Source organism: Lolium rigidum, chromosome 4 (genome assembly GCF_022539505.1).
Source record: "Lolium rigidum isolate FL_2022 chromosome 4, APGP_CSIRO_Lrig_0.1, whole genome shotgun sequence".
NCBI lineage: Eukaryota > Viridiplantae > Streptophyta > Magnoliopsida > Poales > Poaceae > Lolium > Lolium rigidum.
Genome location: NC_061511.1, coordinates 171,186,878 through 171,258,966, shown reverse-complemented (window position 1 = coordinate 171,258,966; position 72,089 = coordinate 171,186,878). Strand labels below are relative to the sequence as shown.

The following is a 72,089-nucleotide window of genomic DNA, read 5'->3' as shown; positions in this document are numbered from 1 at the left end:
TGCGAGTTGGGCGAAGCCGCCTTCGCAGAGTCCGTGATATCCGGAGAAGAGCTAAAAGGCTACAGAGCCGCGGTGGATCCGACTGAAATGCAGACCACCAAGAAGCAGATCTCCGAACAGAAAAACTCCTTCGGGGCCGCGATAGAGACCAAGAAAGTCAACTTCAAGGAAGGCGACGATTCCAAGCAGGTCTCAGTCGGAGCCAACATGGACCCCAAATAGGAAGACGCGCTCGTCGAGTTCCTTCGCGCTAACATGGATATCTTCGCATGGCAACCTTCGACATGTCCGGAGTACCTAGGGAACACGCCGAGCACTACCTCAACATAAACCCGGGGCTAAACCGGTGAAGCAAGCTATGCGACGCTTTGGAGATAAGAAGCGCCGCGCCATAGGAATGGAATTAGCAAAGTTACTAGAGGCAGGTTTTGTAATAGAAGTAATCCATACTGATTGGGTCGCAAATCCCGTCCTTGTACCCAAAAAGAACACTGAAATACTAAGAATGTGCATCGATTACTCTGGCTTGAACAAACATTGCCCGAAGGATCCGTTTCCCCTGCCGCGCATTGACCAAGTCATTGATTCGACGGCAGGGGCGGAACTTCCGTGTTTTCTTGATGCGTATTCCGGGTATCACCAGATCCGGATGAAGGAGTCTGACCAAAAGGCGACTTCATTCATCACCCCATTTGGCACTTACTGCTATGTTACTATGCCTTTTGGTTTGAAAAACGCAGGTGCCACCTACCAATGTACGATGCAGCGGTGCTTGAAGGACCAAATTGGTCGGAACGTACACGCCTACGTCGACGACATCGCGGTCATGACACGGAAAGGATCCGACTTGATCAGCGATCTCACAGAAACCTTTGAGAATCTCCGTCGGTACAAGATGATGTTGAATCCGCTGAAGTGCGTCTTTGGCGTACCAGCTGGAAAACTCCTTGGCTTCATAGTCTCTAACAGGGGCATTGAAGTGAACCCGGAAAAATCAAGGCAATTTTGTGCATAAAAAGGCCAAATTGTCTCAAAGATGTGCAACGGCTCACCGGTTGTGTCGCGAGCAATCAGCGAGGTTTGTTAGCCGTCTTGGCGAGAAGACACTTCCCCTGTACAAGCTATTGAAGAAAACAGACAAGTTTGTCTGGGACGAGGCAGTGGATGCAGCTCTACAAGGGTTGAAGGACATACTCACCTCCCCACCTATCCTAGAAGCTCCAGGAGAGTCAGAGCCTATGCTCCTTTACCTGGCAGCCACCAACAGGGTCATCAGCCTCGTCATCGTGGTGGAGCGACAGGAAGAAGGACACGAGTACGGAGTCCAAAGACCAGTCTACTACATCAGCGAGGTGCTGACAGAATCCAAACAAAGATACCCTCACTTTCAGAAGTTGGCCTATGGAGTATTCCTGGGCAGCAGGAAGCTGAGACACTACTTCCATGAGCATCCAGTAACAGTCGTGAGCAAAGCTCCGCTGTCAACAATTCTCAATAACGCTGACGCAACATGACGCACAGCAAAATGGGGCATTGAGTTATCCGCCTTCGACATCAACTACAAAGCCAGGACCGCGGTCAAATCCCAGGTCTTGGCAGATTTCGTCGCAGATTGGACTGAAGCTCCGGATGCAAATCTGGAGCCGGAACCGAGACATGGGTTATGCACTTCGATGGATCCAAGCAACATCAAGGCTCGGGAGCCGGAGTCACCCTGAAGTCCCCTACCGGAGAAGAACTGCAATACGTTTTGCGGATCCACTTCGAAGCTACAAACAACATGGCGGAGTACGAGACTCTACTACACGGACTGCGCATCGCTAAGGAAATAGGGATCAAGCACATTATCTGCTGCGGAGATTCCGACCTGGTGGCACAGCAAGTAGCCGGAACTTGGAACGCCAGAAATTCCGTCATGGCGGCTTACCGAGACGAAGTTGACGAGATCGCCAAGTTCTTTCTAGGATACAAAGTCAAGTACGTCCGGAGAGACGACAACGCAGCGGCAGACATGCTATCCAAGCTCGGATCCGGCAGGAAACCAATTCCGCCCGGTATTTTCCTGGAGCACCTACGGATACCCTCGGTGAAGGGCGCTAACCCGGAAAACCCAGACGTGGCAGTATCTCCGGCTAAAGAGGTGATGGCTATCATTCCGGCTTGGACGCAGCCTTTCCTGGACTACCTCATCGATCAAAAGCTGCCTGAGGACGAGGTCCTCGCACATCAGATCGTCAGACGAGCAAGATCCTACACAATTGTCGATGGACGGCTCTACAAACGAAGCACAACAGGGGTATTTCTCAAATGCGTCACTAATCAAGATGGCATTGAAATCCTCAGAGAGATCCACGCAGGGGATTGCGGGCATCATGCCGCTCCTAGGTCACTCGTTGCAAAAGCTTTTCGGCTAGGCTTTTACTGGCTCACAGCTAAAGAAGATGCTGATAAGATAGTCAAAACCTGCCGAGGTTGTCAGTACTACGCTACTCAACCAAACGCTCCAGCCCAAGAGCTGAAGACCATACCTATCACCCGGCCGTTTGCGATCCGGGGGCTCGATATGGTTGGTAAGTTAAAAAGATCATCTCCCGGCGGTTTTGAATACCTCTTGGTCGTTGTTGACAAGTTCGAAGAAATGGATCGAGGCAAAGCCAGTGAGAAAAGCCGATGGTGCTACGGCACTAAAATTCGTCTGCAGCCTCGTGATGAGATTCGGCATCCCACATAGCATAATCACAGATAATGGCACAAACTTCGCACAGGGAGAATTGAAGGATTATTGTGAGACAGTAGGGATTCGACTGGACCTTGCATCTGTGGCTCACCCACAATCCAACGGTCAAGTTGAAAGAGCTAACGGCCTAATACTATCAGGAATTAAGCCACGCCTTGAAGAGCCGCTGCGACGCGCAGCTGGAGCTTGGGCAGAGGAGTCAGACTCCGTCCTGTGGAGTTTACGAACTACCCCCAACGAGTCAACGAGATTCACTCCGTTCTTCCCGGTATACGGATCCGAAGCCGTGCTCCCCTCCGACATCATCCACGATTCACCGCGAGTTTCCGCCTATGATGAAGAAACCGCCGACGAGGCCGGACAGCTATCCGTGGACCTCGATCGAAGAAGCTCGGAACTTAGCGGACCAACGCTCCACCATTTACCGGCGAAGCTCCGGCGTTATCATAGCCGTCGAGTTCGGAATCGCTCGTTCATGGCCGGAGACTCGGTTCTCCGCCTTCGCCAGGTGAAAGATCACAAGTTGCAATCTCCATGGGAAGGACCCTTCGTCGTTAGCAAAGTACTTCACAATGGATCGTACTACCTTGTCGACTTCCGAGAGCTAAAGGATAGACCTGCTAACTGGCACCAGAAACGAAAAAGGGAGGATTCGGGTGATATCTACGACGAAACAGAGCGTCCTTGGAACATTGCACAACTACGTCCTTTCCACACTTAGCGTAGAATTACATACTTTGTAACAATATTATACATGATCAATGAAATAAAGCTTTTGGTTCACTCTATGAGTCATTTACCTCCTTTACTTGTTCATTTCTAGATCGTGTATGTTTTCCGACTAAAACCGCAGGGCTGGATATTTCCGCCTAGGCGTGTATGAAAGTTGTGATTTTTAAAATCGTCCCTTAGGACGTAAGCTTAAGTTTTCTGGTCGAAATATTTTCTATTGCGAATTCGTGGATTCCTAGTAGCGATTTCCGGCACCTTGGCTGGGGGCTTGTTTCCGCGGTTATTGACGGATTGCCATTGGGCTTCGTCGCCGCTGGCGAGCATTTCCGGCTAAAGGTCTTCCGGCTCGCGGAAGGTCAAGCGAGTAAGCCGGAAAACATCAACATCAACACTTGCTTTCCAACAAAAACGAAACATGCAGAATAATATTAAAGGATAGCAGGATAAGTTGTTTCCGCCCATGCACAGTTGTTTCGTCCCTAGCTACTTAAGAATTTAAAGTCTTATTACAAACCCTCGCTGGGGCCAAAATGATGCATTATTTTTCCCGCAGGAAGAAAGTTTTCACTCCCCCTTAGCAGGAGAAGTTTTGCCCTTCGGGTCCCCTTCCTCGGCATCCTTTGCCGGAGACGACACGTCCTCGTCACTTTCTTCCGACGAAGCTGCAGCGCCGTCCTTGGGTTCCTCTTGGGGAGCATCCTTGGAGCTGGTCCAGGTAAACTGGGTGCCGGATTCCGCAGGACGCGCCTCCGCGTCACGCTCCTTCTGAAGTTCGGCTTCCAGGGGTTCGTCCGCAGGAAGCACGAACTTGTCGTAGAATTCTTCATGCCGGATCCTGCGCGCGATGCGGGTGTCATAGCCGTTCATCGCATCTAGGAGCGCATTGACATTCGCGTCCGGAGGAACACCGGTGGTCACCTGGTCAAGATCAAGCTCCGGGTTGTGCGCCAAGCACATGGTCAAGGCCATCGCAGCTGCGCCTCGGGCTGATGATGCTTGAAGATCCGTCACCAGCTCCGGAAGAACGTCCATCTTTTGTATAAGCTTGCGAACATTGCAAGTACGACTCCTTTTGATGGATAAGTTGTAGCATATCTTCCGGGAGGCGGAGATGAGGTCTTTGCAATCATCGCCTGCAAGTTGAAGGAGATCGTCTCGGGGGAACAAATTCCGACGCTTTTCCGGATACCCAAGCGGTTCTGCACGAGATAATCGGATATAAGTATGCAGTTTGAGCACACGAAAAAGGTCGGAGCAAGCATTTACATAAGGTTCTAGCATAGTACCCAAGATGTTCTCACTGAGCAAGTCCCAGTGATGCTCCGCGGTTTCCATATATCTTTGGAGCCCAGTGAGTTCTTTCTGCTGCCTCTTGATGGTCTCGCTGTCAGCATTTCTTTTCAATACAAATTCGCCTTTCTCCCTGGCGTGCTCGGAGCTTTTCTCCGCTAGCTGTTTCTCGGCCTGCTCCCTTTTCAGTTCCGCCTCCTTTAGTTTCGTCTCCAATTCTTGGTACGAGGAGCGCAGGTTATCAAGTTCCGAGGAGGCTGTGGCAAGGGACGAGGATGCGCCTATAATAACACAGGTTAAAATCACAAAACGAATTAAGTGATAAGCAAAGGGCGGAAACCAACCTTGGGCTTCCGCCAGTTGTTTGTTTAGTTCTGCATTCGCATCTTTCAGAGTCCGGATATTTTCCGCCTGACTTAAGGTAACGCGGCGCTGAAGGGCAATGTTCTTGTGCAGCTCGTAATGCAGCGCCTGCTGTTCCTGTAAAATTAGACAGAGCAGGAGTAAAAATTCCGCCTGTTTCAGTGGATTCCTTTAAAGCATTATTGCCGGAACTTTTCCGCCATAATGCCTGGGGGCTACTGCATCAACTTAACAATCTTTCCAGAAGTGATATTTTTCTAAGCATCTAAGCGCTAACGTGCATCTACGTTTCCGCCTACATGCTTGGGGGCTACTGGGGAGTACCTTTTGCTTGCAGACGAGTTTGTCGAGGAACTGGCCGACGTTCTTCTTGAAGTCCTGAATCTCCGATGTGGCGACATCAGGTTTCCCCCAGGCGTTGTTCAGCATGGCTTTGAGCAAGTCTTGTTCAAGTTCCCATTTCTCCGCCTGAGTAAGTTTATTGAAAAACTTAGTTGCGTATGCCTTGGGGGTGGAAGTGAGGTCAGTGGGATCTCCAAAATTCTTCGGAAATACGACAACATCGCCAGCACCGGCTCCGGCTCTTTCGGAAGAACTAACCTCAGTCTCTCCTTGACCTTGTACTCCTGCTTCGTCTTGAGCAGGTCCTTTGTCTTTAGGATCTTCTCCGCCCACCTTCTCGCTGCTAATCGGAACAATTTCCGGTGGAGTATTGGCGGCAGGAGGGGGAGAACGATCCGCTTGAGAGGGGGGCGCTTGAGGAGCAGTATGAGACGTGCTTGGCGGAGCTGGAGTAGGTGGACCAACAGCCGGAGACTTTTTCATGTATTTGGTGATGGGCTCTTGGTTGGTGGTCCGGGTGGCGGCGGTACTTGGATTCCTACAAGCAGGCGAAGGGGTTCACGTCATAAACAGCTTCATCAAAATAGAGATGTACCATACTCGGAAACTTACGGGGCGCCGGGGATGGTGGGGCGCGAGCGTTTGCCAGCTGTTGCCAGCATTTTCAAACGTGCTTGCTCCGCTCTCTTCAAATTTAGCGGAGGGGGCTTCACGGTTTTTGGCTTCTTGGCGGAGGCCTCGCCGCTGGCTCCGGCTTCTGAGCCGGAAGCTTTGGCGCGGGGACGCTTCGAAGGTCGAGGGGCCGCCTTGCGGGGTGCCCGTTCCTCTTCTTCTTCGTCGTCCGGAACCTCCTCCGCCCCGTCGCCGCTGACAGGAACACGAAGAATGGTGCGAAAGTTTTCCTCTGCCAGAGTATCGAGCTGGAGGAAATAAGCATATAAGTTAAGATCAATATCCAAAAACTTGTGAAGTTTGAAGTTACAAGGGAAACTGAGCTTACCGGAGGACACTGGTCGTTTGTGTAGATATCCTTGATCAATTCCGGGACCGGTTGGCCCCGGCCTATCTTCACGAGCGTTTTGATTCTCCTTTTTAGAGAGTCAGCCGGAAGGTCGTGGCGGGTAGCCCGGAGCAGGTCGTCCGCCCCGGTGTATGCGCAGATTAATCGCGCGCTATGCCGCAGTGGCTGGATCCGCCGGGTAAACCAGCTAAGTGTGAGTTGAGCTCCGGTTAGCCTGTCATGGACTAGCCAAGATATTCTCCGCGCCGCTTTCTCCAAGATCGGAGTTTGAGCGAGTGAGGGAACGAAGCTCCAGCTCGCAAGTTCTTCCGGAGGCTCGTTGACGAATTTGGGCAGGCCGTCATGGACGTTCGGAACTGAAACGATCTTTTCATAGAACCATCCGGCGTTCCAGTACCGGACGGATTCGTGCGAATCATGAGGTGGATACATGCGTCCAGGTCGGAGCATGAACGTCATACTCCCACAGTTCACCATTGCTTTGTCCTTCGTTTCTTTCTTCACTCGGAAGAAGAACTGCCATAACTTAACATCCGGTCGGATTCCGAGATGCCCTTCGCAAAGTGTAACGAAGTTGGAGAGGAGGAGGTATGAGTTTGGGCAGATGTTGTGCGGCTGGAGCCCATATGTGCTGAGGATGGAGAGGAAAAACTTCGAGCAGGGGAGCGACAATCCGCGTTCCACCCAAGCTTTGGTCATAACCACTTCATCGGCTCCGGGTTCGGGGACGTCGGTGTCGCGTATGAAGCTCCAGTAGGCGGAGATCATACCCTCGTTCTGGAGCTCTCTAAGCTCCACATCGGTGGTTTCACAGGGCCACCATTGACCCCGTTCTCCTTCGCGGATCCGAGCTTTAGAAGCCCTCTTGTTTTCCTCTTCCTGCACCTTGGTTGCCATCCTTGCTTGACCTTCGAGTTCCTCTTGGAGTTCTTTGAGGGAGGGGATCCGGCCTGGAGTGGTGCTGGAAGATGCGGAAAATGGTTGAGCTAGCCGGATGTCGGAAACATATGGTGGTAGGAACGCAATGGGATCCGGGCAAATTGGTTCCACGACACTGGGATCCGGGTTACTCGGAGAGCTACCAGTACAGTGCGGTGAACCATGCGGCATGCTTCCGGCTGCACCCATGCGAGCTAAATTGAGTATCCGGATCTACACTAAGTTTATCTTCTACGAGGCCGGCGCACGTACCGTTAATGGCGCGGTGGCTCGACGGAGCTCCGGTGGAGTCGAGGTCGCCGGACTTGCAGGGAATCGCCTCCCGTGACCACGAATCGGCGGCGGGAAGGATTTCCCGTTCAACCGAGGGGATCTTGGCGCGAGGAGAGGCTTGGGCCGGCGGCGCGTGGAGCTCACCGTGGCGAAGTTCGCCGGAGATGAGATCTGCGGGGCGGCGCGACGCGAGGAAGAAGACGACGTGGGTGAGAAGGTGAAGGAATGAGAAAGTTACCGCGGGTGAGGGTTATATATAGACCCCGCGCGGAGATTCGTGTTTCGGATCTGACGGTAGAAACTGAACAGTCACGCCGTTGGATGATCGACACGTGTCTTAGGTCAAAAACGGTAAAATGACGTGGAGGTAACTTAACTGTGCGCTCCCGAAATTTCCGACTAGAAGATTCGTATCTCCGAAAATTTAGCGCGGGAAAAAAAGGAAGTTGTGCGCAGGAAAAGTGGGATTTCCGTTACATTACCAAACCAGAAGAAAGGAAGATTTCCGAATGGGAGATACCGGAAACAAGTAAAGGTTTTGAAGCTCTTCGAGATTCTCTTCGGATCCGAGCTGAACGAAGTCGGAGGAATGATTTATCTCGGAGAACTTCGGGGGCTACTGTTGTGGGTATACTTTATGGGTATATCAACGACATGACCTAGATCCGGCAAGCCCGGGTGGCCCATAGTTGGTGGTGAGGCATGTGGCCCATCGGGCGGCCCAGTTGTTGTAGATCCTGAAGGATGAAGTCCAGCCCAGGAACAGGAAGCCGGATCTCTACCGACCTACGAAGGAGGCCGGATCCGTGACGGCCCATGAAGTATCCGGATCCGAGCACGTACTTGGAGGAAGGCGGATCCTTGACGTACACGGCAGGACTTTGTACTGTAGTTAGGCGACTTGTATTCCGGCTAGGACTCTCCATGTAAACCCTAGATCCGTGCGCCTTTATAAGCCGGATCCCGGGAGCCCTAGAGGCACAACCACAACTCATTGTAACAACGCGAAAGCGCCCAGATAATTCCAGACAAGCAGCGATGAGGCCCTGTCCTCGTGCAGGTGTTCCGAAGCTGGGTAAATCGCGTACCACCGTCCCGTGTGCACTCCGCCCTATGGCCCCTACTTCTTCTCCCCCTCGTGAGGATCCCTCCTCCGAGGTACCGTCGAATAGGCAACGACACCCATAAATCAACGTAAAACATGTTATTATCATCATACATGTTGCAAATTTGTGGGATTTCAATATGATAAAGGACAAAGTTCATGTATGCATTTTACATGCATCACGCCCGCCGTCCTATCACCACAAGCCACCGCTATGGGGCTGCCACAAACCGGGCGTGATGCGTCGCATACGCCTGCCCGGGGCCGCCGCCCCGGCGTCCGCCCAAGATCCCGATGATCCACTCCCGGACCAACCCCGCCACCGGCCATGGAAGGCGGCACCGCAGATCTTGGGGCCCTCCTCGCGCGATGTATAAGGGGAGGCATACCACCGCCAATAGCCCCGGGCTTTCCCCAGGCGTGCACGCTGGCGGTGGCAAAGAGGAGTACAAGGAGGATGGGAGGGTTGGAGGCAGCGACCTAGTGTTTCGCCAAGTCACCCTAGGGAGGGCTGGGGGGAGGGCGACGCTGGAGCCGTTGGACCATGACTTTTAAAAACTTGTTTTCAAATTGAATTTGTTTTTTTTTTGAAATTTTGGGGTTGTATCGTCATGTTTAGGGTTTGCCATGTGACTCAAACGACCTGGCAGACGCCAGACGGTCCTCCTAGAGGACCATCCAAACGAGCAATTTTTTTTCAAAAGAAATTATCTTACTCCCTATGTCCCAAAATGTAACGTGGCTTAGATTTATTCAAAAGTCAATGTTTTTAAAGTTTGACCAAGTTTATACACAAAAATACGAACATTTACAATATTAAATCAATATCAATAGATTCACCACAAAGATTATATTTTCTTAATATATTCATTCGATATTGTAGATGTAAATATTTTTTCTTAAATATTTGGTCAAAGTTAGTACTCCCTCCATCTCAAAGGATACGGCGTAAATGTTTTGGCTCGATTATTAAGGAGCGTTTCAGCGAGACAAATCTTTTATTATTTACGCCTAATAAATTCTGAGATTTGTTCCACGAATTTCTCTTGTTTTGGTCAACAAACTCCTCGTTTCTCTCCTTGATGGCATGTGTAGCTCATCTCGCTCACCGCACAGCCACTCACATGGAAACAATAACTGCCCACTCTCCTAATTTTCCTCTTCTGCCAGCCATTCAATAATTACTACTTCCTTTTTTTCGGGTCAATATAAACGACAAAAAGGGGTAGTTTTGGAAAGAGCTAGATAAACCAATACCCGCGTCTTAATCTATGGTAAAAGTTTGGAAAAAAATTTACGCCCTAAGCATTGGGACGGAGGGAGTAAGATTTGATAAGGCGTGTAAGGACATGGAGGGAGTAGTATTTTAGTGTCCGCACTGAAGATGGGTTTAGTACTAGGAGGCGGACTATGTGAACCCGGGTGCACGTGGACACCAACATGAAAAAATTCAAAACAATATGTTATTTCCAAGTTTTAGAAAAAATGATAAAATACACGCATGTATATCATATGTTGACACTTATTTGTGCAGATTTTGGCATAAGAAAGGACCATCAACCATGTGTGACCTATGCTTAAATGTGAAAGTGGAATTTCCTATTTCCGTGAAGAGCACAGAACCAACATTACATTGTTATTTAGACATTTTATCATTTTCGTGTAGGCCACATACAATCGTGGTATCAACATAATATGTACATGAAAAAATTATTTTTATCATTTTCCGTAAAAGCTTGCACAAAAAGTATCAACATAATATGTACATGAAAAAATTATTTTATTATTTTAGGATTTTCAAATAGTAGCATATTTTCAATATTGGAGAAAGCAGATGCACCCGCATCCTAGTTCATCTCTGTATTTCCCTTGCTACTGTACCTATAGGAGTACTCACAAAAGGGGCAGCAGCAGCTGTGCAGCACAGTGGATGAAACCCAATTCAGGTTCGTGGATTCCACCGGTTCTTCATTGACCAGATCTGGCCGTAATCCAGCGGGCAGTGAATAATACCACCAGTGCCGAGGATTTACCGAAGTGCCCTCAAGCCCTAGCTCAGGAGCTCCGGCCGTGTGGATTGCCAGAAACACCCTCGGGGACGCTTTTGCCGCCGGACCTGCCGAAGTGGACGGATCAACACGACCGGCGACGCTTGTCGTATGCTACCACAGTACACGTTCCGTTGGGCTCGCTCCGAGCTATGGAGCACCACAGCGTTTTGTTATTGACCAGGAGGATCACGAGAGCGTTGACTTCACCCACTTGGCGTGGTGACGTGGCGCGGATGAGCCCGCTGGCACCAAAAAGATGCGTGTGCGTGCGCGCGTTCCAGCAAATCCGACGGCCAGGAGACGTCCTTTGGCCGTGACCGTTGCGCGCGTGAGTCAGACCGCGGGACCCGCCGCGCAGGGAGGGTGAAGCAAATTCCTCGGGAACCGGCGCGCGGGAAGAGGAAGATGTGGGGCCCGCGGCGTTGTTTATTTGTGGGGCCGGATGGTGTCACGTGATGGGCCTGGAATCCTGGCCTGCTGTCCCTCTGACCGCCCAGCCAGCTGACTCTGACCAGGCCACCGCACCCGCTCTCGCTGACACGCGGGATCTTTAACCCGTCAGAAGCATATATTTTTCGCGGCTAGAAAAATAATAAGCGAGGAAAGCTGGAAGGCAAGCAAACGGAGAAAAAAAAGGGTACTCTAATGACGAGGGGGGCGATTGATTCCTGCCCGCCAAGCACGCCCAAAAAGACGAGGCCTTTTTTTAACTAGCCATCAATACGGCCACTAGTACCGCCCCGCCAAATTAAATACTCTCTTGCAGGAGTAATGCGAGTGAATACGTGGCGTAAACGAAGCATGCAAGCAATGGCTCTTTTGAATTTCGAATACTACTACCAGAGCGGACCCCCAAAAATAAATACTCTTTCATTGACTTCTGATTAGTACAGTCAGATCTAAATCCGAGCTAATTAAAAGTGAATCTGATGAAAGACTGTAGAGTACTAGAGTGGACTAGTCTCGCTTGTCCTCTACTAGTACTAGTATGCCTTTTTCATTTTTAAAATCAAATCGAAATGAGAAAAGAAAACGTAGCTATGACTACTTGTCTCACGAGCTCCGAGGCCAAGGAGAAAATAAAACATTATTTTTATTTTCAAGCCAAAAGAGGAGGAGAAAAAGCAGTGGTAGCTCCCCAACCGCGCCCTCCCGAGCATCTCCAGCAGACGCGCTATATCGCGGCGCGCTAAAACCAAGAATCCGCGCGCGGTAAACAGATATCGCGCGCTGTGACGTTTTTTCCTCCGCCGGACGCGCCATTTTGCAGCGCGCGTTGGCGCGGTAAAATAGCACCTCCGCCGGACGCGCCATTTTGCAGCGCGCGGACGCGGCGCAAACAACAAACACACACAAATATGCATCCAAGAAGATCAAACAATATATAAAAATTCATAAATATATTGTACCATCCAAATACAATACATTGTTCACAACAATACTTCACACCAAATACAACACATACAACAATACAACATGGTTTTGAGACAATACAACACATAATTTTCAAACAAATACAACAAATATGGAACTATTGTTGTCCATTCCAATTCCACCATTCTTCCATGAGATCTTTTTGAAGATCATCATGTGTGTCGTTGCACCGAATGGCATGGTATGAGGCAATGAATTGGGCAATCCTATGTGCGGACCTCGTCACTTGCACGGGAACCCCCATCAAGTCGTAGTGGGTATGATCCACATCTTTTCCGCGATCATCCTCTATAATCATGTTGTGCATGATTACACACGCGGTCATGATATACCAAAGGCATTCTTGATCCCAAAATCTAGCCGGTCCTCTAACTATGGCAAATTGGGCTTGCAAAATCCCAAATGCTCTCTCTACATCTTTCCTAGCCGCCGCTTGTGCATTGTGGAATTGAGTTTGCTTTTTACCTCTTGGTTGAATAATTGGCTTCACAAATGTTTGCCACCTTGGGTATATGCCGTCGGCGAGGAAGTAGCCATAGTTGTACTTGCGGCCATTTGCTTCAAACTCCACCAATGGACCTTCCCGCATTGCAAGTCTTGTCATTAGTGGTGACCGTTGAAGAACATTGATGTCATTGCAAGATCCGGGCATTCCAAAGAAAGCATGCCATATCCAAGTCTCTTGGTCGGCCACCGCTTCAAGTACTATGGTGGCATCCTTCTTGTAGCCTTTGAATTGTCCATGCCATGCCGCTGGACAATTCTTCCAACTCCAATGCATACAATCAATGGAACCAAGCATACCGGGAAATCCCCGGTTGGCGTTGATCTCCAAAAGCCTTGCCGTGTCTTGAGCATTGGGGGCTCTCAAGTATGTGGAGCCAAAGACATTGACAATTGCAACGACAAAGCGCTTCACACACAAGATAGAAGTGCTCTCTCCCATGGCCAAATGATCATCAATAAGATCTGCCGGTATACCATATGCCAACATACGCAAGGCGGCGGTCACCTTTTGATATGTGCTATGGCCAAGTTCTCCGGCGGCATTCCTCCTTTGCTCAAAGAAGCGATCATATTTGGTGACCTCCGCCGCAATGTGCTTGAACAAGTTGAGACTCATCCGGAAACGCCGCCGAAAATAGCTTTCGGGGAATATCGGATTCTCATTGAAATACGACCGCATCAATTTCTCATGCCCTTCAATCCTTTCTCTCCACAACTTCTGTCTACCAAACACCGATCCACCAAATTTTGGCCTCTTAACGGCGCGGTATGCTAATAGTATCGATATGTTCTCCTCTTCTTCTTGGTCGAACTCGTCATCCGATGAATCATATGAGGAACTCTACAAACATATGTATCATATTAATTCACTATAAACTATTGTAGCTACTTGACGAGTAGAGGCCGGCCGGCGGAGGTTCATACCTTGCGAGCAAATGGGCGAGCACCATGGGCGCGCCAAGTTGCAAGCAAGGCTGCTCGAGGACGACGAGGACGACATGTCGACGCCTGCGTGGAGGAGAACGCGACGGCGGCGCGAAGGGGCGGCGGAGAAGGACCGCCGAGCGCAACTCGTCGTCGGCCGGCGGCCGCGCGGCGACACGGCGCGGCGGAGCGTCCGCCGCTGCCGCGGGAGGAGGTGCGGGCGACGCGGATCTACGACGCGGCGGCGCGCGAAGCGGGGGCGGCGGCGGAGTCGGCCGCGGCGGCTGGATTTCGCGCCGGCGGTAGGTGGGGAAATGAGGGCGCGGGCGCGGGGAGAAATTTCCAGCCGTTGGCTTTTTCGCGCTTGGACGAGCGATGCCGCGCGCCGTAGCCAACGCGCCGGATATGCCGCTCCGGATTGTGCAAAAAGCCGCGCGCCCTAAAAATTTACAGCGCCGCGCCGTTTACCGCGCCTGCTGGAGCGCCTGATTCTGTCCCGCGCGCGCTATATCGGACGTTTTTATGCCGCGCGGCCTATATAGCGCGTCTGTTGGAGATGCTCTTATTACTACCCGAAATGCAGCGCCTGCATGTGAGCCGCGTACCCGTAACAAATCCCCCTTTTTCTCTACCTTCTTTATTACCTTTACTTTTTAGTAATTTCCATCCCCGTAATTTCGCCTCGCCGCCCTCCTTTTCCTTCCTCCCTCTAGCAGCTACCTAGTACCGCAACCAGAACAAGAGGGAGTGAGCTCCTTCGACTGAGCTGAACTGAGCTGGGAGAGTGGCGTTCGTTGCTGGCGAGAAGAAGAAGAGAAGCTGAGGAAGAGCAAGGCGTGAAGTCGCCGCCGCCGATCTAATCCATCCCGTTAGGTGCGTGCACGCGCGCGGCCCCTCCTAACCTCCACCTAAATCTCCCCTCTCACTCCCTTTTGTTCTCTTCCTCTTTATCCGCTCCTGTTTTTTCTAAACTAAACATTGTTTTCTTGCTCGATCCCTCCCATGTTGTTGCTATCTTCTTCACCATCGTCTTTTTCGGTTTGGTCGTCCGGCTTGATTTGCAGTGTGCTTCCTTCCGAGCTGAGTTAGGGAGAAAAGCAGCACCTCGGTCGGTCAAACTCGAATCGGGACTGACTGACGGACTGATTGCTTGTTTTTTTTCTTTGGCCTCAGACGAGAACCGCTCGCTCCGAAGTAGAGGCTCAAACCGCAGCAGCAGCCGGAAGAAGCGGACGCCGTTGCTGCCGGGACTTAGATCTGGGCGAAATGGAGGCCAAGGACGTCGCGCCGCTCCCCGCCGCCACCGCTGCCGGCCCCGCGCCGCCCGTGCCGGCCCCGGTCTCGCAGGCTAAGCCGGCGCCGCAGCCGGTCACCTCGATGCCGCCGCACGCGCACCCACAGCCACCTCCAACCTCCATGCCGCCCCACGCGCATCCGCAGCCACCGCCAACATCCATGCCGCAGCACGCGCACTCCCACGCGCCGCCGCCGCCGCACTTGCACGCGCAGCCGCCGCCGCCACACGCGCACAAGCAGCCACCGCAGCCGCTCCCGTTCGCCCACCACCAGCCCCACCAGCACCAGCACCAGCAGCCGCAACACCATCAGCAGCAGCCGGCGCCCGGCTCGGGGACCCCGCCGGCGCCCATGCCGGGGAGCGGCATGCGCCTCTCCTTCGACCAGATGGTCGGCAAGCCGCCCGGGGAGCCCCAACACCACCAGCAACACCCGCACCCGCACCAGCAGCACCACGCCCCGGGCCCCATGCTCTACAACGCGCCGCAGCCCTACGCGACGATCCCGCCGCCGGGCGCCAATGCGCTCGGGATGGGCGAGCTCATGCGCAAGAAGCGGGGCCGCCCGCGCAAGTACGCGCCAGACGGGAGCATGGCCCTCGCGCTCGCGCCCCTCTCCTCCGCCTCCGGTGGCGCGCCCACGCCGCCGCCCGGACAGCAGCAGCAGCCGCCGCACGGATTCTCCATCAGCAGCCCCCCGTCAGATCCCAACGCCAAGCGCCGCGGCCGCCCCCCTGGCTCCGGCAAGAAGAAGCAGTTCGAAGCACTCGGTAATCAACGTGCCCCACCCCTACCTTTCCTCCATCATTGTTAATCCATATGAGCGCCATTGCTCCTTGCATCGTAAATCTGACTTTCCTCTCCGTCATTTCCTGCAGGTTCTTGGGGCATCTCCTTCACTCCGCACATCCTCTCCGTCAAGGCCGGCGAGGTAGCAACCGACACCCATCCCATGCATCTGGGAGAAAATCCCACAAATCTTGCATCTGCTCTTCTTTTCCTTTGATTATTCCTTCCCCCTCCATGCATGCATCCGTCCGGTTCAGTATTTTGCCAGCATCATGCTGCTCTACCGGCCTACCCAGTGCACCTACTTGCACTAATTGTAGTGGATCTATGTCTCATCTGCGGCCTGCGAGCCTTTGACTAGCGAGTAGCTGGAGTTCCTTGCCCTAGGACAGGAACGTGGGAGGGAGGAGGATCTGCCGGTGCGGAGGCAGGCAGACTGTGGTGGTGTGGTGGCCGGTAGATTCCCAGCAGGGCTGTCTGTTGACCGGCCCCACCGGTCAGTGTCAACCAGGAATTGAACGAAACGATGGGAGATGAGCTTCTGGCCTTTTGGATACTACACGCACCAGCAAGTGGTGGCACCTGTGTCTGTTGCTAGTGTTGAGCCTGGACCATCAGTCATCAGAGAGGGTGACTAACTGAAACGATCGGTGATATTGATAGAGCAAATTTACTGTATTTCCGGTTTCTCTACACTGCTTATTGTTCCTAATTCTTTTAGCTTAAGGGAAACTTTGCGCTTTAGGTAAGGTGATTTATTACTATGGTAGTAAAAGGTTAAAGTATAACTATTCTTGATCAAGGGAAAACAATAGATGTTGTTGATAAAGCAAATTGACTGTAATTTGTGTTCACTGCTGTGCTTATATTGTTTCTAGTTTCTTTAACTCAAGGGCAAGGTTGTGCTTTCACAAGAAGTTCATTTTGAATGGTAGTAAAAATTTAGGGTGCAACTATACTTGGTTGAATCAAATGCACTGAATGACATAATATAGTGCTTTAGTCTGTTATATTTTGCTGTGTTTTTAAATTGGATTTTTCTATTTGGTTACTCCTATTGTAACTGGCACAAAGCATGCAAACTACTGTTCTTTGTGGTAGTTCACCTGTATTAGGTGGTAGAAGTAAATACTGTAAGATGTGTTAAATGAGTACTTGTGTTGGGTGTAGGATCCTTGTTCGAACAATGGTGAGCTTTGCATTTACAGGCCAGATTGCACTTAAGTTTCTGTAAATTTTTTTTGTAGCAACTCATTGTACCTTATATGTGTGTATTTGTTGTTTCTTTTTTATGAGCCACCTTCTGCATACCTTTTTCTCTAATGCACCATGCAATTTATATCTGTGATCTAAATATATCCATCCTTCATGTTTAAGATAGCCAGCAGCCTACTTGTTCATATGTGCAGTCTCTGAAAATTCGTGTTCTATTGCTAAATGCCATATTTTTTTCTATGACAGGATGTTGCTTCAAAAATAATGTCCTTCTCTCAGCAAGGACCCCGCACGGTTTGCATTCTTTCAGCGAATGGTGCAATAAGCAATGTGACACTTCGGCAGCCTGCTACATCTGGTGGACTAGTGACTTATGAGGTACATAATTATCTTATGCTGGGGAATAGGAGATTAATGTATAGTTAACAATGTCTATAGTACACTGTCCAGTATGCTATAATTTCTTCCTAACAATTTTTTTTACGCATTGACCAAAAGTAGATGTACTAAAACTGGAATGCTACTTGAGTCTGTTATTCAAAGCTCATGGTCATAAAGCTTTCTGGCTATGTTGCTAGGCTAACTTTCTGATCTATGCTTCTGGTGCAGGGGCGCTTCGAGATCATTTCTCTTTCTGGTTCTTTCCTGCTTGCGGAGGATGGTGACACTCGTAGCAGGACTGGTGGATTGAGCGTTGCACTTGCAGGATCTGATGGCCGGGTGCTTGGTGGATGTGTAGCTGGGCAGCTAACGGCTGCTACACCTGTTCAGGTTCTGTTAGTTGTATTCTTTTGTTTTAGCTTCAGTCTGTTCAAATATTTCAAAACTCTGACTTGGAATATCTGCCGTGTTTTCTTTTCCATCAGGTTGTTGTTGCTAGTTTCATAGCTGAAGGTAAGAAGTCAAAGCCGGCTGAGCCAAGGAAGGTTGAACCAATGTCCGCGCCTCCACAGATGGCCACCTATGTGCCAGCTCCAGTGGCCAGCCCTCCCTCTGAGGGCACATCCAGTGGATCGTCTGATGACTCTGGCAGCCCCATGAACCAGGGCGGGATGCCCTACAACCACTCTGGGCAGCCGCAGCAGCAGCCGCCGCACCCTCAGCAGCACATGCCCCCTGCGTACGCATCTGGCGGCTGGTCGCTCTCGCACCATCAGAACAACAACAGGCATGACGCTGACATGAAGATGATGTCGAATTAACACCGCATATTCTCAGCCTTTGAAGAGAGCCTTATTTGTTGGCTGGGCTGGAGAGGAGGAGCTGATAGTTTTCTGGCCGACCTGCTAGCTAGGAGATTTAGGTTCATCATGATCTCACCTGCTGTTTTTTCCTAAGATTAATCTAGCTGCTGTCTGTAATGCTGTGGCTCTTGTAAGCCGCAGTCACTAACGTGAGTTATTATCGTCGTCATGTACTGGTGCCTTCTGAGATCTTTACCGCTTAGGCTAGTCGTTTGATTGCTCTCTGCTGTGGATCATGAATTCTGTAGGATGTTTTCTTTATTTCAATTCAAGAACTTTAGGATGTTTGCTTGCCACTGGGCACTGATTGTGTTGTCTGATGGGGCATTCCAGCCACTTGGTTCTATTTCTGAGATGAATGCTGCATTGCAGTGGTGCGAGATGCAATATTGTTGGCAAGTGCTGAGTCGCTGAAGGCGAATACTCACGTCATTGCTCCTGTGGCCTGTGCTGCTTGCTGCTCACACCTCTGCAAAAAACAAAAAAAAAACGGTTATTGCTCAGGCGAATTGATCTTTGAACACTCATATCTTTTAGGTGGTTTCATTAGTGATCAACATGAAAATGAGAGGCCATGGATTCAGGTCTCCATTAAGAAGAGGAGTAAGAAAAAACTACAATTTAAAAGGTGGTAGTTGCTTTAATTTAGAATCCCAGGGGTCTGAATAGACTCTTGTTCTTGTCCATGATCTCATTAGAGAGACATGTCGTAATGTTATTTGTTTCTCAGAAACTAAAAAAGTGGAGTTCACCTCATATCAACAATTAGACCCATGTGATAAATACAATTGGAATTGGCTTTCTGCTCATGATACAAGGGGGTATTATTGTTGGAGTTAGTGTTGACCTGTTTGATGTTTTAAGATGGGTCATTCATATCTATTCTGTCTCTGTCGTAACAAAAAAATAAGAATGATGTAATAGTGTGGAGAATTATCTCAATGTGTATGGTTCTGCATATGGGGAACATAGGTAAGATTTTATAAATGAACTGCATAATGTGTATGCTAATTGGATAGGGTAAACATTAGTTGGAGGAGATTTTAATCTCATTAGAGAAAGTTGTGAGAAGAACACTAGAAATATAAATCAACATTGGGCTGATTTATTTAATGATTGGATAAATAAATTTGGTCTCATGGAGATTAAAAATGCCACTAGGCATCTCACTTGAGGTAATAACCGAGAGAATATGATTATGGTTTTGCTTGATAAAGTCTTTGTATCGACCTGTTGGGATAGTATGTTTCCTTTTAGTAATGTTACTGCTAAACTAAGGGTGGGGAGTGACAATACACCTTTGGTTGTTTACACTGGTGCCATTAGGCCACCAAAAGTTAAACAGTTTAGGTTTGAAAAGTGGTGGCTCCAGGTGGAGGGTTTTGATCAAGTAGTGGCCAAGTTCTCGTTAGCTCCTTGTCCCCTTAAAAAAGCCATTGAGAGATGTCAATTTAAAATTAGGAATACAAGAAAAGGCATGAGGGGTTGGAATGCCAATCTTGAGGCTAGTCAAAATAGAGCTAAAAGAGAGTTGGTGGCGGAGTATGATTTATTGGACATTGTTGTTGAATCTACTCCTTTATCTCCTAATTCAAAAAAAAGGGAAAGACATTTCTTCTGATTTAACTAAAATTTGGAAGAATGAAGAGATTATGGCCAGACAAAGGTCGAAGGAAAGGAAAATTCTTGAAGGTGATCATAACACTGCTTTTTTCCCCGTGCTGTAGCGAATCAGAGAAGGAGGAAGAAGCAAATCACTGGTTTGGAAGGCCGTGATGAGATGGTGAAAGATAACAAAGGTATGCTTGATATTGCCGTTGACTACTATAAATAACTATTTGGTTATGAATGTAGGCAAGACATTGATTTGGTAGATGACTTCTGGCTTGAAGACGAAATGGTTACAACTGAGCATAATAATATATTGAATCCAAATTTTACTGAGCAGGATGTCAGGGATGCTGTCTTTGGCTCTTATGTTGAAGGAGCCCTTGGCCCTGATGGTTTTTCCTTTTTATTGTATCAACACTTTTGGGTTTTGGCAAAAATCCCATTAATTGGCAATGGTTAATGACTGGAATAAAGGGGAGTTGGATTTATTTCGGTTGAACTTTTCACTTTTAACATTGATTCCAAAAGTGACTGATGTTGTAACTATACATAAGTTCAGTCCTATTGCATTGACTAACTGCAGTTTTAAAATCTTTTTGAAATGTGCAACCAATAGGTTGGATGTGGTTATTGAGGCTTTGATTTCTCCTAACCAGACAACTTTTATTAAAGGAAGGTATATACTAGAGAGTGTTGTATGCGCACATGAAATTATTCATGATGTTGCATACAGTGATCAATCTGGCATTATTTTTAAACTTGATTATGAGAAAGCATATGATATAGTCAATAGAGAATTTTTGTTTGACATGTTAAGAAAAAGGGGGATTTAGCTCCAAGTGGCTTAACATTTTGAAAACTATTCTAGACAAAGGCTTTGTGGGGGTGAGATTAAATGATGAGAACAATTAGTTTTTCTTGACATGGAGAGGGGTGAGACAGGGTGACCCTGCCTCCCCCATTCTTTTTAACTTTATGGCAAATGTCTTTACAAAAATGCTCATGTGAGCTGCTGCAAATAACTAGATTACTGGTTTAATCCACGGATTAAATAACATTGGTGTTGTTAGCATGCAATAGGTTGATGACACTTTGTTATTTTTTTTAAATGACCTAACTTCTGCAACTAACTTAAAGTGGATCCTATCTTGCTTTGAGCAAATGTCTGGGATGAGGATTAATTTCCACAAATGTGACCTAATTACCATTAGGGTTGATGAGCATGAGGCACAAGTCTCTTAGAATTTAAGTTGGCGCATAGGGATGTTTCCTTTGAAATATCTGGGTGTTCCTCTGCACCACAAGAAGTTGAAAAAAGAATACTTACAACCTATAACTGATAAAATTTTAAAAATGTCTGCTGGTTGGAGAGGAAAACTCCTTAGCCATGCTGCAAAGCTGGAGCTGGTTAGGAGTGTCCTTGCTAGTATCCCTCTGTATTTGTTGAGTGTTATAAAGTTCTCTAAATGGGCCATAGCCTTGATTAACTCACCGATGACTCATTGTCTGTGGGATAATTACGAGGGACATTATAAGTATCATTTAGCAAATTGGGGTTTGATATCACAAAAAAAAGTTTTGGGGACTAGGCATTCCAAGCTTAGCTGAGATGAATATGTGCCTCCTTGCTTCCTAGATAAAAATACCAATTAGACGATAACAAGCTTTGGAAACAAGTGATAGACTATAAGTATAATGTCAATAATCTAAACATTTTCTCATGTTCCTCTGTGGTTGTTTCACCATTTTGGAAAGGAGTTATATGAGCGAAAGCTGCTAAGCTTGGTTATCAATGGAAAGTGGGGGAAAGTAAAGAAGATCAAGTTCTGGGAGGATCATTGGTTTGCCTCTTCAGTCTTGCAATCCAATACCGGGAAATTTACTTCCTAGTAAATTAACTTTTAGAAGATGTTTTGATCACAAGCAAATGCTTTCGTGGTATGCGATTTTACAAATTGCCTAGACCCTTCATATTACTGAAGAGGATGATAATCTTTTATCGGAGCTTGAATCAAATGACATATATAGTGTGAAATCCCTATATGTAGTGGTCAATTTTAGGGGGATTTTACCTGTATATATACAAAATGTGAGGAAAATTAAAACACCACAAAATATTCATTTGTTCCTATGGTTGTTGTCTCATAATAGGATTCTCACTAGAGATAATCTAGTTAAGACACAAAAGGTGGATGACCCGACCTGTGTCTTTTTGCAATGAACCTGAGACCATTACACATTTGTTTTCTGAGTGCATGGTTGCTAGAGCTATTTGACATGCGATTTTGCACTTGACTAGGTTGGCGTCTTCCCAGGTTTCACTATAATCATTGGCTACATTTCGAGAGAAGAATAAAACTCATAAATTGCTTAATATGATTAATGTTGCAGTATTATGGGTTATCTGGGTCACTAGGAATGAATTGTGCTTCAATTATACCCCATGGATTGGTTTACATGTCATTTGGCGTAAGACGGCTTACTTGGTTGCTCAATGAAGCATTCTGCTTCAGGGGCAGAAAAAGAAAATATGAAGATGAAGGTGAGTTCCTTGGAGGCGTTAGCTCATGCCCCACCACCATTGTTGTGGTTGGATCCTAGCTGATCCCAGTGAAGAAGATGATGACATCTACTGAAGTGAAGTTGATGAACCAAAGTTGTTCTGGGAACACAGATATCAAAATTATAGCTGCTGATATATCGAGGACTCTGACGGTCAATGCCTTGATGCTAGTGGTGTTGGGGTTCGTTGCATAGAAAACAAAAAATTTCCTACCGCAAAGACGAATAAATCCAAGATCTAATCTATGGAACACCCAAGATCTAATCTATAAGATCGGAGCAACGAGATTGATATGAGACTAACCCTCGAAGATTTCCAAAACCTACGAGATTAGATCTCGTTGTTGGTGTAGACGATCGTCCCCAGTGCTGCAATCCGGCAGCACTTCCGTACTCGGTCGCGCGTACGGTGTCGATGAAGCCCTTCCTCTCCCCGTTCCGGCGGGCAGCGGAGGTGTGGTAGATCCCCTCGGAATCCCAGCAGCACGACGGCGTGGTGGTGGAGGTGGAGGAGAAATTCCTGCAGGGCTTCGCCAAGCCTGCGCAGGAAGAAGGAGGAGGGAGAGAGGGGCGACTAGGGCTTGGTGGGATGATGTGTTGCGCCCCAGCCCTCCCCTCCCTCTTATATAGGCGTGGGGGGCTGCCTTGGCCCCTCCTCCAAGCCCAAGGGTCGGCCAAAACAAGGGGGGGAACTTCCCGCCAAGTTAAGTCCCTATTTTCAAGGGATTTGATCTTATCCACTTGGTACAGCCACATGGGCCTTGGGGGGCTGGTGTGCATAGACCATGTGGGCCTATGCGACCCCTCCAGTCCATGTTGGTCGTCCGGGATAGGTGGGACCCACTATGGTACCCTCTGGAACCTTCTAGAACCTCCGGTACAATACCGAAAATCCTGAACTTTTCCGATAACCCTGAAAATGACTTCCCATATATGAATCTTATTCTCCGGACCATTCCGGACCTCCTCGTGATGTCCTGGATCCCATCCGATACTCCGAACAAACTTCGGTTTCCATCTCATATTCCGAATCTACTTATGCGAGATCGAACCTTAAGCGCGTCACCCTACGGTTCGCGAACTATGCAGACATGGTCGAGACTCCTCTCCGAGAAATAACCAATAGCGGGATCTGGAGATCCATAATGGCTCCCACATATTCAACGATGACTTAGTGATCGATTGAACCATTTACATACGATGCCAATTCCCTTTGTCACGCGATATTTTACTTGTCCGAGGTTCGATCATCGGTATCTCTGATACGTCTCAAACGTATCTATAATTTCTTATGTTCCATGCTAGTTTTATGACAATACCTACATGTTTTGTTCACACTTTATGTCATTATTATGCATTTTCTGGAACTAACCTATTGACAAGATGCCGAAGTGCCAGTTCCTGTTTTCTGTTGTTTTTTGTTTCAGAAATCCTAGTAAGGAAATATTCTCGGAATTGGACGAAATCAACGCCCAGTATCTTATTTTTCCACGAAGCTTCCAGAACACGGAGAGGGACCGGAGGGGACCAGGGGGGCCCCACACGCCAGGGCGGCGCGGCCAAGGGGTGGGGCGCGCCTCCCTATTGTGTGGCCCCACCAGGGCCCCTCCGAGGCTGCCCTTCCGCCTACTTAAGGACTCCGTCGCGAAAACCCTAAACGAATAAGCCACGGGACGAGAAAAGTTACGCAGCCGCCGCCATCGCGAAGCCAAGATTCGGGGGACAGAAGTCTCTGTTCCGGCACGCTGCCGGGACTGGGAAGTGCCCCCGGAAGGCATCTCCACCGCCATCTTCACCGCCATCGCTGTCTCCATGATGAGGAGGGAGTAGTTCTCCCCCGAGGCTGAGGGCTCTACCGTAGCTATGTGGTTCATCTCTCTCTCCCATGTGATCTTTATGTGATCATGAGCTTTGTGATCTAGTTAAATATCATCTATGTGCTACTCTAGTGATGTTATTAAAGTAGTCTATTCCTCCTTCATGATGTAATGTGGACAGTGTGTGCATCATGTAGTACTTGGCGTAGGTTATGATTGTGATCTCTTGTAGATTATGAAGTTAACTATTACTATGATAGTATTGATGTGATCTATTCCCCCTTTCATAGCTGATGTTGATAGGTGCATGCTATGTTAGTACTCGGTATAATTGCGTTGGTCTATCATGCACTCTAAGGTTATTTAAATATGAACATCGAATGTTGTGGAGCTTGTTAACTCCGGCATTGAGGTGCTCTTGTAGCCCTACACAATGAATGGTGTTTGTCATCCAACAAGAGAGTGTAGAGAAAGTAGTATTTGTTTATTCAGTTATGTGATCAATGTTGAGAGTGTCCACTAGTGAAAGTATGATCCCTAGGCCTTGTTTCCAAGCACTAAAACTCCGTTTATTTACTATTCTGTTGCATGTTTACTCGCTGCCATATTTTATTCAGATTGCTATTATCACTCATCTTCATCCATATTACTTGTATTTCACTATCTCTTCGCCGAACTAGTGCACCTATACATCTGACAAGAGACTTCTTGTATCGTAATTGCAGGGTTGCTTGAGAGGGATATCTTTGACCTCTTCCTCCCTGAGTTCGATAAACCTTGGGTGATTCACTTAAGGGAAACTTGCTGCTGTTCTACAAACCTCCGCTCTTGGAGGCCCAACACTGTCTACAGGAATAGAAGCGTGCGTAGACATCAAGCTATTTTCTGGCGCCGTTGCCGGGGAGGTAAGGTAAAAGGCACTCACAGTCCGGACCCCGACAACTAAGCTATTTTCTAGCGCCGTTGCCGGGGAGGTAAGGTAAAAGGTATTCACATCCTCCGACTACTAAGCTATTTCCTAGCACTGTTGCCGGTGTGTGAGTGCTCGAAGGTATTTCCTTTAGATCCTGCAATTATATCTTTTTGTTTCTTGTTTTCACTAGTTAGGCTTAATGGAAAACAACAACAAAATGAGAGATCTTTATGAACTTTATCTTGAATTAGGACATGATGTGTTTGAAGAGAGAATTAAAAAACCCATGGAACTTTATATGAATGCTAATGGGAATGTTATTAGTATGAATGCTTTGAACACCATTGTTGCTAATGCTATGGAAAATTCTAAGCTTGGGGAAGCTGGTTTTGATGAGAATGATATTTTTAGTCCACCAAGTTTTGAGGAGAAAATTTACTTTGATGATACTTTGCCTCCCATTTATGATGATTATAATGATAGTGGTATTTTGGTGCCACCTACTATGGAGGATAAAGTTTATTATGATTATACCATGCCTGCAATTTATGATGATTACAATGATGGTTATGGTAGTTTTACTCCCACTATTACTAATAAAATTGATTATGCTTATGTGGAGAGTAATGATACTTTTATGCATGTGAATAAGAATGCTTTATGTGATACTTATATTGTTGAGTTTGTTCATGATGCCACTGAAAGTTATTATGAGAGAGGGAAACATGGTTATATGCATCTTAATAATATTAAGTTTCCCCTCTTTATGTTGAGAATCTTGAAGTTGCGCTTGTGTTGCCTTTCTATGCTTGTTGCATTGTGCTTACATGACTTGTTTATTTACAAGATTCCTTTTCATAGGAAGTGGGTTAGACTTAAATGTGTTTTGAATTTGCTTTTTGATGCTCTCTTTTGCTTCAACTCTTATTTCTTGGGAGTGCATCATTAAAATTACTGAGCCCATCTTAATGGCTATAAAGAAAGCACTTCTTGGGAGATAACCCATGTCTTTATTTTGCTACTGTTTTGTTGTGTCTTGGAAGTTGTTACTACTGTAGCAACCTCTCCTTATCTTTTATTTTATTGCAATGTTGTGCCAAGTGAAGTCTCTAATAGAAGGTTGATACTAGATTTGGATTTCTGCGTAGAAACAGATTTCTATCTGTCACGAATTTGGGCAGGTCTCTCTGTAGGTAACTCAGAAAAATCTTCCAATTTACGTGTGTGTTCCTCAGATATGTACGCAACTTTCATTAGTTTTGAGCTTTTTCATCTGAGCAAGTTAAGTGCCCCAGAAAAATTCGTCTTTACGGACTGTTCTGTTTTGACAGATTCTGCCTTTTATTTCGCATTGCCTCTTTTGCTGTGTTGGATGGATTTCTTTGTTCCATTAACTTCCAGTAGCTTTGGGCAATGTCCAGAAGTGTTAAGAATGATTGTGTTACCTCTGAACATGTGAATTTTTGATTATGCACTAACCCTCTAATGAGTTTGTTTCGAGTTTGGTGTGGAGGAAGTTTTCAAGGGTCAAGAGAGGAGGATGATACAATATGATCAAGAAGAGTGAAAAGTCTAAGCTTGGGGATGCCCCCGTGGTTCATCCCTGCATATTTCAAGAAGACTCAAGCATCTAAGCTTGGGGATGCCCAAGGCATCCCCTTCTTCATCGATAACTTATCAGGTCACCTCTAGTGAAACTATATTTTTATTCAGTCACATCTTATGTACTTTACTTGGAGCGTCTGTTTGTTTTTATTTTCGTTTTGTTATTTTCATTCTCTGAATAAATTCATGCTTGTGTGGGAGAGAGACACACTCCGCTTTTGCATATGAACACATGTGTTCTTAGCTTTACTCTTAATGTTCATGGCGAAGGTTGAAACTGCTTCGTTCATTGATATATGGTTGGAAACAGAAAATGCTGCATGTGGTAATTGGTATAATGTCTTGAATAATTTGATACTTGGCAATTGTTGTGCTCATATAGTTCATGTTTAAGCTCTTACATCATGTACTTTGCACCTATTAATGAAGAACTACATAGAGCTTGTTAAAATTTGGTTTGCATGATTGGTCTCTCTGAGTCTAGATATTTTCTGGTTAAGGTGTTTGAACAACAAGGAAGACGGTGTAGAGTCTTATAATGCTTGCAATATGTTCTTATGTAAGTTTTGCTGTACCGGTTTATACTTGAGTTTGCTTCAAACAACCTTGCTAGCCTAAGCCTTGTATTGAGAGGGATTACTTCTCGTGCATCCAAATCCTTGAGCCAAAAACTATGCCATTTGTGTCCACCATACCTACCTACCACATGGTATTTCTCTGCCATTCCAAAGTACATTACTTGAGTGCTACCTTTAAAATTCTATTCTTTGTCTCTGCAATATATAGCTCATGGGAAAATATCCTTAAAAACTATTGTGGTATTGAATATGTTGCTATGTGTCTTATTTCTTATAAGTTGCTTGTTGAGCGGTAACCATGTTTCTGGGGACGCCATCAACTTTACACCTTTGTTGAATATCATGTGAGTTGCTATGCATGTTCGTCTTGTCTGAAGTAAGGGAGATTTTCATGATCAAATGGTTTGAGTATGCATATTGTTAGAGAATAACATTGGGCCGCTAACTAAAGCCATGAATCATGGTGGAAGTTTCAGTTTGGACGCAAATCCTCAATCTCTTATGAGAATATTATCTCTTGTTGAATGCATAAGCATTAAAAGAGGAGTCCATTATCTGTTGTCTATGTTGTCCCGGTATGTGATACGTCCCAAACGTATCTATAATTTCTTATGTTCCATGCTACTTTTATGATGATACTCACATGTTTTATACACATTATATGTCATTATTATGCATTTTCCGGCACTAACCTATTGACGAGATGCCGAAGAGCCGATTCTGTTTTACGCTGTTTTTGGTTTCAGAAATCCTAGTAAGGAAATATTCTCGGAATTGGACGAAATCAACGCCCAGGGTCCTATTTTTCCACGAAGCTTCCAGAAGTCCGAAGAGGAAACGAAGTGGGGCAACGAGGCGGCGACACGCCAGGGCGGCGCGGCCCAGGTGCTGGCCGCGCGGCCCTGTTGTGTGGGCCCCTTGTGACGCCCCCTGACCTGCCCTTCCGCCTACTTAAAGCCTTCGTCGCGAAACCCCCAGTACCGAGAGCCACGATACGGAAAACCTTCCAGAGACGCCGCCGCCGCCAATCCCATCTCGGGGGTTCGGGAGATCGCCTCCGGCACCCTGCCGGAGAGGGGAATCATCTCCCGGAGGCCTCTTCATCGGCATGATCGCCTCCGGATCGATGTGTGAGTAGTCCACCCCTGGACTATGGGTCCATAGCAGTAGCTAGATGGTTGTCTTCTCCTCATTGTGCTATCATGTTAGATCTTGTGAGCTGCCTATCATGATCAAGATCATCCGTTGTGTTTGTTGGGATCCGATGAATATTGAATACTATGTCAAGTTGATTATCAATCTATCATATATGTTATTTATGTTCTTGCATGCTCTCCGTTGCTAGTAGAGGCTCGGCCAAGTTGATACTTGTGACTCCAAGAGGGAGTATTTATGCTCGATAGTGGGTTCATGCCTCCATTAAATGCGGGACAATGACGAGAAAGTTCTAAGGTTGTGGATGTCTTGTTGCCACTAGGGATAAAACATCGATGCTTTGTCTAAGGATATTTGTGTTGATTACATTACGCACCATACTTAATGCAATTGTCTCGTTGCTTGCAACTTAATACCGGAAGGGGTTCGGATGATAACTCGAAAGTGGACTTTTTAGGCATAGATGCATGCTGGATAGCGGTCTATGTACTTTGTCGTAATTCCCGATTAAATCTCATAGTACTCATCATGATATATGTATGTGCATTGTTATGCCTTCTTTATTTGTCAATTGCCCAACTGTAATTTGTTCACCCAACATCTGTTTATCTTATGGGAGAGACACCGCTAGTGAACTGTGGACCCCGGTCCTATTCTTTACATCTGAAATACAATCTACTGCAATTGTTCTTTACTGTTCTTCGCAAACAAACATCATCATCCACACTATACATCTAATCCTTTGTTTACGACAAGCCGGTGAGATTGACAACCTCAGCATTACGTTGGGGCAAAGTACTTTGATTGTGTTGTGCAGGTTCCACGTTGACGCCGGAATCCCTGGTGTTGCGCCGCACTACACTCCGCCACCATCAACCTTCAACGTGCTTCTTGGCTCCTACTGGTTCGATAAACCTTGGTTTCTTTCTGAGGGAAAACTTGCTACTGTACGCATCACACCTTCCTCTTGGGGTTCCAAACGGACGTGTGTTAACTGCACGCATCAAGCATATTTTCTGGCGCCGTTGCCGGGGAGATCAAGACACGCTGCAAGGGGAGTCTCCCACTTCCAATCTCTTTACTTTGTTTTTGTCTTGCTTTATTTTATTTACTACTTTGTTTGCTGCACTAAAACAAAACACAAAAAAATTAGTTGCTAGTTTTACTTTATTTACTGTCTTGTTCTCCATATCAAAAACACAAAAAAATTAGTTACTTGCATTTACTTTATTTACCTTTTGTTTATTTCATCATGTTTCCTCCTAAGTTCACTTTGAAAGACATACCGGTAGGACGAGGGTCTATAATTGGAAGAGATAATATAGAAGATTTTTTCACTCATGTTAGTACATCTGAAGATTTTGAAGATAGACACTTGGTAGAACTTGCTCCCACTTATGAAATTGCTGCTGCTTCTTTAGTACACATGTTGGAAACTAAATTTTTTAATTTCAATCCTATAATTCAGCATATGTTTCTTACACTCTCTGATATGGAGGAAGGAGAAAAGAAAGATTTTGTCCTAGAAACCCTTCTTAAAGAATTTGGTGGTGTAGCAAGAGAGGCTAGAAAAGTCTTTATTAAATATAAGATGCTTGGCTCTTATACCAACTTTGCTAGTACCCTCGAAAAGATGGACATGGATAGAATAAGGTACACTAATAATGTTAATGGTGGTGGGGAGATTAAGACAACAATACCTTGTAAGCTCCTAGGAATGCATGAAGCTCTAGAAAATAACTATGGTTGGCTTGTTCCTGAAAATTTGTTTGATGAGAATAGCAAGCCTAAGAATAATGAAAAAGGAGCCTCTGAAACTTACATAGATAAGATACAATGCATAGTTGAGAAAACTCCAAACCCCTCCGTCGATGCTTCATCTCTTGATAACACTTGATTCACACTTTCTGCGTCTAGCTGAAAGGCGTTAAAGAAAAGCGCTTATGGGAGACAACCCATTATTTTACTTCTGCACTTTGTTTTATATTTGAGTCTTGGAAGTTGTTACTACTGTAGCAACCTCTCCTTATCTTTATTTTATTGCATTGTTGTGCCAAGTAAAGTCTTTGATAGTAAAGTCAATACTAGATTTGGATTACTGCGCAGAAACAGATTTCTTGCTGTCACGAATTTGGGGATGGTTCTCTGTAGGTAACTCAGAAACATCTGCCAATTTACGTGCGTGATCCTCAGATATGTACGCAACTTTCATTCAATTTGGGCATTTTCATCTGAGCAAGTCTGGTGCCTCTTAAAAATTCGTCTTTACGGACTGTTCTGTTTTGATAGATTCTGCCTTTTATTTCGCATTGCCTGTTTTGCTATGTTTGATGGATTTCTTTGTTCCATTAACTTTCAGTAGCTTTGTGCAATGTCCAGAAGTGTTAATAAAGATTATGTCGCCTCTGAATATATGAATTATGCACTGACCCTCTAATGAGTTTGTTTTGAGTTTGGTGTGGAGGAAGTTTTCAAGGGTCAAGAGAGGAGGATGATACAATATGATTAAGAAGAGTGAAAAGTCAAAGCTTGGGGATGCCCCGTGGTTCATCCTCGCATATTTTAAGAAGACTCAAGCGTCTAAGCTTGGGTATGCCCAAGGCATCCCTTCTTCATCGACAACTTATCAGGTCACCTCTAGTGAAACTATATTTTTATTCCGTCACATCTTATGTGCTTTACTTGGAGCGTCTGTTTGTTTTTATTTTTTCGTTTTGTTTGAATAAAATCGGATCCTAGCATTCTTTGTTTGGGAGAGAGACACGCTCCGCTGTTTCGTATGAACACATGTGTTCTTAGCTTTATCTTTAATGTTCATTGCGAAAGTTGGACTATTTCATTCATTGCTATATGGTTGGAAACGGAAAATGTCGCATGTGGTAAATGGTATAATGTCTTGAATAATGTGATACTTGGCAATTGTTGTGCTCATATAGATCATGTTTAAGCTCTTGCATCATGTACCTTGTACCCATTAATGAAGAATTACATAGAGCTTGTTAAAATTTGGTTTGCATGATTGGTCTCTAGAGTCTAGATATTTTACGGTTAAGGTGTTTGAACAACAAGGAGACAATGTAAAGTCTTATAATACCTACAATATGTTCATATGTGAGCTTTGCTGCACCTTTTATACTTGAGTTTGCTTCAAACAACCTTGCTAGCCTAGCCTTGTATTGAGAGGAATTCTTCTCGTGCATCCAAATCCTTGAGCCAAATACAATGCCATTTGTGTCCACCATACCTACCTACCACATGGTATTTCTCTGCCATTCCAAAGTACATTACTTGAGTGCTACCTTTAAACTTCTATTCTTTGCCTTTACAATATATAGCTCATGGGAAAATAGCCTTAAAAACTATTGTGGTGAAGAATATGTACTTATGTGTCTTATTTCTTAATAAGTTGCTTGTTGAGCGGTAACCATGTTTCTGGGGACACCATCAACTCTTTTACCTTTGTTGAATATCATGTGATTTGCTATGCATGTTCGTCTTGTCTGAAGTAAGGGAGATTTTCATGATCAAATGGTTTGAGTATGCATAATGTTAGAGAAGAACATTGGGCCGCTAACTAAAGCCATGAATCATGGTGGAAGTTTCAGTTTGGACAATTAATCCTCAATCTCTTATGAGAATATTAAGCATGTTGTTGAATGCTTATGCATTAAAGAGGAGTCCATTATCTGTTGTCTATGTTGTCCCGGTATGGATGTCTAAGTTGAGAATAATCAAAAGCGAGAAATCCAATGCGAACTTTCTCCTTAGACCTTTGTACGGGCGGCATAGAGGTACCCCTTTGTGACACTTGGTTGAAACATATGCTATGCAATGATAATCCGTGTTAATCCAAGCTAATTAGGACAAGGTGCGAGCACTATTAGTATACTATGCATGAGGCTTGCAACTTATAAGATGTCTTATGCATAACACATATGAATTATTACTACCGTTGACAAAATTGTTTCTATGTTTTCAAAATAAAAGCTCTAGCACAAAATAGTAATCCATGCTTCCCTCTGCGAAGGGCCATTCTTCTACTTTATGTTGAGTCAGTTTACCTACTTCTTTCTATCTTAGAAGCAAACACTTATGTAAACTGTGTGCATTGATTCTTACATGTTTACCTATTGCACTTGTTATATTACTTTGTGTTGACAATTATCCATGAGATATACATGTTGAAGTTGAAAGCAACCGCTGAAACTTATATCTTCCTTTGTGTTGCTTCAATGCCTTTACTAAGAATTTATTGCTTTATGAGTAACTCTTATGCAAGTCTTATTGATGCTTGTCTTGAAAGTATTATTCATGAAAAGTCTTTGCTATATGATTCATTTGTTTACTCATTGTCTTCATCATTGCTTCGAATCGCTGCATTCATCTCATATGCTTACAATAGTATGATCAAGATTATGATAGCATGTCACTTCAGAAATTATCTTTGTTATCGTTTACCTACTCGAGGGCGAGTAGGAACTAAGCTTGGGGATGCTTGATACGTCCCAAACGTATCTATAATTTCTTATGTTCCATGCTACTTTTATGATGATACTCACATGTTTTATACACATTATATGTCATTATTATGCATTTTCCGGCACTAACCTATTGACGAGATGCCGAAGAGCCGATTCTTTGTTTCTGCTGTTTTTGGTTTCAGAAATCCTAGTAAGGAAATATTCTCGGAATTGGACGAAATCAACGCCCAGGGTCCTATTTTTCCACGAAGCTTCCAGAAGTCTGAAGAGGAAACGAAGTGGGGCCACGAGGCGGCGACACGCCAGGGCGGCGCGGCCCAGGTGCTGGCCGCGCGGCCCTGTTGTGTGGGCCCCTCGTGACGCCCTCGACCTGCCCTTCCGCCTACTTAAAGCCTTCGTCGCGAAACCCCCGAGTACCGAGAGCCACGATACGGAAAACCTTCCAGAGACGCCGCCGCCGCCAATCCCATCTTGGGGGATTCAGGAGATCCCCTCCGGCACCCTGCCGGAGGGGAATCATCTCCCGGAGGTCTCTTCATCGTCATGATCGCCTCCGGATCGATGTGTGAGTAGTCCACCCCTGGACTATGGGTCCATAGCAGTAGCTAGATGGTTGTCTTCTCCTCATTGTGCTATCATGTTAGATCTTGTGAGCTGCCTATCATGATCAAGATCATCTATTTGTAATGCTACATGTTGTGTTTGTTGGGATCCGATGAATATTGAATACTATGTCAAGTTGATTATCAATCTATCATATATGTTATTTATGTTCTTGCATGCTCTCCGTTGCTAGTAGAGGCTCGGCCAAGTTGATACTTGTGACTCCAAGAGGGAGTATTTATGCTCGATAGTGGGTTCATGCCTCCATTAAATGCAGGACGATGACGAAAGTTCTAAGGTTGTGGATGTGCTTGTTGCCACTAGGGATAAAACATCGATGCTTTGTCTAAGGATATTTGTGTTGATTACATTACGCACCATACTTAATGCAATTGTACTGTTGCTTGCAACTTAATACCGGAAGGGGTTCGGATGATAACTCGAAAGTGGACTTTTTAGGCATAGATGCATGCTTTGGATAGCGGTCTATGTACTTTGTCGTAATGCCACTGATTAAATCTCATAGTACTCATCATGATATATGTATGTGCATTGTTATGCCTTCTTTATTTGTCAATTGCCCAAGCTGTAATTTGCTCACCCAACATCTGTTTATCTTATGGGAGAGACACCGCTAGTGAGCTGTGGACCCCGGTCCTATTCTTTACATCTGAAATACAATCCACTTGCAATTGTTCTTTACTTGTTCTTCGCAAACAAACATCATCATCCACACTATACATCTAATCCTTTGTTTACTGACAAGCGGGTGAGATTGACAACCTCCATCATTACGTTGGGGCAAAGTACTTTGATTGTGTTGTGCAGGTTCCACGTTGGCGCCGGAATCCCTGGTGTTGCGCCGCACTACACTCCGCCGCCATCAACCTTCAACGTGCTTCTTGGCTAATACTGGTTCGATAAACCTTGGTTTCTTTCTGAGGGAAAACTTGCTACTGTACGCATCACACCTTCCTCTTGGGGTTCCCAACGGACGTGTGTTAACTGCACGCATCAGTATGGCTAAGTTGAGAATAATCAAAAGCGAGAAATCCAATGCGAACTTTCTCCTTAGACCTCTGTACAGGCGGCATAGAGGTACCCCTTTGTGACACTTGGTTGAAACATATGTTATGCAATGATAATCCATGTTAATCCAAGCTAATTAGGACAAGGTGCGAGCACTATTGGTATTCTATGCATGATGCTTGCAACTTATAGGATATCTTATACATAACACATATGAATTATTACTACCGTTGACAAAATTGTTTCTATGTTTTCAAAATAAAAGCTCTAGCACAAAAATAGTAATCCATGCTTCCCTCTGCGAAGGGCCTTTCTTTTACTTTATGTTGAGTCAGTTTACCCACTTCTTTCTATCTTAGAAGCAAACACTTGTGTCAACTCTGTGCATTGATTCTTACATGTTTACTTATTGCACTTGTTATATTGCTTTATGTTGACAACTATCCATGAGATATACATGTTACAAGTTGAAAGCAATTGCTGAAACTTAATCATCCTTTGTGTTGCTTCAATGCCTTCTACTTTGAATCTATTGCTTTATGAGTTAACTCTTATGCAAGACTTATTGATGCTTGTCTTGAAAGTACTATTCATGAAAAGTCTTTGCTATATGATTCGAGTTGTTTAATCATTGTCTTTACCATTGCTTTGAATCACTTCATTCATCTCATATGCTTTACAATAGTATTGATCAAGATCATGTTGGTAGCATGTCACTTAAGAAATTATCCTTGTTATCATTTACCTACTCGAGGGCGAGTAGGAACTAAGCTTGGGGATGCTTGATACGTCTCAAACGTATCTATAATTTCTTATGTTCCATGCTAGTTTTATGACAATACCTACATGTTTTGTTCACACTTTATGTCATTATTATGCATTTTCGGAACTAACCTATTGACAAGATGCCGAAGTGCCGGTTCTGTTTTCTGCTGTTTTTGGTTTCGAAATCCTAGTAAGGAAATATTCTCGGAATTGGACGAAATCAACGCCCAGTATCTTATTTTTCCACGAAGCTTCGGAACACCGGAGAGAGACCGAGAGGGGAGCCGGGGGCCCCGGACGCCAGGGCGGCGCGGCCAAGGGGTGGGGCACGCCCCCTATTGTGTGGCCCCACCAGGGCCCCTCCGAGGCTGCCCTTCCGCCTACTTAAGGACTCCGTCGCGAAAACCCTAAACGAATAAGCCACGGGACGAGAAAAGTTACGCAGCCGCCGCCATCGCGAACCCAAGATTCGGGGGACAGAAGTCTCTGTTCCGGCACGCTGCCGGGACGGGGAAGTGCCCCCGGAAGGCATCTCCATCGCCATCTTCACCGCCATCACTGTCTCCATGATGAGGAGGGAGTAGTTCTCCCCCGAGGCTGAGGGCTCTATGATACGTCTCCGACGTATCGATAATTTCTTATGTTCCATGCTAGTTTTATGACAATACCTACATGTTTTGTTCACACTTTATGTCATATTTATGCATTTTCCGGAACTAACCTATTGACGAGGTGCCGAAGGGCCAGTTGCTGTTTTCTGCTGTTTTTGGTTTCAGAAATCCTAGTAAGGAAATATTCTCGGAATCGGACGAAATCAATGCCCAGCATCCTATTTTTCCACGAAGCTTCCAGAAGACCGGAGGAGATATGAAGTGGGGCCACGAGGTGGCGCCACACTAAGGTGGCGCGGCCAGGCTAGGGCCCGCGCCGCCCTGTTGTGTGGGTCCCTCGTGACTCCACCGACCTTGCCCTTCCGCCTACTTAAAGCCTCCGTCGCGAAAACCCTATACGGAAAAGCCATGGTACGAGAAACCTTCCAGAGCCGCCGCCATCGCGAAGCCAAGATGCGGGGGACGGGAGTCTCGTTCCGGCACGCCGCCGGGACGGGGAAGTGCCCCCGGAAGGCTTCTCCATCGACACCACCGCCATCTTCATCAACGCTGTTGTCTCCCATGAGGAGGGAGTAGTTCTCCCTCGAGGCTAAGGGCTATACCGGTAGCTATGTGGTTAATCTCTCTCTCCTATGTGCTTCAATACAATAATCTCATGAGCTGCCTTACATGATTGAGATTCATATGATGATGCTTGTAATCTAGATGTCATTATGCTAGTCAAGTGGGTTTTACTTATGTGATCTCAGGAGACTCCTTGTCCCACGTGTGTAAAGGTGACAGTGTGTGCACCGTGTGGGTCTCTTAGGCTATATTTCACGGAATACTTATTCACCTGTTATGAATGGCATAGTGAAGTGCTTATTTATATCCCTTTATGATTGCAATGTGTTTTGTATCACAATATATCTGTGTGCTACTCTAGTGATGTTATTAAAGTAGTTTATTCCTCCCGCACGGTGTAATGGTGATAGTGTGTGCATCGTGTAGTACTTGGCGTAGGCTATGATTGTGATCTCTTGTAGATTATGAAGTTAACTATTGCTATGATAGTATTGATGTGATCTATTCCTCCTTTCGTAGTGTGAAGGTGACGAGTGTGCATGCTATGTTAGTACTTGGTTTGGTTATGTTGATCTGTCATGCACTCTAAGGTTATTTAAATATGAACATTGAATATTGTGGAGCTTGTTAACTCCGGCATTGAGGGTTCGTGTAATCCTACACGGTTAGTGGTGTTCATCATCCAACAAGAGGGTGTAGAGTCTAGCATCTATCTATTTATTCTGTTATGTGATCAATGTTGAGAGTGTCCACTAGTGAAAGTATGATCCCTAGGCCTTATTCCTAAATACTGCTATCGCTGCTTGTTTACTGTTTTACTGCATTTATACTGCCTGCAATATTACTACCATCAATTGCACGCCAGCAAGCACTTTTCTGGCGCCGTACTACTGCTCATATTCATTCATACCACTTGTATTTCACTATCTCTTCGCCGAACTAGTGCACCTATTAGGTGTGTTGGGGACACAAGAGACTTCTTGCTTTGTGGTTGCAGGGTTGCTTGAGAGGGATATCTTTGACCTCTTCCTCCCTGAGTTCGATAAACCTTGGGTGATCCACTTAAGGGAAACTTGCTGCTGTTCTACAAACCTCTGCTCTTGGAGGCCCAACACTGTCTACAGGAATAGAAGCGTGCGTATACATCACTCTACCGTAGCTATGTGGTCCATCTCTCTCTCCCATGTGATCTTTATGTGATCATGAGCTTTGTTATCTAGTTGAATATCATCTATGTGCTACTCTAGTGATGTTATTAAAGTAGTCTATTCCTCCTTCATGATGTAATGTGGACAGTGTGTGCGCATCATGTAGTACTTGGCGTAGGTTATGATTGTGATCTCTTGTAGATTATGAAGTTAACTATTACTATGATAGTATTGATGTGATCTATTCCCCCTTTCATAGCTGATGTTGACAGGTGCATGCTATGTTAGTACTCGGTATAATTGCGTTGGTCTATCATGCACTCTAAGGTTATTTAAATATGAACATCGAATGTTGTGGAGCTTGTTAACTCCGGCATTGAGGTGCTCTTGTAGCCCTACAATGAATGGTGTTTGTCATCCAACAAGAGAGTGTAGAGAAAGTAGTATTTTTTTATTCAGTTATGTGATCAATGTTGAGAGTGTCCACTAGTGAAAGTATGATCCCTAGGCCTTTGTTTCCAAGCACTGAAACTCCGTTTATTTACTGTTCGGTTGCATGTTTACTCGCTGCCATATTTTATTCAAATTGCTATTACCACTCATCTTCATCCATATTACTTGTATTTCACTATCTCTTCGCCGAACTAGTGCACCTATACATCTGACAAGTGTATTAGGTGTGTTGGGGACACAAGAGACTTCTTGTATCGTAATTGCAGGGTTGCTTGAGAGGGATATCTTTGACCTCTTCCTCCCTGAGTTCGATAAACCTTGGGTGATTCACTTAAGGGAAACTTGCTGCTGTTCTACAAACCTCTGCTCTTGGAGGCCCAACACTGTCTACAGGAATAGAAGCGTGCGTAGACATCAATCTCCATACCTTGTTCAACCTCGTTACCGACAAGTACTCTTTACTCGTACCGTGGTATGTCATCTCTTATGATCCAATCATATGCTTGCAAGCTAATCAGACGACATTCCACCGAGAGGGCCCAGAGTATATCTATCCGTCATCGGGATGGACAAATACCACTATTGATCCATATGCTTCAACTCACACTTTCCGAATACTTAATCCCATCTTTATAACCACCCATTTACGCAATGGCGTTTGATGTAATCAAAGTACACTTCCGGTGTAAGTGATTTACATGATCTCATTGTCGAAGGACTTAGGCAACTATGTATCGAAAGCTTATAGCAAATTGAACTTAATGACTTGATCTTATGCTACGCTCATTTGGGTGTGTGTCCATTATATCATTCACCTAATGACATAACCTTGTTATTAATAACATCCAATGTTCATGATCACGAAACCATGATCATCCATTAATCAACAAGCTAGTTATACAAGAGGCTTACTAGGAACTCCTTGTTGTTTACATAACACACATGTATCAATGTTTCGGTTAATACAATTATAGCATGGGATGTAAACATTTATCATGAACACTAAGATATAACAATAACTAATTTATTATTGCCTCTTGGGCATATCTCCAACAGTCTCCCACTTGCACTAGAGTCAATAATCTAGTTTACATTTAAAAAGATATAACACCTTGGCCTTCTGGTGCTTATCATGTTTTGCTCACGGGAGAGGTTTGTAGTCAACAGATCTGACTGTTCAGAAACGTATGTATTTTGCAATTCATTTGCGTCTCTACACATCACTCATTTTCCAAATGAGTCGACATTAATTGTATATGCTTAGTCCTCTGGTGGAACCTTAATTCCGCGGTCTGAAAATAAGTCATTAATATTGTCATACACAATATAGCTTCAAAGTTCTGACACTATTGGAACTACACCAAGTTCTCAAAGAACTCCTCGACTTAACATCCTCAGTCATTGTCAAAACAATGACATACTCTGCTTCGTTTGTAGAATCCGTCACAATATTTAGAACTGATCTAAATCTAGCATAGACTTCTTCTAGCTCATTGTGCTACCTTTTAAACAACACTTAGCCTAATTGAGATTGAAATTTTATTTTTATATGTGATCAAACTAATATCGGTGCAACACCTTGCAGCGATTTGTTTGTCATTACCCCATACAAAAACTATATATATATATCCTTGGTTCTTCTAAAGCACTCAGGGATATTCTTGCTGTTATCCAATGATCATTACATGAATCATTCTGGTATATGCTCGTAACACTTTAGAGCACAGGACATCTGACTTTGTAAATATTATTCGTGATCTAAAGTCACTCATGTGTTTTTACTCATTGAGTGTCAAATACACTCAAGTCTTGTTAAACCTTCACATGGAAAAGAACACCTTCTTAATATTTTTATATTGAACTACTTCAATTTTCATTCTATGTACTTTGACTTAAACTTATTATGTGTTTCAATCTTTCTTCATAGATCTTGACACTAAATATGTTTCAGTCCATATCCTTTCATTGAAATTAATTCTCAATGAAACCTTTTAATCACATCAAGTACATGATCACATTATTTTTAATCAACGATATGTCATCTACATAAAGTATTATAAATATGTCTCAGCGCTCCCACTTAATTTCTTGCAAATGCAAGCATCCTCATCGTTTCTAACGAAATCAAAACTCTTTTTGATTATTTCATCCGGTGAAGATTCCAACTCCGCGATACTCATTTCATCCAATTGAAGTTTGTATACCTATCTAGTATTCCACGGACCAGCAAAACTCTTGGTTGTATCTAATATACATCCTTCATACACACTTCTGGTAAGGAATGTATTTCTGCCATCCTACTATCATATCTCATAAAAGAAATATGTAGCGATTACTAGAATAATCCACATAGACTATAAGCATTGCCACGGAAGATCTAATCTTATCATAGTCAACTCTTTGAACTTTGTCGTAAACAACTTTTCGATAAGTCAAGCTTCTTTAAGGATATTCCATCCAAGTCCATCAATTTTATAGATCTATTTACTTTCAAAAAGTATTCACCTATCATGGATTTCATGGCGCATAGCCATTTTAATGGAGTCAGGGCCCATCATAACTTCTTTGTATGTAGTTGGTTTATCATTGTTCAAAAACAATCCTTTGTCCACAAATCATTTATTTGATCACAAAGTAAACCATACCTACAAGGTTCAATATGTACTTCGATCTTCATGGCTAAAACAATTTGTAGTCATGGGAGCCATGATCGTCGTGGCCGCTTCCGGAACCAATTCCGATCTTTGCGCTACTATGATCATTATGCTCAGGTTCATAAACCTTATCAAGTTCTATTGTCCTCCCACTCAAATACTTCGCTAGAAAACAATTTCTTGGAAATAAGAAAGTAACATTAACAAACACTTTTGTCTTTTACTTCATAGTGGGAAGAATTCCCAATCCTTTCTCTTGGGATAACCAACAAAGACATTCATCCGGTTTTGGTTGTAAACTCATTTACTTATACCAAAATTTTAAGAAAGGACTATTAGGGTTTATACCCATGCCATAACTTGTATGGTGTCATTTCAACGGATCATGATGATGCTCTATTCAGTGTAAAAGCGGTAGTCTCTAAAGCATAATCCACAAAAATATAATGACTTCATTTTATTTTATCTCACCATTAATCCAACAAGGTTTGGATACGTCTCTCGGACACTTTATCATCACTATGATACTCCAAGAAACGTGAGTTGTAGAACAACTTCATAACTCTCTTAGATGTTCGCTAAAACTCGTAATTCAAATATTTCCACCATGATCCAATCACAGATATTTGACTTTTCTATTACGATGATTTACACTTCATGCTGAAATTTATTTGAATCCATTCAAATGTTTCAACCTTCTTCCTTATTGAATAAATATATCCATATATATACACTCAATTCATTGTTGGAAGTTTTCATGAAGTAGAAGAATCTCCCGCACACAACTATGCCCAGTGAACCACATACATCATCATGTATGTTTCCACTAAGTTAGTTGCCTGTTCAACTATTGGCCTATGAACGGTATTTAAGTCATTCTCTTTAGAAGAGATTTGCAAGCGCCAAATGATTCAAAAATCATATGACTCCAAAAATCCATTTTCATGGAGTTCCTTCATGCGTTCCTTTCTAACATGACCTAAATGGCGGTTCCACTAATGAGTGGAATTCACATCATTTGCCTTATGGCATTTTAGCGTCAGTGTTATGCATGTGTGCTTCACCATAAAGATTTATAATAACTTATCCATCATACATGGAATGCTGTTACAATTTGGACAACTCATTGTTTTCATTTAACCAGAACAAAACAACAATTATAAAGTTCTTTATTATAAATCTGAATGGCTAGACAGAATGCCAACGACGAACATAATAACAGTTTATTTTTGTTCCAGACGTGCATTCCTATCATATTCCTTTTCAGTCACTTAGGCCATTGTATTATTGTATTGCGTTGTTTTGTATGACACCTCATACCAACCAATATGGTACAAATACCCAAGAATTTCATTGTGTGACCAAAACAAGGAATACATTCATAACATGTATATCATCTATATACACCTGAGCTAGACTTTCTAGTCTTTTCTTTCTTTCTGCCAAAAATCTTTTGTAGTTTCTCTTTTAGATTTTCTCATTCTCAGAAAACACTTCACCTTCAATAACTTCTAGGTCCATTGGTCAAATACCAATAACCTTGAGGTTCTTACTTTGAAGTTGATCATCATATGACAAGTGTTCCAGACTTCACTATTAGTAACTTTGTAATATGATGAACAGTTTCACTCATAATTTTATCCATCATATCATGACGACTTTACGAGACCATGTCTGTACATGCTAGGCTCGTAAATTTTTAACCTCAGTATTCGTATGTGCAAATCTGGGTTGCACCCGTTGTATGTACACGTAGAATCTATAACACCCGATCATCACGAGATGCTTCGAAACGACGAGTCTTAGCAACGGTGCATACTAAGGACGATCACTTCATGGATATGCGAATATCGTTAGTGCCCCAATAGTTGGAGGATTGGGACGCCTGGCGTCTTCAACCTTCATACATTCCCATAAAACTTATGAGTTTATGTAGTCTCACCAAATTATATTCTATCATATTGCAACAAGGTCTTAGATATCACATATATCTCATACCTCGCTTATTTCTGAAAACAAAATTTTTAGCTCCTTATTTTTCAAACAGATTTGAACTTCAAGTTTCACGAAGACAAGATGATTTTAGGTACTAATTGAAACCATAGCTCTTTGAATTAACAATGTGAGGTTTACTAAAAGTTTGCAATAGGACTTAATCATTTCTTGATTCTTTAACAATACAGTACCAGTCCGTAAAGTTTCTTGTCGAGTTAACGATATTTCTATCTCAATTACAAGACTAGCGCATGGTAGATAACGGATGCCAATTCTACAAATTTAATTCAAAATACTATTTAGACTATGTTCATGATAATTAGTTCATGTTTTAATCTAATTACTAATGAACTCCCACTTAATACAACATCCCTCATGGTTGTTAAGTGGTACACGATCCAAATCCACTACACCAAAACCGATCATCACGTGAGATGATGTAGCTTCAATGGTGAACATCAACATATTGATCATATCATCCATATGACTCGTGTTCAACCTTTCGGTTTCTCGTGTCCCGAGGCCATGTCCGTACATGCTAGGCTCGCCAAGCAAACCCAAGTATTCCGCGTGTGCAAACATGGCTTACACCCGTTGTATGTGAACGTAGAATCTATCACATCCGATCATCACGAGATGCTTCAAAACGACGAACTGTAGCAACGGTGCATACGAGGGGAGAACACTTTATTATCCTGATATTAAAGTGAGGGATCATCTTATAATGCTACCGTCGCGATCTAAGCAAGATAAGATGCATAAAGGATTAACATCACATGCAATTCATAATATGTGATATGATATGGCCTTTTCTTCTTGTGCTTTTGATCTCCATCTCCAAAGCACACGAGCATGATCTCCATCATCACCAGCATTGCACCAAGGTCCATGGCGCCGCTTCATGGTTGTCCATCACATATAGCTACTATAACAACTACTTGAAATAAAGCTATTACATGATGAATAAACACGCAGGTCTTAACAAATTTAAAGACAACCATTAGGCTCCTGCCGGTTGCCATAATACAATAATGAACATCTCATACATCAAATATAATAATCATCACATCATGGACATATCACATCACCAAACCCTGCAAAAACAAGTTAGACGCCTCTAATTTGGTTTGCATATTTTACGTGGTTTAGGGTTTTCGAGTAAGATCCAATCTACCTACGAACATGAACCACAATGGTGATACTAGTGTTGTCAATAGAAAGAGTAGATTGAATCTTCACTATGGTGGGAGAGACAGACACCCGCAAAGCCACTTATGCAATACAAGTTGCATGTCAAGCGTGGAGCAAGTCTCATGAGACGCGGTCATGTAAAGTTAGCCCGGGCCGCTTCATCCCACCATCCCGCAAGATGAAAAATACACTAACCAAAAACAACAAGAGCATCAACGCCCAAAAAACCATTGTGTTCTACTCGTGCAACAGATCTATGCATAGACACGACTCTGATACCACTGTTGGGGTTCGTTGCATAGAAAACAAAAATTTTCCTACCGCAAAGACGAATAAATCCAAGATCTAATCTATGGAACACCCAAGATCTAATCTACAAGATCGGAGCAACGAGATTGATATGAGACTAACCCTCGAAGATTTCCAAAACCTACGAGATTAGATCTCGTTGTTGGTGTAGACGATTGTCCCCAGTGCTGCAATCCGGCAGCACTTCCGTACTCAATCGCGCGTACGGTGTCGATGAAGCCCTTCCTCTCCCCGTTCCAGCGGGCAGCAGAGGTGTGGTAGATCCCCTCGGAATCCCAGCAGCACGACGGCGTGGTGGTGGAGGTGGAGGAGAAATTCCTGCAGGGCTTCGCCAAGCACGCGCGAGGAAGGAGGAGGAGAGAGGGGCGGCTAGGGCTTGGGGGGATGATGTGCTGCGCCCCAGCCCTCCCCTCCCTCTTATATAGGCGGGGGGGGCTGCCTTGGCCCCTCCTCCAAGCCCAAGGGTCGGCCAAAACAAGGGGGGGAACTTCCCCCCCAAGTTAAGTCCCTATTTTCAAGGGATTTGATCTTATCCACTTGGTACAACCACATGGGCCTTGGGGGGCTGGTGTGCATGGCCCATGTGGGCCTATGCGACCCCTCCGGTCCATGTTGGTCGTCCGGGATAGGTGGGACCCACTATGGTACCCTCCGGAACCTTCTAGAACCTCCGGTACAATACCGAAAAATCCTGAACTTTTCCGATAACCACGAAAATGACTTCCCATATATGAATCTTATTCTCCGGACCATTCCGGACCTCCTCGTGATGTCCTGGATCCCATCCGATACTCCGAACAAACTTCGGTTTCCATCTCATATTCCGAATCTACTTATGCGAGATCGAACCTTAAGCGCGTCACCCTACGGTTCGCGAACTATGCAGACATGGTCGAGACTCCTCTCCGAGCAATAACCAATAGCGGGATCTGGAGATCCATAATGGCTCCCACATATTCAACGATGACTTAGTGATCGATTGAACCATTTACATACGATGCCAATTCCCTTTGTCACGCGATATTTTACTTGTCCGAGGTTCGATCATCGGTATCTCCATACCTTGTTCAATCTCGTTACCTACAAGTACTCTTTAATCGTACCGTGGTATGTCATCTCTTATGATCCAATCATATGCTTGCAAGCTAATCAGACGACATTCCACCGAGAGGGCCCAGAGTATATCTATCCATCATCAGGATGGACAAATCCCACTATTGATCCATATGCTTCAACTCACACTTTCCGAATACTTAATCCCATCTTTATAACCACCCATTTACGCAATGGCGTTTGATGTAATCAAAGTACTCTTCCGGTGTAAGTGATTTACATGATCTCATGGTCGAAAGACTTAGGCAACTATGTATCGAAAGCTTATAGCAAATTGAACTTAATGACTTGATCTTATGCTACGCTCATTTGGGTGTGTGTCCATTATATCATTCACATAATGACATAACCTTGTTATTAATAACATCCAATGTTCATGATCACGAAACCATGATCATCCATTAATCAACAAGCTAGTTATACAAGAGGCTTACTAGGGACTCCTTGTTGTTTACATAACACACATGTATCAATGTTTCGGTTAATACAATTATAGCATGGGATGTAAACATTTATCATGAACACTAAGATATAACAATAACTAATTTATTATTGCCTCTTGGGCATATCTCCAACAAGTGGGTGATGGAGAGTACTTCAAAACAAGGTGTAGGGTTCCCTGTCACCCACAATAGCTTTATGTTGTAGTTGCTTGATGGTCAAGTGTTGGCGTGTGTGCCTTCCCCGGGAGCTACATTACGAGTTCACCCTAGGTGTGGGTGTGTGTCCGTAAAATATGAATGTTGTGATATGGTTTCATGTAATGGAGCCGGAGCGAGGCTCTTTTCATCTAAAAAAAATCTTTTAGGCATTGTTCGTTTAATCCCATAAAGACATGGATTGGCTTGGATTGTGCCCCAATCCTGGATGCCCAACCCGGCGTGGTAGTTTTTCCAGCCCAGCACATTTGGTGTCTTCGGTTACTCCAGAACGGGATTAATAGCCCAACCCATCCCATCATCTTCCACTAAGCAAGTATGGAAAAAAATAATCGCCATCGAACATGTGGAAAATTTTCCACGACGCGACGCAAGAAAGCGCTAGCTAGGGAGGACGTGAATACAACAACGCAACGTTCTCGTTAGATTAACCAAACAGTTGGAAAACATACTAGGATTATAGGCAAGAGATTGACGGGGGTTGTTGAGATTTGGGTGGGGTGTTGGGATTAACCCAGTCCATGCCTTGATGTATTCCACGTCTAGATCCAATCCCAACAAAACGAACGAGGCCTTAGGGTTCTTTTCGTGAAACCAAGTTTACTACACTTTAGAGAAACCCTTATAGGTGGTTTTAGTTCAAATTTGATTTAATTTGAACTAAAACCTTCACACTTACTACGGATCAGAGTAATATCTTTTTTTTTCTTTTAAAAATTCTGATCTGCAAACTGCAATTCGCTGACATTTCCATGATCGGACGCTGTTCATTTTCGCAGGGTAGGCACGGTTGACGTTGAGTCGTTGACCCACAAGTCAGTGCGGGAGGGTCTTTCTTCCGTCTCGAAACTGGCAACCCAGTCGTGGTGATCCCTTTCCTGGCTGCGGGATTGTCCCCTCATCGCGTCCAACTAAACTGACTCCCACAGCTCCAGCCGCGCTTCGCTCCGCCAGGACCACCAACCGGACGAGATGGCCTCACCGGCGACCGCCGACTCCGACCAGGTCCGCCGCTCCTCCCCCTCCCCCGATTCCTCTCCCCGCTCGGTCTCAATCCGTTCGGTTGCACATGGATCACGCGATCCCAATCCCGTCCTACTGGTGCCGCTTCATTCGTTTCCAGTTTTCCGTCCACGACATCTCGCTTGACTGACGCGTCTGTGCTCGGTCGGGTGGCTTAGCTTCGTAGTCTCTATAGCGCTAATCAGGGACGGATCCAGGAATTTAACTTTGGATGTTCAAATTTCAACCATCAAAAAGCATGAGGTTAAAAACTGAAAATGGTCCACACCTTCGCCCCATAAGTCGGCCATTGTAGCAACAATATCTCAAAGAGTTGAAAAACATGCAAAAATGTAAAGAAAATACAATGCAACAATAATCTAGCCTAGCTTGGAAGGCCGTCTGTCCAACTCTAGACGCCGCCTGGTCCGGCTTCCCTGCACTCCTACGTACCGTTGTCGGCGTATCGGCTTTCTTCTTTCCCTCCTCTACCTAGCCCGGCGCCGGCGACATTGGAGCAATGGGGTAACATGCCGTAACTCTTTTCTCTTTCAAGCATAGGTTTGTCTCTGCTTTGCCATCACTCGATCTGAACTTATTGCTTTCGGCTAGTTGGCAATGCCATCTACAATTAAGTGTACTTCTACCTTTGGTCATAAGTCAAACTTTTTAAAATCTAGCTAACTTTGTAGAAAAGAGTAACAATATATGTGACATCAAAGCGGTATATTATGAAACTATATCTTAAATTTTTAATGTCATAAATGATATTATGTTTTCTTATAAGGTTAGAAGTACACTTATTTGTGGGCAGGGAGTATTTGCTAATTCAAGATTTGGTCTCAATTTGGAAGAGAAAGTGTGAGATAGATTGAGAATTTTTTGGGTGTTCATCTGCACACCCATGAGCCATGGTGGATCCGTCCATGGTGCTAATGTGAGTTTTGATTGTTCTCTGGCCCTATTTAGCTCAAAAATTCAACGGATCTTATTTTCTTGTCCAGTCAAGGAATGCTTGGTCAAAATGAAGAGCTCGAACCGTGCCTTAGTTCATAATCAACAAATAGTGTAGCATCCTTGAGTGGGTTTGGTTCTGTGTCTGTATCTACTTTGATTGGTCTATACTGGTTCTAGAATGCTCAATAGGTTTCGGAGGGTTTTTCATGATTTTTGCGGGCAACTATGGTGTGTTGTTCCTGACAATAATTGATCCCATTATCAAATGTATTCCCTCTTTTAGGATATCCATCCTTCTCTGATGATGTCTTGCACTGAACTTTCATCTGTTAAGTACCTCTGATTGATTTCACCAGAAAATGTTTTTCCGCACTCTTCTTACCAGGTGCTGGTGGAAGCAAATGGCTCTACACGGACATTGATCTTGAATAGGCCAAGGCAGCTGAATGCCCTCTCCTCTGCAATGGTATGTCTGCAAGAGTGATTTAATGAGAACTTTACTACTACTTCCTCCGTAAATAAGTGACTCGGATTTGTGTAGATTAGTATGTATCTACACACTTTAACGCGTCTAGATGCATGCGAATCTAGACAAATCCGAGTCACTTATTTCCGGACGGAGGGAGTACTAGGTCATATGGCAATAGTAACCACACTTTGTTTCAAAGGTTGAGGTGAAATCTTTTGCTTTTATCTTTTAGGTTACAGGACTCATGAAGTGTTTCACTTCTTACGAGGAAGACAATGCAGTTAAACTGTTGATTGTGAAGGTAATGGATAGCACTGCTTGTCTATTATCATCTAGTATTTGTTTCAGTTCTTAAATATAGCCTCTGCGTTTCTTGTTTTTTCGGGTGCTGTGATATGTGGTTACCCTGTGAATATTTGCGTGCTGTCTATTAACATGTAACTAGAAATATAAATTACTCAATAACACAGCAATAAGTAACTATGAGCATCAGTTACCGAATCATTTTTCCTGAAATCAAGCAGTAAGTAATAATTTGCTGTGCTTAGTCTGCTTTGGAGCACTCCTTGCCAGTGGCAGTGCTAGACCCACAACCCTGTGATGTCAATCCACTCAAACTCCTTGTAGCTGTAATATTGCATGGAGTTTTTTTTGTATGAATGTCAATTATAGGTGTCTTAAACAAGTTGTGTTATCAATGCACTCAAACTCCTTCTAATTGTACTATTGTATGAAGCTTTTTTATGAATGCCATTTTTTAGAAGTGTTTTAAACAGTTGGCATCCTAACCTGTGTGTAGAGCTGCCACTACTCGCTGGTTTGAATTGTTGACTCTAGTAAAACAATTATGGCGCTCCTGATATTTGTTGCGGCACCTTGCAGTCATTTTTCCATTCATACTCCTTGCTGATTTGAAGCATGAATTATTGGCTTCTTGTAACAATTTTCACATTTAGTACTCGGGATGATCTTTATTTTCTGTTGCTATTGGTATTTGTGCTCATTCTGTTTTTATTTCCTGCAATCCTTATGTTAGCTCTCTGAGATCAATATAGTTTCCCCTTATCCATGTTTCTCATGGGATTCAATCTTCACTTTTTTAGGGGAATGGAAGAGCATTTTGTGCTGGAGGTGATGTTGCTGAAGTTGCCCAGTCTGTAAATAAGGGTACTTTCTGCTTAAGCTTGTATCAATAATATCCGACTATCTAAAGCTGATTACTTTCAGCTTTTTTGCTTTGACATCTGTCACCTTTATTTGTCCAATACAAATTCAAACCAATAACATTTAGCATATATATTTATTTATCGTTAAGCCAGACATTTGATTAACTTTACTATGTTCTCTGAAACCAGATAGCTGGAAATATGGTGCTGATTTTTTCCGTACTGAATTTTTGTTAAACTATATCATTGCAACTTATAGCAAACCACAGGTGAGCTGCATCCTTCGAAAGTCATTCTCCATGTAATCATTCTTGTCACTACTAAATGCTACAACATTCAATTGTAGGTTTCTCTGCTTACTGGAATTGTCATGGGTGGAGGTGCTGGTGTTTCTATACACGGAAGGTTTCGGGTTGCCACAGAGAACACGGTATATTCTATGGATCAAACTCAAATGGAATTTTGCTTCGCTTGTTGCTTATATAGTTACATCTGTTAATTGGGGCTGTAGTTGGAGTGTCACGAGGCAGCTTCAGATCTGCTTATTTGGGGTTCTCGCACATTGTGTTGAGTTTTTATGTAATGATGGCATATTATGTTATTTGAGTTCAGTCTCTCAATTTTATTTTATGATGGTACTATATGCATGTACACTCATATGCTATACTGTCTACTGGTGCTGGTGTTGCACCACAATGCCTACATGTCAGATAATATATTATGGAGATTGTAATCAGCTTGCCTGCTATTGTGCTCTGTCTCTGTTAGTGCTAGTTTTATACTTAGGAGTATGTGTGCTATTTTGCTTTGTGCATTTTATGGATAACTAGCACGCTTCCATGTACAAAAATGTGTGTTGATCTATTTTGAATTTTTATGCAGGTTTTCGCAATGCCAGAAACCGCATTAGGACTCTTTCCGGACATAGGGGCTTCTTATTTTCTTTCTAGACTACCTGGGTTCTATGGTGAATTTTTTCTCACACCTTTGTTATTCAAATGATTTTTTCACACATGTCTGTACCAATTTGCTCTGCGTTGATTTTACTTTCCCCTGCCGAGTAATTTTCATAGGTCACCCTTAAAATAACTCTGTTGAATGGTGCTGGATATTATTCACATCCATGGGCAGTTATGCATCCCTGAATGCTCTCTAACAATTTTTAGTGGACCATGTGCTTATTTTATTTTTAACAATGGTGTTTACTATGTGTAAAATCCCAATTATGAAAGACATATGGTTCACGTAGCAATGGGAGTATTATCAGTTTATCACATAAAGAATAAAATTTAAATCCTCATGCTGAATGGTTGTGGAAATATATGTTTCCAAAGTTCTGAATGTCTGTTCAATATTAGGGATCAATGGTCAATTGGCTATACACCCTATTTAGTTGATTGGAGAACTATCTTGGGAGACAATTTTTCTCTAAATTGTCAATGACGTCTTTATCCAGGAGAATATGTTGGTCTTACTGGTGCAAGATTGGATGGTGCGGAAATGCTTGCATGTGGCCTGGCAACTCATTTTGTCCATTTGAATGTAGGTTTGCTAATAATTTAAATTTAGTGCTTTGTGCATCACTATGTGCTTGTTTCTTACGTCCTTTGAAATTTGAGCAATGCTCGGTGCATTGTTGATCTACCATCTACAAATACTTAATATCAGTTGACCTACATCTTTTCAGTGTGTGCTAGCATTACTCTAATTCCTAGTACATTTTTTCCAGAGGATGTCGTTGCTTGAAGAATCACTTAAAAAGGTGGACGCTTCTGATCCATTTGCTATATGTGAAATTATTGATCAATTTTCACAACAGCCATCCCTGAAAGGAAGTAGTGCTCTGAATAGGTGAGAGGGCAAGTGTACTTTATACTATTGATGAAGAAAAGAGAAACTGTTTTACTCCTGCTCTTTCCCATGCATACATGAGAATTCCCTGACATATTTTGGCAATATGTCAAGAAAAATTTCACACAAGCTTACGTATTATCTTACTCATATTGTGTGGCTGTATTGGTCAAAAGATATGAAGCTGCTTGTATCTTTAGCGGCTCTGTGGCTTTGCAATCGGTTAGCTTGTATGTCCATGATGTTCCCTAACATTCTGTTCGAAATGATGTAAGATAACGCTGCCCAGATAGATTGTTTAAGCTTTGCTTTTGTTATTTTTAAAATTTGGTCCTAAGGCCCATAGTAGATGCTAGCCGAAGTGCCAAAGTCCATGTTTGTGTGCAGTTTAGGTCATATACTGCATGGAATTATTCTGATTTCTCAGATAACTGTTTTACTATGAGATGCATGCATGATCCATTGATGCTCTGACCAATTATCTCCTGATTCCTCTTTGCCACTTCCTTTCTTTTTTCGTTTTTGTGCTCCAAGGCTGGAAATCGTCAACAAATGCTTCTCCAAAAGAACAGTCGAAGAAATCATATCCGCTCTTGTGAGTTTCTATGGAATTAATTGTGGCTTTTGTGGGCTTATGTGTTTTTTTTCTGCTAAATTTGGTACCTATCATGTCAGGAACAAGAAGCTCCAAGTGTGGCTGGTGAATGGGTTACTGTCGCAATTCAATCATTACGGAAGGCTTCTCCTACTAGTCTGAAAATCTCTCTCGCATCGGTATCTCTCAAGCATTTACTGAACATTATCCTCGTAATGCAATTCGGTTGTTTAATTGTTTTGGCATGCTATGCTATTCGCTAGTAATAAATGCTTGTTTAGATCATTTGACCCTTGAATAGTTCCATATACTGAATATCTCTATTGTTGTTAGGACTATCGATGTAGTTGTGGTAGGCACGGGATTTGAGACCTGGACTCTTGAGGTTCAGACCATGCACAATGGATCACTCCTGTAACTATTTGTCTCATGGATCAGTTATGAGTACAGACATTTGAGCTTCAAAAGTCCACTTGAAATTGTTGGTGTGCGGTCGCGCTGTGTAGTATTTGGTTCTCCGTAGTCTGCACAACTATCGATATATATCAACTAGATAGTGGGTAACTCAAATGCGGGTTGCACGCGAAAGCCATATTGCATGCTGCAAATTCCAAATTTTTTTAAAAATACTGCTTTCTTACATGTTACAAAAACACAAGAGATAAGTGAATAATATTGGATACAATTCACCAGTCTTATTTGCACATGACACAAATGGTCATATTTTTGTAAAATTTTGCAGGTTAACAAGATACGGCATAACCTTCATCCAACTTTTTTTTCACTCGAAAATATTCACATATTTTGCATTGGTTGTGTATAAACTGCTTTTGTACTCCATATATATGTTCTTTTTTTTTTGAACTACACTGACCACCAACTTTTTTTTGGTGTTATAGTGTTGTGTGTCAAAATTTCAAGTGGGGTCAGCTTACCTTTAACTGGGTCCAGTCTTATCCCTCCTTCCACCTGCTCTGTCACCTACCCCATCTCCACTTCCTTTTCTTGCATTCATTCCTGTTAAAAGAAAATTCTTGCCAACTTATGGACAGCAACAGCTGGTGCCATTTTCTCAGATAGTCTCTCGACACTGTTTCGGATATTCCCATCCACAGGGACTTCCTCAACCTTATGATCTTGTACTAATGTTCTAGTTGGTAGGAGCCAAATCGAAGGGTTTTACAGTGACAATACCCGAGGCCACCAAGATGAAAATATTTGCCATCTAGAGCCTATTCCAGTCAGATAGATCTCTGTGTATAAGGTCTCGTGGTCTGTCTTGGACCAACTCAATCCGAATCGGGATGTCAAACCGCCAGCTATCACTATCACCAGCTTTTGCACATGGAAAAGTATTTGGGTTTGCACGAAACACCAGTACAAAAAGTCTTAGTTTACATTAGAATTCATGAGTTAGGACGAACCTATTTGATCAACGCCTGAAGCAAGTTTTCTGTCTTATCATGCACATTCCAAGCTAACTGATGTCTAATTTTTTTCTCTGTGCTTGCGGTTTCAGATAAGGGAAGGGAGACTGCAAACTGTCGGCGAATGCTTGCGTCGAGAATACAGAATGGTTTGCCATGTTATGCGCGGTGACTTCAGCAGAGATTTCTTTGAGGTAACGTCGACATCTGCATCAGTGGTCTTGTTTATTCGAGATCAATATATCTAAAATCCAATTACGACTGCAGGGATGCAGGGCTATACTAGTAGACAAAGATCGAAACCCAAAGGTCATGTTACTTCATATTTATACTGAACCTCAGTAAATTTATTAGACTCTTTGTTTCGTGCGGCATGCCATCTCAACTGAATCCTATTGGTGTTTTTGTTAACTGCAGTGGATGCCACCAAGCCTTGGTCAGGTCCACGATGGGGTCGTTGAGAAATATTTCTCCAAGGTTGATGATCCACATTGGGAAGATCTGAACCTACCCCCTAGACTGTCCCATGGAAGAAGAATTGCTCCCAAGCTTTGATTGAAGTTTCGTGTGGAGGATTCAAATGAAAGCATCCACGGTGGTCCCAAATGAACATGAAATAAATCGAAACTACATCTGTAGATTAACTGCTATTACCACCCACAGAGGTCTGTTAAAAGTAGAAGAAAGTTGTAACTGTTTGGAAGTCTATAATCCCTGGCTGCGGTTCCTCTCAAATGGTGATGCTTAGCTGCCGGCTGTCACGTTGCACGGTTCAGTAGTAGTGTTTGTTCAGCACTTCAGCTTCAGCCCACTGGGAAAAGGCCGCCTAGGCCCTCTGATGGCGTCCTAATTGCAGGGAAGCCCTAGCTCTTGCTGAAGACTTTCTCTCTAAATAAAAAAGCTCTTGCTGAAGACTTGGAGTGTAAGCAAAGTTAGCATTAGCTCGGTTTAAGGAATTCTTCAAGATATAGCAGGCGGTTCTGGAGGTTCCAATGCATATGTGGTTAAAGAGGTTGCTGCGGTTCGATTCATCCATGAAAGAAGGCAACGCGTTGTTGATGCTCACAATTTAATCCGAGCATCTGGCTCTCTCGATCCGGGCCGAGAAATTAAACCGACCCCTATGCTCAGTTTTGAACATTATTAATTAACAAAGTTGGGATGGTTTATCTAAAAAGCAGATTGAACATCTTTTTTTTGTATGTCTTATAATAAGATTAGATTACGTTACGCTGCAAATGTCCAGCTCACTGAGGCACTATAATAAGACCCTCGTTGCCTTTCTTTAGGAGTCTTTGTAAGTATAAAACAAAACAGTTGACATGTCTTGGTCGGACAACTTGATGATATTTTATGGCTTCAAACCGCTGGAGGAAACAAAACAAATACTGTACTTGTAGCTGAATGGAGACCGTCCATCGCTTTCCTCGCTTCCAACCACTCCTTTCTTTTTCTTCTCTATATCCAGCACACAATACAAACTAGGAAGTAAAATATTGGTCATACGAATACGTTACTCTGCTTCGTATCATATGATTCAGTCAAGATCTCTCCCCCTCGCTCTAGCTAGCGTGCGTGCATGCGTGGACACCTCATGAACGATACCTTTTTAATCTTTCTATCTTTACAGATGGTCATGGAGAATCTCTTTGACTATCTTTATTGCGCATTTCTTGGGCTGGCTAGGCCTGGAGCACTAAGGCAGGCCGAAGGCCTGGATACATTTCCCAATAAATATCACAGTTTTTCTTTTCTCTTCCAAATCTCATTCACTTTGTCTGAACCATTAGATCTTCGTTCGATAGTGGCTACCCATAGTGGGAATAACACAAATACTAACATAGATCCGTATCTTGTATATGATACTAGTCTAAGTTACTCCATACTATGACTAATCTAAGTTCCTCTTTCCTCCTCCAAAATTGCTGCACCCAAATCATGTTCTTCATCCTTTCCGTGCCACCGACCAACCCCTTATACTGGATGTTCCACGTGGCCAGCAGTGCTACTGCTCCCGTCTCATTGTCCTCCCTCAATGAACCAAACCGACTCTGCCGTTGGTATGTCACCGCTCGGGCCCTCGAAAACTACAAAACAATGATTGTCTCTGGCCAAGGTTGCTTCCTAACCTACGCTGGCGTCCTCATCTCCATATCGAGTGTCACCTTGACCAGACCCATAACTTTTCCTCGCCGTCTCGGGCTCGGATCGGTTCAACATAGTCTCATAGTCTCATGGACCATGGACATAGAGGGCAGCATGCACAACACATGATGGGCTAGAATTTGCAAAAAAAAAATCCAGTCAATTGTGACATAGAAAACCTCCAAATTTAAACTGGTTTTATCTTTAAACTTCAATTTCTTTTCCATCTGTAGTATTACATCTTTTCCAAAAAATGTAAGGCTTTTAAGAAAGTAAAATATGTTAAATAATCAATCGATCATAATTTTCTTGTGGGCAAACTAACCTATAAAGACTCGTTTGATTCATCATGGTATAGGAATAGGAAATATATAGGATGGTGATGCGCTGTCTTCTACTCGAATCCCATGAGAAGACGCCTCTTTGATTGTAGTGAATGGCTTTTTTTGATCTGACATAATGCTATTTTTCTTTGAAACTAATTTACAATACAAGATTCTTTTGAGATTAGTTCCCATGAGATATGATCTCACGAAACAACCAGCTTCTGCAGAAAAAAAATGCTGTAAAATCTCAATCCTACTGAAAATCAAAGTAGGCCTGATTCTTTTTCTTTTCGGACAAACTAATCAATGACTCCAACTGGTCATAGTGGTAAGTATCATGTAGTAGTATCATGCATATGATACTTTTGTATGATACTATCTCTATAGTGGTTAGTATCATGAAGTAGTATCATAGTCATGCTATATTTATTGTTTTTTAGAATCTCAATGCAATTTGTGCACAAGATTTGTTTGGCATTAACTTTTTCTCGTGACATGCGCTATGATACAGTATCTACATGTTACTCTAATCTCATCTCTCCTCCTTAATTAGTTGCCACATTAGCATTTTTGTGGGACCAATATGCATGATACTAGCTATGATACTAGCACTAAGGCTGACCATAGTGGGTAGTATCATATGGTAGTATCATGTATATGATACTTTTGTATGATACTAGATCCATAATGCATAGTATCATAGACTAGTATCATAGTTTTGATGTATTAATTGATTTGTAGAATCCCAATACAAATTTGTGTACAAGATTTATTTGATACTAACTTTTCTCGTGATGTGCGCTATGATACAGTATCTACCTATAATACTCCAATCTTCTCTCTCATCCATAATTATCTGCCACATCAGCATTTTTGGTGGAGCTAGGATACATGATACTAGCTATGATACTAGCACTATGACTAGCCTAAGGCTAGCCTAGCCATGTGTACGTGAGCAGTAGGAACGAACGCATGAGTGCATGCAATACATGCGCCGATCCAATTAATTAAACTAAACCCAACCACTAGCAGCCCCACATGAGACTAAATTAATCTGTATCTAATTCCTGCTCCGCGCCGAAAATTTCCCCATCTTTCACTCTCAGCGCATGGCCCCTTCTCTTAATTAACTTCGATGTTACTGTCACGCATCGGTCACCACTGTTTCCTAATTAACTGCTTAGTAGGGAGCACACGATGCGTGGAGCGTGCAGAAGCTGCACGCATAAAATGTGCAGAGCTATGATATGAACAATGTGGTACTGTGTAGCAGGCTGTGGCAACACGTATTACGTACAGTAGTTTGGGATGCAGCTGCTTGGTTAATTGGTTTGGATCAATTAAATAGAATGGATAGTATCCCGAGTACGTATGATTTCTTGAGCGGGTCATGGACTAATTATAGAGTACTTCTTCTGTCCATTAAAGTTGTCTTCTATTTATCTAAATTTTGATGCATCTACATACTATCTAGTATGTAGATTTAAATAAATTTCTAACCCTATGTTTTTGGCGCCAGACCAAAGTAATGTTCGTCCCGAAATATTATCTATCCCGATAATTTTGATATACCAAAGTAATTTTGATACATCCAAATTTAAATAAATTTATTATAATTTTCAGGAGACAGAGGAAATATTATCTATCCCGAAGAATCTATTTCTAACCCTATGTTTTTGGCGCCAGACCAAAGTAATGTTCGTCAGCATCATGGACAGTCTGTGCGAAAGTGGGTTGGCGCCACAACAGACGGCGCCGAAGTGAGGTTGGCGTCAAACCTAACAAGTCATTTTCTACGTAATTACTTGGCGCCGATCTGTACAACTTTAAGTACATGGCCAAATTCTGAAATTCCTTCCGGATCTAGAAGAGACGTTAGTTTTACCAGGATCAAATTTGTCAAGAAATATGTCGATTCGTATAACCTACTCGTAAGACACGCTCTTCGGGGGGACCTGCCCGGCCGCCGCGCCGACTCGTGTGGGAGGCCAGTGCATGACCCGATGGATCGCACTGAACTGAAGACTGACTTTCGGAGTCGTCGTCGACGTCGTCTCTCAGACCTCGGGCATGCAAATGCAACGCATGCACAGTTTCACACGCATCGGGTGAGCTAGAGCGGTGGGTGGAGCTTTGAGCGGTTCAGACGCGCGTGACGTGCCTTGCATGGACGTACGTATGCTCTGACGTGTTAATCTGCACGTACGAAATTTGTTGCGCGCCCTGACTTTCTTGAACTAGCAGTGGTACTTTCTCCGTTAGGATTGGAAGACCGGCATGTATCTCTACATCTTCAATTTGTCTAGTAAGAAGATAGTATAAATTGTTCATCATAAAATTATATCATTAGAAAACAGAACATTCAAACTTTCTAATGATACGTGTATTATAAGTATATATTTTGTATTATGTTGATTAAATTTACGACCTAACGATACGTAACCGTTTTATAGTCTCTAACGAAGGGAGTAGTACGTACCTATAGAGGCGATCCATGAACTTAAGACAGTCAACAATATCGATCCACGCCCGGGTCAATTTGCAATAAAATTTGTACCACTCCCTTTGATCCATTACACTTTGTCGCTGATATGAGTGAATGGATAGATACACATGATTGAACGGCAAGTATTATAAATCAGAGGTAGTACAACCTTTTAGCATATACTCTCCTCGTTAGAGTTTTAAAACTGTTAGTAACTAGGAAATAAAAGCCTCCTTCATTTATTGCCTCCTTCATTTATTGCCTTCAGTTTATTTTTTCATCTTTTTTCTCTCATGTATGTAAACTATTAATCCATGCATTAATTAATGACGAAGCACTGACTATTTTCTCTCCTTTTCCTTTTCTTCTGCGGGGAGGGTTTTACTACGTACTTCCTCCTTTCAAAAATAGAATACTTGTAGTTCTTGATTAAAGTCAAACCTTGTAACTTTAACAAACTATATAGAAAAAATGTTAACACTTCTAGTCTTAAACCAATATTTGTTAGAACGATCGTGAACTATACATTTGTATTGTGTACATTTGGTATCCTAGATGTTTATGTTTTTTCTATATAGTTCGACAAACTTCAAGTATAAACTATATGCATTCTTCTATTTTAAAAAGTGAGTACTATACTAGGTTGCGTATAAGCATGCATTTCCGGATGCCTCTTTGTACTCTACTAACTACAGCTATCTGTGCTACTGGTGCACTCTGTCTAGCATTATCTAGCTCTAGTCCGAGACCGTGACTCCCCATCTGCGTAGCATAGTGCTACTGCTAGAGTACTAGGAGTACTACCAAGTACCAACAAATCCCATCCGCTTAATGGAGGATCTATCACTCGGCTTAATGACCGACGCCGAATCGAGTCAAATCGAATCAATTAATTGTCATATCAATAAGCAAGACGTACGACTCCAGCTAACCTTCCTCGATCATACAGTACTCCCGATTAATAAAAATCGTCAAAATGGTGGTTTAGAATGAGGTTTTGCATACTTAGTCTCGATTTGATTAATTGGTCAACTAGCCGGCCACCATCAGGAGAGCTAGCAGGTAGCAGCCATGTGGTATATGCCGGTATGCATGTGTGGATTTTGTATCCTCTGCTTTTGCTGACCGACCTGTCAAACAAGCTTGTTTTAGTTTTTGGTCGACCCAATGCATGCCATGCCGGGTCTTAGGTTTTTTGTTTGTTTGTTTGTTTGGCCCAACAACCCCCCGTCGTTAGGAAATTTAGAATTTCATGCATGGATTCACTTGATGGTCGTTTGAGTTCCGACGATGTGGCAGAGGAGTATACATAGGGGAAGGTGATGTTCAGCCGATCTAGGTTTACCATGACATATGCAGGCATGATGGTCCAACGAGGTTTAGATCAGATCGTCGTTTTGAACCGAGAATTACTTAGTTAGGTGATGGTGTAGAGTCTTCGTCAGAGTTCATGTTGCAACTTATGACTAGCACGGCAGCGGGGCTCCTCTGCTCCCTCGCACGGTGGCGGCGGCGCGGGTCTTCGCGGCCGGTGAGGGCGTCGTGCGGGTAGGGCGCGGCGGCGAGGTTGCCCTGCAACAGCGCGGCTACTACGCGGCTCCGGCGTGCTCGCGGCGGCGACGGTTCTCCGGCGCGGCCTTCTGCGGGCGACGCGAGCTTGGTGGTGCGGCGGGCCGGTGGAGTCTGGGCGCGTTGCGGTTGAGGCCTGGTGCGGCAGGGCGCGGCCGGCGGCTGCGTCCGCCCTCCCCGTCACGGAGGTCCATGGCGAGGTGCTGGGTAGTGTGGCCAGATCTCGATCTGGTCGTCTCGAGTCGGGCCGAGGCAGGGGCCTGCGCCCCATTCGAGCCCACCTACCTCCGCCCCGGATCCGCGGGCTCCCGCGGCCTTGGGGGCTGCCGGTTGCCGATCCGGATGGTGGTGATCTCCTCGGTGCGGCGGCGGTGCGGCGGCGATGCGGCTGTGGTTTTGGTTGGGCTCTCTGGCCGCCGCGCTTGCGGGCCGGGCGAGGGCCCCGGGCTTTGACCCATTCCATCTCCGGTTTCGGCGTGCTCGGCGGCCATGGGGGCCGTCGGTTTGCGGCTCTGGTTTCTCGCGTGGCGGCGTTTCCCGTCTCCTCTCTCGTTCGTCGGTGCTCTGAGCTGGGACGCCGGGGCGGCGGCCCTGGAAGGTGGGAGTCATGTTGGTTGGCGGGCGAGCCAATGACTCTGGTGCTGGCTGGTGACCACGGCCGTGAGGGCGGCGTGGTGGTCGGCGAGTTGAGTGTTGTGGGGTAGAGGAGGGTGATCTTGCCAAAGGGAAACCTTTGCCCCTTGGGGCCACGATGGCGGCGTCCGCGGACGGCGTTCCCTGGCTGAAGGCGCCGTGAGGCAAATCTTCGTCCTTCTACTTCCTCCGGGTGAAAACCCAAGATCCTCGGATCGGGCGGTGGCGGCACTCCGGTGTCGTACTCTTCTTGAAGACACTGTCTTGGAGCCCACAGCACAAGGCTCACCGAAGGTTGCGACGGAGGTGATTCTTCGGCGATCTTTGGCAAGGCTTCCTCCGTGCCCTTCCCTTGTCGAGCTTCCTTGGCGCTGTTGTTCGGTTTGTGAGCATCGTGGGTCGGTCCCCGGTGGTGGTCGGCCTCCGGTGGCGTTTCTGCGACGGAGGAGTGTTGTTGAGGCGTGATGGCGTGTATTTCACACGTTCGTTGGGGAACCCCAAGAGGAAGGTATGATGCGCACAGCAGCAAGTTTTCTCTCAGAAAGAAACCAAGGTTTATCGAACCAGGAGGAGCCAAGAAGCACGTTGAAGGTTGATGGCGGCGGGATGTAGTGCGGCGCAACACCGGGGATTCCGGCGCCAACGTGGAACCTGCACAACACAACCAAAGTACTTTGCCCCAACGAAACGGTGAGGTTGTCAATCTCACCGGCTTGCTGTAACAAAGGATTAACCGTATTGTGTGGAATATGATTGTTTGCGAGAGAAAACGATGAAACGAGTATTGCGACAGATTTGTATTTCGAGTATTAAAGAATGGACCGGGGTCCACAGTTCACTAGAGGTGTCTCTCCCATAAGATAAAAGCATGTTGGGTGAACAAATTACGGTCGGACAATTGACAAATAGAGAGGGCATAACAATGCACATACATGTCATGATAAGTACGGTGAGATTTAATTGGGCATTACGACAAAGTACATAGACCGCCATCCAATCGCATCTATGCCTAAAAAGTCCACCTTCGAGGTTATCGTCCGAACCCCTTCCAGTATTAAGTTGCAAAGCAACAGACAATTGCATTAAGTATGGTGCGTAATGTAATCAATAACTACATCCTCGGACATAGCATCAATGTTTTATCCCTAGTGGCAACAGCACAAAACCTTAGAACTTTCTCGTCCATCGTCCCAGGTGTCAATGCGAGGCATGAACCCACTATCGAGCATAAATACTCCCTCTTGGAGTTAAGAGTAAAAACTTGGCCGAGCCTCTACTAATAACGGAGAGCATGCAAGATCATAAACAACACATATGTAATAACTTGATAATTAACATAACATGGTATTCTCTATCCATCGGATCCCGACAAACACAACATAGAGTATTACGGATAGATGATCTTGATCATGTTAGGCAGCTCACAAGATCCAACAATGAAGCACAATGAGGAGAAGACAACCATCTAGCTACTGCTATGGACCCATAGTCCAGGGGTGAACTACTCACTCATCACTCCGGAGGCGACCATGGCGGTGTAGAGTCCTCCGGGAGATGAATCCCCTCTCCGGCAGGGTGCCGGAGGAGATCTCCGAGAATCCCCCGAGATGGGATTGGCGGCGGCGGCGTCTCTGGAAGGTTTTCCGTATCGTGGTTTTTCGCATCAGGGGTTTCGCGACGGAGGCTTTAAGTAGGCGGAAGGGCGGAGTCGGAGGGCTGACGAGGGGCCCACACCATAGGGCGGCGCGGGCCCCTCCTTGGCCGCGCCGCCTTGTGGTTTGGCCACCTCGTGGCCCCACTTCGTATGCTCTTCGGTCTTCTGGAAGGTTCGTGGCAAAATAGGACCCTGGGTCTTTGTTTCGTCCAATTCCGAGAATATTTCGTTACTAGGATTTCGAAACCAAAAACAGCAGAAAACGACAAGCGGCACTTCGGCATCTTGTTAATAGGTTAGTTCCAGAAAATGCACGAATATGACATAAAGTGTGCATAAAACATGTAGGTATCATCAATAATATGGCATAGAACATAAGAAATTATCGATACGTCGGAGACGTATCAAGCATCCCCAAGCTTAGTTCTGCGCGTCCCGAGCAGGTAAAACGATAACAAAGATAATTTCTGAAGTGACATGCCATCATAACCTTGATCATACTATTTGTAAACATATGTAAAGAATGCAGCGATCAAAACAATGGTAATGACATGAGTAAACAAGTGAATCATAAAGCAAAGACTTTTCATGAATAGTACTTCAAGACAAGCATCAATAAGTCTTGCATAAGAGTTAACTCATAAAGCAATAAATCAAAGTAAAGGCATTGAAGCAACACAAAGGAAGATTAAGTTTCAGCGGTTGCTTTCAACTTGTAACATGTATATCTCATGGATAATTGTCAACATAGAGTAATATAACAAGTGCAATATGCAAGTATGTAGGAATCAATGCATAGTTCACACAAGTGTTTGCTTCTTGAGGTGGAGAGAGATAGGTGAGCTCGACTCAACATAAAAGTAAAAAGAATGGTCCTTCAAAGAGGAAAGCATCGATTGCTATATTTGTGCTAGAGCTTTTATTTTGGAAATATGAAACAATTTTGTCAACGGTAGTAATAAAGCATATGAGTTATGTAAATTATATCTTACAAGTTGCAAGTCTCATGCATAGTATACTAATAGTGCCCGCACCTTGTCCTAATTAGCTTGGACTACCGGATCTTTGCAATGCACATGTTTTAACCAAGTGTCACAAAGGGGTACCTCCATGCCGCCTGTACAAAGGTCTAAGGAGAAAGCTCGCATTTTGGATTTCTCGCTTTTGATTATTCTCAACTTAGACATCCATACGGGACAACATGGACAACGAGATAATGGACTCCTCTTTAATGCATAAGCATGTGGCAACAATTATTATTCTCATATGAGATTGAGGATATATGTCCAAAACTGAAACTTCCACCATGAATCATGGCTTTAGTTAGCGGCCCAATGTTCTTCTCTAACAATATGCATGCTCCAACCATTAAGGTGGTAGATCTCTCTTACTTCAGACAAGACGGACATGCATAGCAACTCACATGATATTCAACAAAGAATAGTTGATGGCGTCCCCAGAAGCATGGTTATCGCACAACAAGCAACTGTGATGACCCAGCGTACCACTGCATGGTGTAGTACACAAGTCGTTGACATAACACAAGCGAAACACCGTTCCACTCATATTACATCTCTCAGAGTGGTACAACAGAAACATATGCGAGTCCAAGGTATGTCTATAGAAGTACACACGAGTCTGTTTACATAAGATCAACACAACCTCCTACTTTACAGTGAGGTAAAACTTCAATTAAAGCTCCGGAAGAATGATTCGTAGTCTATCTTATTGCTAACCCAAGTTTAAGAGCTACCTGGCCTGCTATAGAAATCTAGCTACTTAGGTGCTAGGATTAGGGAAAGGTTCCCTTCTATTACTAGTCTAGGTCTCCATTATAGTTGGTGCGAAGTTGACTCCATTGACTTCTTTGATTGGATTCTTCATCTTGTTGCGATTGACTTCTTTGTCTTCGAGTTCCACGGTAGTTTCTCCTTCGGTGCCTTGATCTAAGAAGGGGTTCAAATGGGATAGAATGAGTACGAGCGTACTCGGCAAGTTCATATTAGGAAATATGTGTATCATGCACTAGCTACAGCCATAGACCAGAAAGTCATAGGCCAATGCAAGTTTTTGTAATCATTTCTTCCAAAGGTTTATTTTATTCTGAAAACTATGCCCGTCAGTCTTCACAGGTTGACTAGAACTTCATGGATTTCCTTTCCTGCCGCGTTCGCAGTTCCCATCCCGGAACAGGGAGTGACAGCCACAATTTGATACACTCTGCAGAGGTGCGTTACTTTTCCCATAAGAGAACTTATCCTTGTTGCCAACCGAGTAGCATGCTCGTCCACACTTCCTTTGGTGTGAGGCCGAGTGTAAGATCCAAGCCCACACCGCCTTCTCCGCGACTCGCAAACCCACCCTTTTGTCCAACCGTACACCTCCAGTAGACTTCTCCCGATAATACGGCTTTACTCATGGTGTACTCCGGACAATCCCTCATAGATCGTAGAGCCTATCATCACCAATGGATGGGGATTTAAAAGGATTTCCCAACCTATTGCGGCAGTGCCTCCAGCACCCCACCGGCTATCCGATCCGTTGGCGTGCAGAAGGGAAAAGATACGGCTGGCTTCCCCAGAGCTCATTGATAAGTTGTAAAAATTTCTTTAGGGTGTGTTGCACTTTTAGGATGGTTCTCAAACAAGGTTCTTATTAAGGTTGGTGATAGTAAGATCATAAGCAAGTAATATGATGCAACATAACAAGCATACACACAAAGGATAGTAGTGGAATAAAATGTAAAGAACAGTTGTCAATTTTAAGTTTTATAGGACATGGTTGATGATTACTTATATTATACTTCAAAAGGAATAACTTTTGAAGAACATGTTGTTTAAGTGATAATAAGTATTTCAAATAAGAACTATGGCTTCTATGGTTTGATTGATATTTGTTCTTCAAAAGAATAACTTTTGAAGAACAGGTTAAATAAGAATATGAACTACTATACATAGGAGCTATGGCTTTCTAGGGTTTACTATTGGATTCATTTAGTGCTCTAATAGGAACTAGTTGGGTTTTTAAATAGAACTGGTTTATATGTAGCAAGTATTGGTAGGGTTATTACTATGGTTTCTTTTAAGCATCATACCAAAGGATACTTATCAAGGTGTTTGCTATGAGTTAGGGTTTACTATGGCTTCACAATTGCTTCACTAAATAATCTCTAATGGTTTCTAAGCTAAGGGCTTATCATTACCTAGGTAGGGTTTAGTGGAATATGAGCATGTGATGTGAATTGTTACACAAGGTTGGTACTAGGGTTCATCATTATGGTGCTACTAGGGTTTGATGGTTGAGGTTAATCCTAATGGTATGGTATATAGGAGTGGTGATCAATGGTACTAATCCAATTAACAAATTAGGGTTTGCTCCTAAGTGATACTAGTGAATCATGTAGGTTTTAATTAAGAATAGGAACATGAAATGATAATCTTATGTGACTTGGTTTTATGCTAGTGGATCATAAGCATGCATTCAATTGTTGCTTATTAGGGTTCTATATGTCAAGTAAATCTTACATGATCACATGAAACAATGGGATCCATGTCTTACTCAAATTGAAACTAGGGTTTCTAAATTATGGTACAACTCCTAAAATGATGATTGGAAATATAGGTGTGGTAACTAATTACTTTGAAGCATAATTAATAATGGTTTGACATTTTATTAACTTCCACAAGAATTAATAATTAGGGTAACTCCTAATTAAGTTTAATTCAGAGATAAGGGTTTAACAATTATTACTAGGTTTTAAAAATAATAACTTGCAAATCAAAATTATTTAAGTTCACAATATTTAAGTTACTAAATTAATATTGATTTTTAGTATTTTCTTGATTTATTATTATTTAAGAAAATAGTAACTTAGAATTTTCAAATTAGGGTTTATGAATTACCACTGATAATTAAGTTAATACAAATATGATAAATAAAATTAATCCTAACATTTTACTTAGTTACTGAATAACTAATATTTAATTTTGAACTTATCTAATTTATTGATTTCAAATTGGATTTCAAATAATTGGAAAGGCATAATTAACAAAATTAAAAATAAGTGAATTTTTATTTTGACACACATTTTTATTTTATATTTTATTTGAATAGAGTTTGTTTTTGTGAACATTTTGATATATTATTTATATTTTTCTGAGTTGAAATGGATTTTATACAATTTTGCAAAGTTTCAGTGATTTTCTGGAATTTGAAATAAATCTAAAACACTAAACTTACCCGTTCACCTATACCCGCAGAGACTGACTGGTGGGACCTGCGTGTCCACCTCAGCAGCCACGCGGCAAGGTCCGGTCAACCTTGACCACGGGTTTGACCTCACCGGCGTTTAACCGCCGGCGGCCTGCTGAGGACGACGCCGCCGATTTATGACCTCCCGGGACGCGCGACTAGGATATTCCGACTCCCCCGAGCTACCGGACACGATGGTGGTGTTGGTTTGGCGAGAAACTCGTCGGACCATCGCCGGAAACCATGTGCTTGCGGCGGCGCACTCCGGTGAAGAATCAAACGCGAGTTACGGGGCATGCGAGGATGATCTAAAGGGCTTAGGAGATGCGCATGCTCACCACGGTGCTTCCTAGATGGTCGCCGATGTCGATTGGAGACGGAATCGACTTCAACTTCGCCGATTCCGGCGATGTACGGCGGAAGAAGATCTTGAAATTGGCCGCACTCGGACCCCCCTGGATGCTCGGCTTCGCCCAGATGCTCTACTCGACGGTGCGCTTCTCCACGTCCATGCGATAGCCTCCGGGGTGGCTCCAGTCGACGGTTAGCCGGAGAACTGGCCGGACATGCGAGTGGTTCCTGTGAGAGATAGAGAGGGCTAGAGAGATAATCGAAGGGCGGCGAAGAACAAGGAGATCACGGCGGTTCTTTAGCTCCTATTTATAGCCTAGGGCGAGGTCCGTATCGGCATTTCACCGGCGGCAATGGCCGGGATGCCTCGCCGAGCAATGGAGGTCTCCGGGGCGCGAATCTTGGCGAGAAGTGGATGAGACGGACGCGAGAAGATTTGGTGAGGCTGCGAGATGATCTCTCGGCGTCCGGGATCATCCCTATCCGCAGAGAGGAGGTGGCAGTGGCTCGCCGTCGCCGTGTCGTCTGCGGAGAAGAAGAAGAAAAGAGCGTATCTCTTCGCACGAATTTTGATGCACCCGAAACGGTACGGTGGTCGTGGGTCGATTTGCTTCGTGGGCTGGGCTTCGACTTGGGCTGCTGTGTGGGCTGCTGCGGTCCACCAGGTGAGTTTCCCTCTCTTTTATTTTCCTTTTCAAATTTCTGTTTTCTTTTTCTGTTTTTATTTACTGGTTTGAATTCAAATTGAATTCTGTTTTGTTTTGCAGGTTCTAATATATTTGAATATCAACAATTTGATACTTGTTTCTCACTTGTATTGTCTTGTTTGTAAACAACCATTTTATAATTGATTCATTTTAGTTCTTATGAAGCACAAGTTAAAATTCAAATAGATATTATTTTAGAGTTCATCTCAACTCTTATTTAATTTAGGAATGAAACCTGTTTTAAATAATTTGGAATGTAGAACATGTGTATGGTGAACATATTTTATTTTGTAAGTACTTAACCATATTGATTACTCACATATAATTTAGGTATGACTCGGGTTTAACAATTGGAAAGGAGAATAGAATTGGTTCATGATTTTATGTGGAGGATTACTTCTAAGGGTTTAAGAAAATGGTTGGATAACTTTATGATTATGATTCTTGCTTAGCACTTCTAGCTTGGATGTGTACTTGTGATCTATGATACATAAGTTAGGGAACAATATTTTAGGTGGATTGGATCCTATGTGAAGAGGTTTAGGGTTTTGATAATGCTTCACTAATTTAAGTATAAATAGGCATGAGGTTTGGTCTGGGGTTAACTACTAGTGATATACTTATTATTTTATGTGGTAGATGATATCTATCAATCATATGGGTTTAACTTATCATCTATATCTACAAGGTATAATCATGCATTAGACAAGATCCACTCATTCCTCACTAATCCTCCTTTAATATTTCTCTCATCACACTCATCCTAGATTCTTAGGGTTTTTAATTAATACCAAATTGTGATGATTATGGAATTGGTTTCCTAAGGTATTGCTATTGGAATAGGGTTCTCACCTCCAAGATCAAATGTGGTCTTGAACAACTAGGATTAATGCTTCTCTAATATTCTTGTATGAACATGGTTATGGTTAATATTATATCTTCTCTCACTTCTCAATATCTTGGAATAGCCTAAGGTCCTACTTAAGAGATGATGATATGATCCTCTAAATATATGGTTTGCCTAGTAATACTACCTTGGTATCTTTTGTAGCTTGTTCTTCAGGAAATCTGATAATTAAACCTGCATCTTGTGGTATGCCTCCACCTCCTAGCTTCTTCATCTTGATCCTAGCTAATTCATATGGAGTGGCTCTATGTGTTTGTTCCCATGTATGATGGTACTTGATGATCAAATGGATGAAGGGTGTGGCTCTATTTATAGGCTTGGGCAAGCTCTAGCATCATGACACCTAGGTGGGTGACTCTTGTTTTAGTGGGATGAGTAAGGTGCTTGGTTGTCATGCTCTCATCCATAGCAATCCTTTGAGCATGAGGTGGCATAGCTTGGAAAGCAAGTCATGTAGATATTTTCATCCCATGTGGCATAGAGATTATCCTCTCATATGATTTATTTTTGGATAGCCAAGTGGCATTTGCTACTAAATATCTTGTGGATGGTTTTATTATTGTGGATGAGTCATCATACCATCTTTGATTGGATTTACATTATAATATTGGTAAAAAGGTTAAGGTTGAAGGTTATTTCTCAATTTTGGATAGTTGGGTTTGATTTCACCAAGGCATGATCATATGAGTTTCAAAATACTCATAGTTAGTTTTATTCAAATAGTTTGAACTATAATTTGTAATGTAAATGGATTTAGTTTTATGATATTCCATGTATTTAATAAGTTATGATTTAAATAAGAATGTGTGGCTTTTATGCACTTTAGACCCTGTGGTTTACCTTATTTATAAGTGAATTAAATTACACACAAAGGTAGTTGCTAACTTTCAAGTGTTAATAAGTTAGGTTTTGATTATTAGAGAATGTGTTGTTGTAAATCTAATTCCATTTGATCTAATACATAGATCAAATCATCTCTACCCAAAATAAGGTTTTAGCAAAGATCACGAGTGAAGTTTATAGCGCTTGACTTGATGATCTACTTCAATTCCAGACAAGTCAAGTGAAACTTCGATTCATTGTGGTAAGTTTTATTTGAAAGCGCGAAAATTCCCCGGATTTTCTATGCATGAATGCAATGCACACTTTGGTGTTCTCTCATTTTATTGCCTCAAAACCTGGGATATTACAGCCTCTCCCCCTTAAACTGAACTTCGCCCCGAAGTTCGAACGCTCTCATGTTTCGGAATGTTGAAATGTCTTGAACAGATCACCATCCTTTCAACTCCATGTTGATCTCATTAGATATAATTGGATATATCCCTTGTCCCGATCCTTCATGAAGTCTTCTGATGTCTGGCACTGATACTTTCTTCAATTCTATGATTTCTTTCAACACTCTAAGCTTATAGGCTTACTCTCCAAAGATTCTTGGATTAGGACATCTTCTTATGCTAATGGACTTTACTAATGGTTGTGGTGACATCTTCCTATTTGGGTACTAAAAGCTTGGTTCTACTAGCTGCGGTAATCCAGCTGCGGTGCCCAAACCTTAAGTCTAAAGGATTTGTTTAAAGCAAGGTATTGTTGTCCCTTACTACCATAACGAAAGTAATGGTACTTTGTAAGGTATTTACAATAGGCATGGTCCTTGTGGTTTATTCCTTCGAATGGATTAGACTCATTTAGTCCATCCAATCATGGCTTCTAGTTTATGCTAGTTATCCTCCTTTTGGTTTCTTTAGGTTCCATGAAAGGAATCTTTCTAATAGGCTTATGTTTTGGTATGGTCAAACTCCTTCGGTCTTAAGCCTTCTTAAGCTTTGATTGTCCTTCGACATCTTCTTCATTCAACTTCATTATCTTAGACTTACTTGAGCTCTTTTACTTCTGAGTAATTAGTAATTACCCACTCAAGTGAGGGTCTAAGCCTTACTTCTTCGAGATATGAACCTCGGCTTCTGGTCTGACATCCTCCTGAGAGTACTATTATATGGGTACTTTCCAACAATCTTATGAAAATAAAATTGGACTTCCTCTCAGTTCAGACCTTCTTCTTGGTCCATCATACTCCAAGTATTATATCTTAATACTTCTCATTCAGCCTTCCTCTCCCCCTTGGAGTTTACTAATGATCTTCAAACTTACTTTCTTCTAATCATTAAACTCCAAGGTTAAAATATTAGTCTTGGTCTAGCTTATAGTTTGTACTTTTCTAGAGTCTCACAAAGAAAACTTTGTGGTGTATCCACACAATTGTGGATACCCATTATGAATCCTCCAACTAAAAATTTATCAGCTACGGGATACCAGCTGCGGAATACTAGCTACGGAATCCCTCTTTCTTTTAGGGTAAAGAAATGTTCAGGCTGTGGGCTATCTGGTACCAGCTGCAGACTACCTAGTACCAGATGTGGCTTATTGGATATCAGCTGTGGCTATGTTATGGTTTTAGTCAATATCTACCTACCAGCTGTGGCTTCTTACATAGTTTTAGTTAAGATATACCTCACTTTACATTCTTTCTCTTCATGGTTATCCTATATCAGCTGCGGTCTTATTATACCAGCTACGACTTCACTTGTCTATTTTCCTTCTTCCGGGATTTGTTTTGCAAGAAACCACTTGTTGATACTATGAAAATAGTATTGTGAGTGACTTCACTTGCATTCCCTTCTTCCATAATGAATATGGCTCCACTTCTATTGCTCCATATTCACTATTTTTCTCCCTTCCATGGTACTTCCATGTTGAAGTACTCCTTGATTAAGGATAGAAGTGAGTTTTGATTAGTCCTTCCTTTGGAGTATTGTGGTTGCTTCCCACAATTTTACTTCCTTCTTCAAGTGAACCTTCATCTTATCTTCAAAATCTGCAAAATTCGTCACTTCCTTACGCGAATACCTTTACCCTCTAGACCTATAACATCAAGTGAGAGCTTGATATTGCAACATGCATTTGCATATCAAAGTCAAACTTCATGTATGGATCTAGTCAAACAATGAAAATCCAATAAAATCCAAGAAGATCCAGCTTTGTGCTTATAATACACATCCTTATATGCCTGAATAAAATTGTTGGGTAAGACATCCCTAAACATCAGGTTCAGATGTGTAGTATATAACACCACATAAGATAGGTTTAGGTCGTGATACTTGAAGGAGATATGCCCTAGAGGCAATAATAAAGTGGTTATTATTTATATCTCTATGTTTATGATAAATGTTTATATATCATGCTATAATTGTATTAACCGAAACATTAGTACATGTGTGATATGTAGACAAACAAGAAGTCCCTAGTATGCCTCTTAAACTAGCTTGTTGATTAATGGATGATTAGTTTCATAATCATGAACATTGGATGTTATTAATAACAAGGTTATGTCATTGTATGAATGATATAATGGACACACCCATTTAAGCATAGCATAAGATCTCGTCATTAAGTTATTTTCTATAAGCTTTCGATACATAGTTACCTAGTCCTTATGACCATGAGATCATGTAAATCACTT

At 43.4% G+C, this 72,089-nt stretch overlaps 2 protein-coding genes across 2 annotated transcripts; both read left to right on the top strand.

The window, feature by feature from the left end:
* Nucleotides 1–14,850: 14,850 nt before the first annotated feature.
* Nucleotides 14,851–18,544, top strand: LOC124708944 (AT-hook motif nuclear-localized protein 10-like). The gene is made up of 6 exons (XM_047240587.1): nucleotides 14,851–15,146; nucleotides 15,264–15,783; nucleotides 15,892–15,944; nucleotides 17,264–17,395; nucleotides 17,627–17,788; nucleotides 17,884–18,544. The coding sequence occupies exons 1-6, from the start codon at nucleotides 14,985–14,987 to the stop codon at nucleotides 18,217–18,219; spliced, it is 1,365 nt and encodes a 454-aa protein (XP_047096543.1). The 5' UTR covers nucleotides 14,851–14,984; the 3' UTR covers nucleotides 18,220–18,544.
* Nucleotides 18,545–46,968: 28,424 nt separating this feature from the next.
* Nucleotides 46,969–54,279, top strand: LOC124706320 (3-hydroxyisobutyryl-CoA hydrolase 1-like). The gene is made up of 14 exons (XM_047237979.1): nucleotides 46,969–47,082; nucleotides 48,422–48,502; nucleotides 48,738–48,806; nucleotides 49,609–49,672; nucleotides 49,861–49,940; nucleotides 50,018–50,101; nucleotides 50,554–50,638; nucleotides 51,128–51,213; nucleotides 51,401–51,522; nucleotides 52,057–52,117; nucleotides 52,198–52,296; nucleotides 53,637–53,738; nucleotides 53,812–53,853; nucleotides 53,962–54,279. The coding sequence occupies exons 1-14, from the start codon at nucleotides 47,050–47,052 to the stop codon at nucleotides 54,097–54,099; spliced, it is 1,146 nt and encodes a 381-aa protein (XP_047093935.1). The 5' UTR covers nucleotides 46,969–47,049; the 3' UTR covers nucleotides 54,100–54,279.
* The last annotated feature ends 17,810 nt before the right edge of the window (nucleotides 54,280–72,089 follow it).

Excerpts from the sequence above, each read along its gene's own strand:
- LOC124706320 (XM_047237979.1), top strand. The coding sequence starts at position 47,050 with ATGGCCTCACCGGCGACCGCCGACTCCGACCAG. Across the intron at positions 51,214-51,400 it reads CTCATTTTGTCCATTTGAAT|AGGATGTCGTTGCTTGAAGA; the intron begins GTAGGTTTGCTA and ends CATTTTTTCCAG. Across the intron at positions 51,523-52,056 it reads GGAAGTAGTGCTCTGAATAG|GCTGGAAATCGTCAACAAAT; the intron begins GTGAGAGGGCAA and ends TTGTGCTCCAAG.
- LOC124708944 (XM_047240587.1), top strand. The coding sequence starts at position 14,985 with ATGGAGGCCAAGGACGTCGCGCCGCTCCCCGCCGCCACCGCTGCCGGC. Across the intron at positions 15,945-17,263 it reads TCTCCGTCAAGGCCGGCGAG|GATGTTGCTTCAAAAATAAT; the intron begins GTAGCAACCGAC and ends TTTCTATGACAG. Across the intron at positions 17,789-17,883 it reads CGGCTGCTACACCTGTTCAG|GTTGTTGTTGCTAGTTTCAT; the intron begins GTTCTGTTAGTT and ends CTTTTCCATCAG.